Source organism: Bos javanicus, chromosome 1 (genome assembly GCF_032452875.1).
Source record: "Bos javanicus breed banteng chromosome 1, ARS-OSU_banteng_1.0, whole genome shotgun sequence".
Taxonomy (NCBI): Eukaryota; Metazoa; Chordata; class Mammalia; order Artiodactyla; family Bovidae; genus Bos; species Bos javanicus.
In genome coordinates this window covers 80,723,385-80,784,972 of record NC_083868.1, presented here as the reverse complement: position 1 = coordinate 80,784,972, position 61,588 = coordinate 80,723,385, and the positions used below count along the sequence as shown (strand labels likewise).

Genomic DNA, 61,588 nt, shown 5'->3' with positions numbered 1-61,588 from the left:
CATAAGGATTTTGAAAAGCTCTTCTGCTGCTACTGCTAAGTCACTTCAGTCGTGTCCGACTCTGTGCGACCCCGTAGACAGCAGCCCAACCAGGCTTCCCTGTCCCTGGGATTCTCAAGGCAAGAACACTGGAGTGGATTGCCATTTCCTTCTCCAATGCATGAAAGTGAAGAGTGAAAGTGAAGTCGCTCAGTCGTGTCCGACTCCAGGTGACTCCAATATGAATTCAAGGCTGAGAACCATGGCTATAGACTCCAACACTGCAAGGAGACTGGGGAGGAAGGCAGGTGCTGTAAGTCACTGGTAGTGGAGAGGCAACCTGGGCTGACCTCTCATCGTTTCTGCTGCTGCTGGGCTCTACTGGTATGAGGGATCTGTGCACTTATACTGTTTTTTCAGGAGGGGTGCAGATGGGGGATTAGCTTAATCTCAGCCCTATCCCCCAGTGCTGGGTCCCTCATCCAATGGTATATGCCCTCTAACCCTATCTCTGGGAAGGGCATCGAATGACTTGACTGCTACCTTCAGCACCTTCCTCTTCCACATGAACTAATTCTCTTTAGCATACTTCAAGGGTCACAAAGAACTGGAATGACATGAGTGTGCTCCCAACTTTTTCCCAAGTCATATTGAGCAGGACCCTGTGGGGCTCCTGGGCACACAGTTTTTCTGTGTTCCCTATTTCTTTGATTACAGGGAATAGCCTTCATGTTCTTCATGAAACCTCCATGACCTTCCCTGACTTTCAATTCAAGCAGTTGTTAATCTGAAAAGAGAGGGGATTCCCAGGTGGTATTAGTGGTAAAGAATCTGCTTGCCGATGCAGGAGATGCAAGAGAGAGATGCGGATTTGATCACTGGGTGGGGAAGATCCCCTGGAGAAGGAAATGGGAACCCACTCCAGTATTCTTGCCTAGAGAATCCCATGGACAGGGGAGCCTGGCAGGCTATAGTCCGTGGGATCACAAAGAGTCCGACATGACTGAAGTGACTTAGCATGCACAGGGGTTCAAGACCAGGAGCAACAGTCAAGAGTAGCCTTGAACCTAGGTCCTGTTTCCTCTTCAACCATTACATACAACAGTATCTTTAAGCTGTTTTGCAGATACTGATATCCCCTTCAGGTGGGAGAAGTTAACAATTAATGATGGTATGCTGCCTCCAAACACACAGACCCCAGACCTGTCAGGCCTGAAGGTTGATAATGCTGACTCCTACTTACCACACCTCAAACCCATTAGAAGAATGACCACAAGCTGATCACACCGTCTCTGAACAATTACTATAAAACATCTCACTGTCTTCCCCACATTGGGACATGTGGTTTTGAGGGCATTAGCCTCAAAACGAGGAATGTTTATAAACATGGCATGTTTCAACTTTCTGTCCCCAGGACCCACTAATCATTTACAGAATGCTGACAGATATTTGAACGAGGGGTCAAGGTGAACATCCCCAGTTACATAACAAAAACGTATAAAATCTTGCTTAATCAGTTGTGTGTGCGTTTTAGAAAATTTGTATCAACTTCTCTGCCGTGGTATCCCAGAGCAAGGGATGCTTTTCACATTTTAACAAAATGAAGGTACTCACTGCAGCACTGCTGTCCATCCTTCTGATCACACAGCAGTGTTCTTGTGCTGTGAATCCCACAGGCTGCGATGCCGTTGAGCCTGTGGCTGTGAGAGCTCTGGACCTGATCAATAAAGGACGGTGGGATGGCTACCTTTTCCAGTTGCTGCGGGTCGCTGATGCCCACTTGGACAAAGTGGTGAGGAGCCTCCCACGGCAGAGCTGAGTGGGGAGGTGATGGACCAGGGCCAAAGGAGATGCTAGCTCCTAAGCCTGCCACTTTGCACCATGGATTGGCTTTGGTCAGGGTTGTTGGTTTCATTTCTGGGCTGCTCTGTGCTGTATTGTGTTCAGTCATGTCTGACTCTTTGCAACCGCATGGACTGTAGCTCGCCAGGCCCCTCTGTCCATGGACTTCCCAAGCAAGAATACTGGAGTGGGTTGCCATTTCCTCCTCCAGGGGATCTTCACCACCCAGGGATCGAACCCGTGTCTCTTGTGTCTTCTGTATTGGCAGGCAGATTCTTTACCACTGTGCTACCTGGGAAGCCCTCAGAGCTGCTCTAACTGTTCTCTTATGCTTTGAATTAGTATTTGTTACTAGTATGTCCTGGACTTCCCAGGTGGCACTGATGGCAAAGAACCCTCGTGCCAATGCAGGAGACATAGAAGGCGTGGGTTTGATCTCTGGGTCGGGAAGATCCCCTGGAGGAGGGCATGTCAACCCACTCCAGTGTTCTTGCCTGGAAAATCCCATGGATAGAGGAACCTGTTGGGCTACAGTCCATGTGATCGCAAAGAGTTGGACATGACTGAAGCCACTAAGCACAGTCATTATGTCCTTGATCAGCCTCTAAATACTTATAAGTACTTATGCAGAGCCCAATCAATGGTTAAGTGCTATAAGAGAAAGATTATAATAAACTATGGGCTTTGTTCTAAAGGAAATAATCATCAGCTCACACACACACATAGGTGAACTGGGTAAGATGGGATATACTCAGGTGACTAAGTGAGTGGAATAAATGCTGGAGGGGTCAAATAGAAGATCAATTATGATGGATGGGAGAAGGGTTCATTTGCATCCTGAAGAATGAGCAGGATTTGAATAGCAAAATGGCTTGGATGATGGCCTTCTAGGAGAATTCCTGGTATACCACCTCCTTTGTGTGTAGGGAATCTGGAAGGAAGGTATGCAGAAACAGAGCAAAGGCAGAGGGGTTCCAGAGGTTCTCTGTGGGTTTTGGAACAGCCATCATCTTGGAAGAGAGACATTCCTTAAGCCAAAGACTAAGGCAATAAATAATGGCATCTCTGATTAGACAAAGGAGGTAGAGGGACAGAGCTAGTTTGTAAGTGAAGAGAGTGAATTGAGCTTTGGGCAAGTTGAAATCAAGACCAGAAATCTGGGATTCCCCTGATGGTCCAGTGGTTAGGACTCCAAGTTTCCACTGTAAGGGGAACAGGTTTGATCCCTGGTCAGGGAACGAGGATCCCACAAGTTGCCAAAGGAAAAAAAAAAAAAAAAAGAGTCAATCTATTAAAAAAAAGACAAGAAGCCCAAGTTCAGGAATAGAACTGGATGAGAGGACACAAATGTGCATATAGAATGGAGGCCATAATATGGCTGTCATCACTTATATTCTAGTCTTGTACCTTCAATACTTCCACCCAAACCAACACTGCCTTTTTGTGATTGTTCTTTAAAATTCATGGCAGAAGCAATATTATGACCAGTTGAAACTTGCTGATGCTTTTTATCAAATAAACAGATCAAATGATATAAAGGTAGGGCACCTGCAATGACTTGAAGAGGAGTAGAATGACAGGAATTCCCTTTAAGAAATAAAGAGCTTATTTTTATTGGAAAACTCTGGATTTCCACATACTACCCAGCCATCGCTTTCTTGGAATTCCCCAGGAATCCATAGCTGTCTACTATTTAGTCTTGGATGTGAAAGAATCTGACTGTCCAGTCCTGTCCAGGAAGCACTGGGACGACTGTGAGCTGGATGTTTCTCGTCGTCCGTCTGAAACAGTAAGTAAACTGGGTACTATTCCTCTCCTCTTAGCATTCCTGACTTCTATCAATAGATAGAAAGAAGCAGAAATATCTTGCCCAGGGTGGTTGCACACCTGAGCTTACACAGTAAAACAATAAGAGCAAAACTTCTGCCTCTTGGCTTATAAGGACTATGTTGACTTCAAGTAATATTTTCTTGAGAGCCATACTGGGAAACCAGTTCAAGAAAAGTCAGTGGGGCTTATGGTCCCATGTCAGAGCATGACCACCTGTGAGACCTTGGGCAAATCACCTAATGTCTAAGAACCTCTGAACCTGTAACTGTGAATACTGGTTTCCCTAACAGAAATGGCCAAAGGGATTAGTTGCAGTCACCATAAGGAATTGAGTCTTGTCCTGCACATTGCACATGGGTTCTCAGAGTCCAGGTTCTCTGCCACAGAGGAAGATGCAAAGATAAATGAGCAAAGATATAAGATTTCAGTTCCAGAAAATAAGATGACTACATATCCAACAGTTTTAGCTTTTTTTTTTTCCTTGAAAATGTTTGGGATATGGCCATGATCTCTTTCAACACTTTCTCTGTGGTTCTCATGAGGGTTTTGGATGCTTGTAGCATATCCAGCTTACAGAACTATGCTAAGAAAATACATGTTTTTGAGAGAGGGTTTGGTGAGAGGAAGCACAATAATTTCAGATGGATAGTAGGAGCATGCTGCCTCACGTTTTTTTTCCCTCGGGTCAACCTAAGGAAAGAAGTAGGCAATAACATAAACCTCTCTTTCTTACAGGTGATTGGACAATGTAAGGTAATCGCTATAACACTTTTGGCTGGGCCTGAGGATCTTAGAGTGAATGACTTTAACTGCACCACAAGTTCTGGTATGATTGTCTGTTAAAATGCTAATTAATTCTAGGTTCATACAAAATTCAATCAAACGGTATTCATCATAGATGTCTATGAAGTATGTATCAGAAATGGTTCCTGCCCTTGTGGATACAATTATTAATTGCTCTCTTGAGAAGAGAAGAGAGATTTTTCCCTGTTACTGGCACATCTTCTTTTATAGAAATTCAACATCTAAAAACAGAAATTCACAAGAGGCTGTATGACATCATGGAGAAAGCGATGGCACCCCACTCCAGTACTCTTGCCTGGAAAATCCCATGGGCGGAGGAGCTGGTAGGCTGCAGTCCATAGGGTCTCTAAGAGTCGGACACGACTGAGCGACTTCACTTTCACTTCTCACTTTCATGCATTGGAGAAGGAAATGGCAACCCACTCCAGTGTTCTTGCCTGGAGAATCCCAGGGACGGGGAGCCTGGTGGGCTGCCGTCTGTGGGGTTGCACAGAGTCGGACACAACTGAAGCGACTTAGCAGCAGCAGCAATATGACATCATTGTAGAGAACATAGGCTCTGGGGTCCAATTTGAGTTTGAACCCCAACCTCAACACTTATTAGTTGTATGGTTTTAAGGGCAAGTTACTTCTTCAAGCTTTCCTCCATTGCAAAATGAGGATAACAATAATATTATCCCTTCAGGTTCTTCCCAGAATTAAATGGATAGCCTGTGTAGTACACTTTGCAAAGTACTTAGCATTCAAGTATTGACTTCAACGACTGAAAGTTACATATGCTCACAAAGCAGTTATACGTATATTAACTTGTTTAATCTCACAAGGCTGTGAAGTAAAGATTACAATACTTTCAATTTTAGATATAAAATAAACCTCAAGGAGATTCAATGACCCAGCCTGGGGAACAGAGCCAAAGTGTGACAAAGACATGACCCTAATCCACTGGCGCTGACTCTAAATTACACACCTTTTAAATTCACCTTTCAGAAAGAATTATCACAGAATTTCTTTTAAAATAATTAATCTTAACATGGTTCAATATATAAAAATTCTACAGTCAAGCAACTCCCACACAAGGTTGCCATAAAGAAAGATTGAGCTGCATCTTCTCTTCTCTGGGCAAAATTTTGTGTTAACGATGCCTCTCTCCTTGGCAGAGACAGGGAAGAGTTCATTAAAATATTAGCACTTTATGAGTAATGGGTTGTCAAGAATAGGGGTCACAACAGAGACTTGAGCGTTAGAAGGATCTGGGTTTAAGTTTAGCTCTGCCACTGATTGACTTGATCTTGAACAAGTTACCTCTCCAACCCTCAATTTCCATCTGTAAAATGGAAGCTATTGTTATTCTTGCCATTACGCTTACATGTATCAAATCCCAACATTGACATTACTGCTTCCAACTCAGTAACCACAAAACTGCCAATTTCTTTCTCCAGTCTCTTCGGCACTGACCAATACTATAGACAGCCCAGTGCTCTTCGATTTCTTTGAGGATACTGAGCTGTACAGAAAACAAGCTGAAAAAGCCCTGGAGAAGTACCAAAGGGAGAACAGTGACTTTGCTCCTTTCAGAGTGGACAAAGTGAAGAGGGCTATGAGAGCGGTGAGTCTCCTCTAGCGTTTAGCTAGCACCAAGGGCCCAGAGTCCAGCGCAGCCGGTGTGAGCTTGGCAGCCCTGGGCCTCTTTGCTGCTCTCACTCGACCTTTTAATTTGAGGCCTTTTAAACTGAGGCTCCCTTCTTCAGTTCTTTGGCTTTTGGAGTTGTGGGTAAGTGTGTGAATATTGAACAGAGAAAAGGAAAAACCCAAACAAGGAAGAGGGAAAGACAAAAGAGAATAATAAAATTTATGTGAGTCATTAAAATCATCTGGTCCTAATCTCCTGTATTATGATGGAAAACAGAGACTCAGAGCACCCACCTCACCACTCCTAGTGGTGTGACTGGAGTGAGATAGTTCTGCCTCCCAGTCCAAGGACCTCAGTGCTTCCCACCCAAGCTAGCCTTGCGCAGCAGCTAGTTGATGTCGGTCATGCATTTTGTAAATGCAGTTAAATAGATTATGGTGCCTGCAAACAATGGAATGAATATGCTGCAATTACTAAAAACAACATTTTGAATGTTTATGCACTGGAAAGAGTTTCAAGATATATTGCTAATGGAAAAAGTAGGTTACAGAACAATATTTAAGACTATGATCCCATTTATGTTAAATAATTAGATATATGTGTATATGTGCAACATATTTAGGAAAAGGCTTGAAGGAAAAATCCATCAAGTGGATGATAGTGGTACCTCTGAGAATGGGAGGCACAAAGGTTGATTTTTCACACTACCCTTAATTATGTCTGTATTAGTTGAAACTTTCAATGAAATAGTAATCACCTTATCACTCATGTGATAAATTTTTTAAAGGCAGAGACCATCAGAAAAATAGTGCATATTGGAGATTTTGAATCCTCATAGTACTTTATAGTATGTTGGAAAGTAAGAATCTACAGCTTTTTTTTTTTTAACTTTTTATATTCTTAAAACTGCTTGGATCCAATTTGTTCTAGAGAGGAGGGGAAGGTACCAGTTACTTCCTGGACTTCTCTGTGAGGAACTGTTCCAGTCACCACTTTCCCAGACACTCTCATGTGAGTATAATCAGTGTCTGCAAAGTGCTAGGTAACATTCAGAAACCACTTACTATGTGCCAGGCATCCTTCTAACTGCTTTACATATGTTACCTTATTAATTCACTGCTGCCCTACCAAGTAGATACTATTTTTATTCCTGATTTACAGATGGGGAAACTAAGGCACAGAGCAGTTAAGTGAATCACGAGAGTATCACATATATTATAAAATTATACATGTTATTTACCTACACTTAGCACTGGATTTTTTTTTTTTTAACCCATTAGGATTAAACTAAAACAAATAACTAGGTTGTGTTAAGAACTGACACCCAAGGGTGCTGCCACTCATGTCACCTCATTTACACCTCACAGTGACTCCATTTGACCAAGAGGTAACTGAGGCTCAGCAAAGGGTCCTGCCTGATGTTCACAACCGAGCTGAGGTTAGAATCCAGTCTTCCTGATGCTCAAGCAAAGGGCTTGTTCCCCTAGTCACTTATCCTTTGATACTCAGGTATCTGCATGAAGATCTCCTTATTTTCTGGTGTATCTTACCCTCCTCAGGACATGACTTAATGACTAAACAACAACCCTGATTTTTCGAAAGCCTCTTTTCCTTTCCCACATGTCTGGGAGTTCACAACAAAGCTGGATACCTTCCTACCACCTGCACAGACACATTCAAAAACACACACCCTAACAGGTTTATCGCTTCTTTATAGATCTTTGGATTCTGCAGAGCAGATTTGTTCTATGATGTAGAAGCCTCTGACTTGGAAACCCCAAAAGACATTGTCACAAACTGTGAAGTCTTCAACCTTAAGGTGGGTTGCTTAAGTAGCCTTTGTCATGATCAGTGCCAAAATAGGTGATATTTTCACACACACAGCATATATTGTTCTTATGGTTGTTGGTGTGTATTGTGTGTGCATGTGTGTGTGTGTAAGAGGGACAGACAGAGAGAGACAGAAGAAGGAGAAAGAGAGATGGTGGATGAGGGAGTAGGGATGACAAGGAGGAGAAATACAGAGAGAACAGGGAAAGTACAATTGGGACAGTACAAATTGCTGATATGACACAAAAAATATGGATTTTCCCCCCCAAGAATTGAGAAGGGTAAGATTTGCTGGAAAAGTAAAATCATGATTAATTCAACCAACCTCTAATGAATTGAAAGTGGCTCTTGTAGTCAGGACTCCAGTGCTGACACTTAATTTCAATATTAGGCATAGAACCTAAAAAAAATGCTAAAATCTACTATATAAAGGTGTATGAAATAAGACTCAAAACAGTATTTTACATATGTCCCAGAAAGTTTTTATTCGATACCAAGATATTCTTCACAGTGTTTTTTATATCAGAAAAAAACAAAAAACAAAAAAACCTGAGCATAATCCAGTGCCCATGTACCAGCACCACCCCAAGTAGAGGGGGCAGCCTTGTCACCATGAACATGGCTCCACAGATTTCTTAAAAATTAAAATCTGAACAAGGAGAAGTACACAGAGATAAGTGATCATCCTTTAGGAGTAGGAGATGTTTGTACCAAAAACCTCGACTCTCGTTGAGAATATAAATTATAAGGCACTAATTTTCCAAAGGTTGATCTATAGATAAGGATCATTTTATAGTATAATTTCATCAGTTTATATTGAGATGGGAAGAATAATAATGAGTGTTTTCACAATATAATGTTTATTTCATCTAAAGGACTACCCTTTACTCTGAGATTAAGTTTCTGACTCTGACAAGAGTCAGAAAATAACAAAAATATTAAAATAATCAAATGTTATTTGATTATTAAAATAAAATATTTCTATTGTGAAATAATGATGGTAATAAATGATAGTTTTGTTTGTATTTTGATTTTGTTTCTTTGTATTTTGAATGTGAGTTGGCTAGATAAGAATTTGAGAAATCCTTTTTTGATATCCTACTTTTAAAAAAGCTGTGGAATCTAAAATCTAGATGCCATTGACATAAATTAAATTAAACATCTAGCTTCTTTTTGTGTTACATGATGATATCCACTCTTCTGTTTCCGCCATCAGGAACATAGAAACTTCAGTGCTGTGCAACATCATTTAGGCCGTCCCTTCCACTCTGGCGAGCATGAGCATTCTCCTGCTGGAAGGCCTCCACTTAAGCCCAGTGGATCTAAAGATCATGGTCATCCCCATGAGTCATATAACTTTAGATGCCCACCTCCTCTAGAACACAAAAATCACTCAGACAGTCCACCATTTCAAGCAAGGGCTCCTCTACCATTTCCCCCTCCAGGGTTAAGATGTTCTCACCCTCCCTTTGGCACCAAGGGGAACCATAGGCCCCCTCATGACCATAGTTCTGATGAGCACCACCCCCATGGACATCATCCCCATGGACACCACCCCCATGGACACCACCCCCATGGACATCATCCCCATGGACACCAACCCCATGGACACCATCCCCATGGACACCACCCCCATGGACACCATCCAGATGGACACCACCCCCATGGACATCACCCCTATGGACATCATCCTCATGGACATCATCCCCATGACAATGATTTCTATGACCATGGACCCTGTGACCCACCACCACATAGGCAAGATCCCCAAGACCACCATCGCCAAGGCCGTGGCCCACCACCTAGGCACTCCAAAGAAAGAGGTCCAGGTAAAGGACACTTTCGCTTCCACTGGAGACCAACTGGATATATTCACCGACTTCCTTCACTAAAGAAAGGTGAAGTTCTCCCTCTTCCAGAAGCCAATTTTCCCAGCTTCTCATTGCCAAACCACAATAATCCCCTACAGCCAGAGATTCAGGCCTTCCCCCAGTCAGCCTCTGAATCATGTCCCGGGACATTCAACATTAAGTTTCTACATATATCAAAGTTTTTTGCATATACATTGCCAAAATAAAGTCTGATTTCCTTGATGGGGAAAAATGAGTCATGTTCTGAATGAGAACCATAAATAAAATATGACCAGTAATATATGCAAAATTGCAAGTTATTATAACCTGACTTTCATACTCAGGATAGGGCAAAATGTGGGTAGGAGAGGAAATGACATAAGAATAGACAGACAAAAGGAAAGGAGAGGAAAGATATCAGTGCTACAGACTGGAAGTTAAGTCCATCATTGGTTACTATATCACTTGAAGCAAATCTCTGATCCTCAAAATTTCTTTCTTTCTTGGATTAAACTCCTTTAATTCTGGCACTTTCCTTTGGTGGTACTTATGCTGAGGTTGGACCTACCAAGAAGGAGTTTACTATCACTAAAAGGATTACTCTTATAAAAGTGACCCAAATTCTCTTCCACTTGTTATCCAGTCCCCTAAATTTCCTTTTGGGAAAACAAATTCTCAATTCAATTATTAAGGAAACAAAGCTCATGCTATAAATTGTTAAAAAAAAAAAAAGGCTGCAAGCATGAATCATAACCATAAATTCAAGTGCACAAAAAATACCACTTTATTTTTGGAACAAATTAATTTCTATTTTAAGTGCCATCCTTACTGAGCTAATGGGAAATTTAACCTCAGGCCTTCTTGGACTTTCTGCTACTCCCCACACAAAGCAGTTCTAGGGTTTTACTCTCATAGTGCCAAGGTGTTTGTGTGGTAGGCATGAGAAGGAGGTCTGATTCTTCACCACTGGCCCACCAGGTCCCCCTGCTGAGGAATGCTTACTACTTTGTTCACATGATTCTTTAGGTCTCGTTTACCTAATTTTTTTTATATCAAACTGGCATTACAGGAGTCTCTAAGACAGTTAATGGAATGACTGCCAAGAGGTCATTCCATATGGTCATATAGTCTCTCCCTGAGATCCTGCTGCCTCCAGGCTACGTTTCTAGAAAGCAGGACCGAGATGCCCACTGCTGTCCTTTTCCTATCTTCTCCCCAGAGTAGTCTCAGATAAGAGCCTCTTTTCACTTTATTTTCACTGCCATAAGCCTCCTTTTTCACACTCAAATCTTTCTTTTCCCACATCAAGTCTCAAGTATTTTGTTTTTGTTGTTTAGCCGCTAAGTTGTGCCTGACTCTTTGCGACCCCATGGACTGTAACCCTCCAGGTTCCTCTGTCCATGGAATTCTCTGGGTGAGAATACTGGAGTGGGTTTCCATTTCCTTTTCCAGGGAATCTTCCCAACCCAGGGATTGAACCCACCTCTCCAACACTGAAGGTGGATTCTTTACTGCTGAACCACCAGGGAAAATGTCAAGTGTTCAGACACAGGCTAAAATCAGAAGGAGATAGTGAAGGACAGAGAAGCCTGACGTGCTGCTTGGGGTTGCAAAGAGTGGGACATGACTTAGAGACTGAACAACAACAAGATTTCAGATTCTCTCCACCTGACTTAATGAACAGTTTCAGGTGTGTGGGTTTGGCAGAAGGAGGTAGATTCTAATGGTGAGGCTGGGGGACGGAGCGGGGTCGGGGGTAGGGGGTGGGGGGTGGTGGTCAGGGGCAGGGAAAAAAGCTAAGGGTGAAAGAGACCAAGTTCTTAAGCTAGGAAGAAAGAGAAATGCACAAAGATAGAGAAGGTGAAACTGGAAGGGTAAGGAGGTCACTGAAGACGCACAGTCCAAGAGCTGGAATGGAATACAGGCTGATTATGGTGGTATTTCAAGTGAAGACTCAAAGGCAGTGTTGTCGAATGACTTCCCTGGTGGTGCAGTGGCTGAGACTCCACATTCCTAATGCAGGAGATCCGTGTTCAATCCCTGGTCAGGGAACTAGAGATCACGTGCCACAACTAAGAGTTTGCATGCTGCAGCTACAAATCCTACATACGGCAAAGAAGACAGAAGGTCCTGCATGCCACATCTAAGACCCCATGAGTCAAACAAATAAATAAAAATAAATGTTAAAGAGCAAAAGCAACCGTCTCCCCGCACCCCCACCCCCACCCCCGCCTAGAGTGTTTTTGAACCTAACTTTGTGTGCCTGACATACTGTGAGGCCAAAAAAAGAGTTTGGATCAAAGAAAGGTTTATTAGCTGAAGAGGCACCAACATGGATGATGGGAGAGCTCGACTTGTGTCAAATTCAATTTATCTTGCTGACTGAGTGGGGCACAAGGTTCTGAAAGGCACAAAAGGTAAAGGAGGGGGGATCTTTGTGATTTCAGGATGTCTCAGTTGCAGATTCCCTGGCACTGTCCTGTGACTAGATGTGTTCTCGGTGATTGTGATTAATCTATGGGTTCCTGCAAAGCAAATCAGTTAATCAGTGTCTTGTGATCCCTCAACTTCTCTCTAGGAGAGAGTAATAGCAATGGATGAGGCATTTTATTATTTCTCAGGGCCTTTGTGATGGGTCAGGAGTTTCAGTTCTTAATTGACTCCCCCCACTGCCCCACTCCACCCCGCCAGTGTCATATATTTTAAGCCCTCTTGGAGCCAGTTGGTTAAAGCCACAGGGCAATTTGGGGTCATAAAGCAAGGTATCAGTTTAAAATAAAAGTCATGGTTTAAGATTATATTGGGCTTGCTTTTCCTTTGTTTTTGTATTACCTCACTTCCCTAGTTAGTAATCGTATGAATCTGCTCTTTGGAACTCAGCGAAGGTTTAGGAGACTTTTTACAAACAAGAGGCAGGCAGAGGGCACAGGGTGGGGTTCTGTCCCAGGAAGGCCCTGAAGGGTCCAGTTTCAGCAGGACTTGCCTGTATATACAGGTGCCTGCGTGCATGCACACTCGGTCGCTTCAGTCGTGTCCGACTCTTTGTAACCCCATGGACTGTAGCCCGCCAGGCTCCTCTGTCCGTAGGATTCTCCAGGCAAGAATACTGGAGTGGGTTGCCATGGCCTCCTCAGGGAAATCTTCCCAACCCAGGGATTGAACCTATGTCTCCTATATCTCCTGCATTGCAGGTGGATTCTTTACCCACTGAGCCACCTGGGAAACCCATATAGTTACATACATAACCAATAAGAAAGAGTGTGACTTTGAAGGTGGTTGATCTGGTTCTAATCCCAGCCCCACAATTTACTAACTATAGCAAAAGTTAAACATTCACATACTTTTTAGCTATCATGTAACAAAAAGCATCTAGAAAAGAAGCAATCAATGGTATATTGTCCAAACCTCTAGCACAATGTAAAATCCCTAAAGTAGGAATCCTTTCTTACCCCTTTTTTCACCTGTATCAACTGTTTGCATATTATGAATGCATTTAATTGAAATGAATTGAGAGGATTCAATACTGTGTTTTCCAGGAAACTGTTTTAATAATTCAAGCAATGTTTGTGAAAGGACTTAATAAATTATAAAATCCTGCTCAAAAGCTTCTGAGAGTTATTAAGCTATGTTTTATTTTGGCGGGGGGGGGGGGTGGTATTCCTGGATTTCACCTTTCTCCACTCTCTAATTAAGCTGCCAGCACTGTGTCCATGCCTTCATGGAGAAATATGATTCTGCAGGGCTGGCATTCAGTGGGGTGTCCCATTAATTGTCTATCGCTGGTGACTCTTCTGATGAGTTGTATCTGGTCTGCTTGGTCAGTGTTTGCATGATACTCGTTATTAAACACTAGTACTGATTACTAGTATCATCACTGGGGCTTCAGGAAATGAAGCCTAGCTGTATTTCAAGGAGAAAAGGAAAATGGGCATCCATGATTACTATTTTTTAGAGAAGAAAGATGAGGCCCAAAGAAGTTTAATTACTTTTTTAGGATCTTACAGTAAGTAAATTGTGGGGCTGGGATTACAACCCAGATCGACCTCCTCCAAAGTCACATCCTTTGCTGTTTATTTCCTGTCGATGGCACAGTGGTAAAGAATCTGCCTGTAATGCAGGAGACGAGATGCAGGAGACATGGGTTCAGTCCGTGGGTGGGGAAAATCACCTGAGGAGGAAATGGCAATCCACTCCAGTATTCTTGCCTGGGGAATCTCATGGACAGAGGATCCTGTCAGGTTACAGTCCATGGTGTTGCAAGAGTGGACACAACTGTGTGACTGAACGCACAAATATGCACATACACTGCCAAGTCTTGTGTTTTTTTTTTTTTGTCAGTTTTATTAAGAAATAATTGGCACACTGCTGCTAAGTCACTCCAGTCGTGTCCGACTCTGTTCGACCCCCTAGACAGCAGCCCACCAGGCTCCCCGGTCCCTGGGATTCTCCAGGCAAGAACACTGGAGTGGGTTGCCATTTCCTTCTCCAATGCATCAAAGTGAAACGTGAAAGTGAAGTCGCTCAGTCGTAGCCAACTGTTAGCCACCCCATGGACTGCAGCCTACCAGGCTCCTTCGTCCATGGGATTTTCCAGGCAAGAGTACTGGAGTGGGGTGCCATCGCCTTCTCTGAATTGACACACATCACTGTATAAATTTTAGCTGTATAGCATGATGATTTGATTTACATAACTGTGAAATAATCATCACAATAGGTTTAGTTAACATCCATCATCTCATGTGTTTTTGATTTTAGTTGCTGAGTCATATCTGACCATTTGTAACCCCACGGATTGTAGCCCACCAGCTTCTTCTGTTCATGAGATTTCCCAGGTGAGAACACTAGAGTGAGTTGCCATTTCCTTCCCCAGGGGATCTCCCCAACCCAGGGATCAAACCCACGTCTCCTTCTTTATCACTCCTTCTCAGCCAAGGAATTCACCCGTCTCTTTCACCTTAGCTTTTTTCCCTACACACCACACCACACACACACTATCACCACACACCTGAAACCACTTCCATAAGTCATGGGTTCTTAACCATCCTCCTCTAAATGTATTTATAATTTGTAAGAACTAATTAGCAGGCGCTGTGCATGGACAGAGGAGCCTGGTAGGCTGCAGTCCATGGGGTGCTAATAGTCGGACACGACTGAGCGACTTCACTTTCACTTTTCACTTTGATGCATTGGAGAAGGAAATGGCAACCCACTCCAGTGTTCTTGTCTGGAGAATCCCAGGGAGAAGGGAGCCTGCTGGGCTGCCGTCTATGGGGTCGCACAGAGTCGGACACGACTGAAGCGACTTAGCAGCAGCAGCAGCAGTGCATGTATTATATTAACATTCACTTCTTTAAAAAAAAAAAAAAGTGAAGATAGTATTCTACATTTTACAGAGGAGGAAACTGAAGCTCAGAAAGGTTATATGACCCTGACTTGCTCAGGATCACAGAGCAATGAAGGAGCAGAGCTAGACTGGACTCAAGTTCGGGTGACAATCAAGTCTCATGTTCCTGCCACTCTGAGGCAAGGCCACCATTCAGTCCACACTGACTCCTCTTTTCCAAGGACTCTTGGGGAGACTGATTTGCTGAGCTAGAGGCCGTATCAACGACAAAGAAGTCAAACATCTTTTTTGTGGGGGAGGGGGATAAGACTTGAGGGTAAACATCTTCTAGGGACGAGCCCTCATCTTTAGCCTACTCTTAAACCACCCTTCCCCGAATAGTTGATCTTTCTCAGACAGGTGGCTGAGACTTGGCAGTGAAGGACCCCACAGCCACCAAACCAGAAGCAAGGACTGGGGATGCAGGGCTTCACCCAACTCATCTCTTCTTATGGTTCTCCTCTGTCTCCACCCTTGAGGAGCATTTTCCTTTCTAGAACTAATGCAAGTGAGTGGAGAGAGAGCCTGGCTTGACCACACAGACCACAGAAAGGATGTCCATGTTTTATTTTTAGTTGCACCAATATCCTGATGTGGGACCCCCCCAGCACCCACTATGTCTCTGTGCATGGGTTCTCCAGGCCTGCAATATGACTGCTGGCAGCTTGCTTCTCTGCAGCTAGTTATCCTGCAGAGAAATTTTACTGAAAGGTGTCTGCACATTGTACCTACTGTGGCATTGTTGTCAAATGCAGTGACCTTCATAAATGGCTTTTCGAAAGTCACAAGGGAATAACAGAGGTGACTGGTGGGTTTTTTTCCTCCTCCTTTATGAGAGTCTGCTCTGATATGCCAAACAAAGTTGTGCAATCACCAGGAAATGAGCTCTGTGCTCCTATATGCTCCCCAAATGCAAACAAGCAGGTCAATCACCCCAGTGTTGTAATGTTTCAGCTGAAATCTGCTTGGATGACCCACCAGGGTCCTTTGTCCTTTGGGAATAGGACAAATAGTGCATGACATCAGGAATCAGCCAGGGCCCAAATGCACTGGGGCAGAGAGAGCAGAGCCCAGAGGAGACAGAGGCTGAAGCTAGTTAACATCAGTGTCTTGGCTCCCAACTGGCTCCCAATTCCTGGTGAAACTCCTAAAGGGAGACTGTTAAATCATGAAATTAATCACCATCCTTTTCCTTTGTTCCAGGCTGCTACCAAGTTTAACCCAAGAGTCCTCTCAAGAAATCGACTGCAATGACCAGGATGTATTTAAAGCTGTGGATGCTGCTCTGACAAAATACAACAGTGAAAACAAGAGTGGCAACCAGTTTGTATTGTACCGCATAACTGAGGTCGCCAGAATGGTGAGTGAGCTGTGTTTAACCTTGGGGTCACTTGGGATTTGTGCTGTCACTTGGAGCCCAGGTCCCACTCACCCCCAACCCCACCCCACCCCCACACATGCACCCCAATCACCAGAGAACTGACAATCAAAGGGAAGCTTTGTGGTTGTTTAATTGCTAAGTCATGTCTGACTCTTTTGCGATCCCATGGACTGTAGCCTGCGAGTCTCCTCTGTCCATGAAATTTCCCAGGAAAGAATCCTGGAGTAGGTTGCCATTTCCTTCTCTAGGGGAATCTTCCTGACCCAGGGGTCAAACCCACATCTCCTGGATTCTTTACCATTGAGCCAGCAGGAAAGCCCATTCTTAGAGGAGTACATCTAAGAAATATACAATCTCACTTGTGTGGAATCTAAAAATTCCATCTCACAGACACCAAAAGTAGAATGGTGATTGCCAGAACTGGGCAGTGGAGGAAATGGGGAAACACTAGTCAAAGGGCACAAATGTCCAGTTATAAGATGACTAGGTACTGAGGATCAAATGCACAGGGCAGTGATTAGGTATTAAAGCTTTACTGGAAATTTGTTCAAAGATTAAGTGTTCTCACCACAAAAATGAAGGTAACTATGTGAAATGATGGGTGTGTTAATTAGCTTGTTTGTGGTAATCATTGCACAATGTACATACAACTTTTATTTGTCAACTAAACCTCAGTTATGCTTGGGGAAAAGGAAGGTTTGTCTAAGAGGAGTCAGCTGTGTTGAACAAAATATCTATCATGAAATCAATGTGGCTCAATGGCTCAATGCATCAAGGTAACAGCCATGTTCTAGCTGGTTTTTAGTATTTTTTTTTTTTAATCACTGATTGACACACACAGGATGGAGACAAAGCCTGACAGTGTGTGTGACTTTAAGAAATACAAATCTTTCAATAGTTTATTTAAATGAATTTCACTATAAAACACTGTGTTTCTGTGACAGTTAAGCAATCGATTAGTTTGGTGGAGAAAAAAAAAAAACAAACGGCTATTTGATATGATGAGGAGAAAGGAAAAAGTCCAGTGGATAGAGGTTTTTTTTGGTTGTTGTTTTCTGAAAATCCGGTCTTTCTGTTTCACAAACTTGTGCATGCATGTGAGTCCTAGGGTTCTCTAGCAACAGGTTATTGGTGTTGTCTTTATTGGTTGACATCCATGGCAAATGTGGTTTATTCTAGTTTATTCTACAATGTCCATAGAATCACTGTTCATCTTCACTTTGCCATGTGGACACTGCCTACACCATGATCACCTAGGTTTTATTAAAATCTGAAACCTGGAAGGAACCTCAGAGTCTATTTTGTCTAATGACATCATCTCCCAGAGATGTGGAGAGAGCACTTTCCAGTATGTCAGGATACCAGAAATCCTGGGCTGGCTCTGCCTTTCCAAGGTGGGGAGGCTGCCTAAGCCATATGCCATCCACCTGGGGCCTCCCTACTCTCACCTCCCAACTGAAAAGCTGGGCAACATCCTCTCTGAGGTCCCAGACTTTGCATCTGGAAGCTCGTCTAACTCAGCACCTTTAAACTTTAAAAGGTTTATTTATTATTTCATGACATGCTAGACTAAATAGAAAGCAAAACAATGCAAACAAAAATACTAAAATTATTCATAATTAATCTCACCATCCAGATAACTGTTACTTTTTTGGGAAAGTTTAAAAAGGTGTATGGTTTGTTTTCTAATTGTAAAAATGATAGATGTTTGTTTTAAAAAATAGATAATTCCGGAATGTTTGTTTAAAGAGAAAAGCGAAAGAGAACTCCCACCACTGAAAGACACATATTTTAATAGTTTCATTGCAGTTTTCCAGACTTTTAAAAATCATATATTTATGTATAAATTGGTTTCTACAAAAATAGGCTAATACTATGGATCTACGTTGTAACTTAAAAATATGTATATTTGTAAATAGTATATTATGAATTTCTTCCAAGCAAATATTTATAAACTTTCAATATTTTTTCAATATTTTAATAAATGTTTTTGCCTTAGTTGAATCAAATAGAGGTCAAATATTCATAACTGTACCAGATCTCAAATGATGTGTTATTGGGTCAGTTAGATGAGACCTATCTATCCATGGTTGCTGTTTTTCAGGATAATCCTGACACATTTTATTCCTTGAAGTACCAAATCAAGGAGGGCGACTGTCCTTTTCAAAGTAACAAAACTTGGCAGGACTGTGACTACAAGGACTCTGCACAAGCTGTGAGTGTGTTGACCGCTCCTGAGGCTCCATTTTTCTCTGCTAAGTGTGCCAGACTTGTCCACCGGTGCTGGAGATGATTAATATTGCCTGCTGCTTTTATAGGATGCACATACGCCCTCAGCTGTGTGGAACAGCCAAATGCTTGATGTCTGTATTCTCAGATAGGTGGAAGGGGCGTAGAGAGGCCTGCAGTTAAACACGGAGAAAGCCCTCCCACAGGAAGGGGACTCTAATGACCACCAGGGATATGTGGGCCAGGCCCCAGAGAGGCAACAGATCAATACTTGGCTGAGATCTGGGGCTGGTGAGTGGAGAGTGTGGCTGCTTCAACTGAACAATCCTGAGTATGAATCCTGCTCTACCTTCAACCAGCTGATCACTTGGAACCAGTGTGCTCCCTTGCAAGGGGAGATCAAATTGACTCCATGAGCTTGTTGAAGGAAAAAATGAAACACATTATGTAAACGATTTTGTTTTAATAACAAAGGGTCTTAACCTAATGCCTACCCTGCCCTGGCACAGCACAGCTGGTGGTTTGGCCATAATAATTGAGGGAGATTGTGAAGCTGCCTGCCAGGAACCAAGCCAATCTCCTCATAATCCAGGGAGCCATTTCTTCTATGTCAAAACCCTGGCTTCCTGGGTGCAGTTTGAACACTGGAATTGAGAGGTTAATCAAGAGGAGAGTTTAGCAGGCTGATTCACAGCCATGCTGTGCATCTTGATGGAAAGGAAATATCTCCAGGGCTCAGAACAAAGATTCATACTTTAAAATCTCATCATTTAGAGTGCCTCTCCTCTATCTCATGAATATTGGTGACTTTTAAAAAATAATGATTTGGCTGAAAAATAAGTAAGACACAATAAGATAATAAAAATAATAAGACACAATAATTCTTGTGTCTCAAAACTCAGCTTAGGAAAAAAAAAAATCTTGACAAGATTTTAAAAAGGAAAACCATATTTAGCAATAGTACTAAGTGGATTTCATCTGAAAGATTAGGATAAATCTTTTTTTTTCAATCTTTTTTTTCCCCCTAGGCCACAGGAGAGTGCACAGCGACCGTGGCCAAGAGAGGGAATATGAAGTTCTCCGTGGCAACCCAGACCTGCCTGATCACTCCAGGTAGCTGATGTGTTTGCTGGAGCTGCCCTAGGGGAATGAACCTTTTCGTATGGTGCCAAAAAACTTTTACCTGAGGGCGGCAGTGGCGATACCATTTGCAGCCTTGTGGGGGCGCTGGAGGGGAGGCGCGTCAGACTCCTGAGGTGGGCCCAGGCTCATGCCAATCATCCCCTTGGTGTTATCCGGATTCTCTTCCTCAGGAGCTGCGTTGTATTAGGTGTGTACGAAAGAATGAGAAGACAGAACAGGCCTCAACTGTGGGTAGCGTCCTAGCATGAGAAAAGTACAGGTTTTGAGTCAGATCCGGCCTGGAATCTTTCAAAGCTCTCACTTTCTTCGTTTTTCCTTACCTGTGAAAGGAGATAACAATAATTCCCACTCTGTACCATTCTTTAGGATGAAACTAGATGATATATCTGAAGATGTAATCATAATAATGTATGAATGAAGTCAAGATAAAAGTAGTAACAATTAACATTTATTGAGCGCTTATTACCAGCCACAGTTCTAATCACTTCATATGCAGTAACATATTTAATCCTCACAACTCTATGAGTCAAATAGTAATATCCCAGTTCACAAATGAAGAAACTAAGGCCCACAGCAGGCAAGTATCTTGCCCAAGATCCCACAGCTAGTAATTAGCAGAGTGGTTGGAATAGACCCTTCATAAATGAAAGTTCTTTAGATTCTAAGCATGGAGCAGCTTATCAACAGATAACCACTGTTAGCTCCTTTCCTCTTGTGGCAGACGTGCCAGGTACAGAAGGATGGACACAGCTAGGTGATGTTAAAAAGCCATCCTGGAACTGGCCTTTGCTTACAAGCGAGCTCCAGAACAGCATCTTCAGCCACCCTGGTGAACCTCACTGTCGTGGTGACTCTTCTATTTCAGCCTTAATCATGCATAGCATACCCACAAAAACTACATCCCTTGAGTTCCCATTCTTGCAAGAAGTTGCATTCAAAGAAAGAGAGTCCAAAACAGAAATCACAAGTCATTAAAATTTTCTGATGAGAATAGCTGTTTATTATTCAGCTTAAGAACTCTATATTGTAAGCAGATTTTAACATTATCCAGAGCACAGCACATATGTACCATGAGAAAAAATACTCAGCCACACCTTCAGAAATTATTGCTAGGTCCACAATCCTTTATCTGAAACATTTTTGGCCAGATATGTTTTGGAATTTCAAAATTTTAAATCTTTATTTTAATTTAAAAGTCTCTCTAGAAATTGGGACAGGGTGGAAAAATCATTCTGTTACCCAAAAAAACTGAGTTTGCATCTTTCTCTGCTCTTCTCACCCTCAGAAGGTTGCTCCATCTCTTCTCCTACCCTAGTTGGGAGCTGCCCTTGAGGTCAAGCAAACCAGCTTCTGGGCTTTCTCCATCTCCCCCTTTCAGCTCCTGTGTTCATCTTTTTTTGTTTTCACATCAGTAATTTCTCTCATCTTTCCCGTGTAATCCCCTCTGGTTTTTTAACTTTGCCCATTACCCTGATTCAATCTAACTTCTACAAGGAAAGGAGGGGTAAAGCTATGAATATTTCCCAGTAAGTATTTTTCCTGACACGTTTATGGAAAGAAAGCTGACCCACAGTTGCAAAGGGGGTTGTGTTGAGCTGCTGACTGAGGGATCTTACACCCTTGGATAGTGAGAGCCCCAGGGTCAAGGGACCCAGGACTCCTTCATTACTTCCCCTTTTGGCCACATGTGCTGTCACTGATCAGGGGGTGAAGGCTGTTATTACCTTACCAGTGTTATGAACACTGGTAATCTAATACAAACTCTCTCCTTTTAAACATTTTACATTGTTTTATTAAAACTCGTTCAGTGGCTTCCCGTTCTTACAGGAAAAGTGTCCTAAGTCGCTCAGTTGTGTCCAGTTCTTTGCGGCCCCTTGTACTGTAGCCCGCCAGGCTCCCCCGTCCCTGAGATTCTCCAGGCAAGAACACTGGAGTGGGTTGCCATTGCCTTCTCCCTAAGGGCTTGCATCGGAGAAGGCAATGGCAACCCACTCCAGTACTCTTGCCTGGAAAATCCCATGGGCGGAGGAGCCTGGTAGGCTGCAGTCCATGGGGTCGTGAAGAGTTGGACACGACTGAGCGACTTCCTTTCATTTTTCACTTTCATGCACTAGAGAAGGAAATGGCAACCCACTCCAGTATTCTTGCCTGGAGAATCCCAGGGAAGGGGGAGCCTGGTGGGCTGCCGTCTGTGGAGTCGCACAGAGTCGGACACGACTGAAGCGACTTAACAGCAGCAGCAGCAAGGGCTTGCATTCCATTCTTAATTCACTTCAGAAGGTCTAGGAAAGGCCTCCAGCTGAGCGGAGAAAGTTGTGAGTATGTGCATCTTCCAGGAGAGGGCGCCATAGCTTACACCAGGGTCGTCAAAGGAGAGGGTGACCCAGGAAGATAGGAATCCAGGCCTACAGAGCATAGCTCAGGCTGCACAACAGAAGTCTCTGTACTGACTGCTGAGTTCTGTGCTCAATCGTGTCCAACTCTTTGTGGAACCCAGGTCTCCAGCATTGCAGGCAGATTCTTTACCGTCTGAGCCACGAGCCACTAGGGAAGCCCAAGAACACTGGAGTGGAAAGCCTATGCCATCTCCTGGGGAATCTTCCCGACCCAGGAATTGAAGCCAGGTCTCCTGCACTGCTGGAGGATTCTTTACCAGCTGAGCTACCAGGGAAGCTCCTGCTTCCCTGCTTCCCTACCAACTGCTCAGACCTCAAATCACCCTTCCCTGTCTCCTGCTATAAACTGATAAGCTGTGTGTACACCTTGTCCCACACCTCTGTCCCTGCCTCATCCTGCTTCATCCAGACCCATTTGTCCCTTCTCCTCAGGCCTCACACCTCGGGTTGTGAGGTTCACCTTGACTGCTCTTCACCCTTGTTAGCTCAGCGTCTTTTCCTCCGAAAAGCCTTTCCTGTGCTTACTCTGGGCTCCTGCTTTTCCAAGTTCTTGCTGAATTATATTGAAGTCATCCATCTCCAGTTCTGTCTCTCCCCCTTGACTTTGTCCAACTCCTTCATGGCAGTGAACATTACTAATGAATTTATGTATCCACACAGCCAGGCTCAGCACAGGACATGTTACAGCAGGTGTGAAATACATGTTTGTTCAGTAGAAAGGATATAGAATGTATTACACCCTGAGTCCAGCTTCAAGGGGCTTTCATTAACACTGCAAAGTAAATTAAAATACATCTGTAACGTTTTGATTTTTATGAGGATAGATTCATGTATCACTCCTGTAATTTTAAGTGACTTTAAAATAAATTTTAAATAACCATGCACAACAGAATGCATACAAGATGTTCCTAAGCGAATGGCAGGCCTTCCTTCTGACTCAAAAGCAGTCTTGTGTTTTCTTTTTCTAGTGCTTACTAGGATTTACTGGAAAGTTTGTTATCAAGGCTTTTTATTGATGAATTATCTGACTTATTCAGGGCAATGTACGTGAATGTAGATTTCGTTCCTTAACGCTGCCGTTTTGTCTACTCTTTGTCAAGCCGAGGGCCCCGTGGTGACAGCCGTGTATGAGTGCCTTGGCTGTGTGCATCCCATATCTACCAAGAGCCCCGACTTGGAGCCTGTTCTGAGATATGCCATCCAATATTTTAACAACAACACCAGTCATTCCCACCTCTTTGATCTGAAAGAAGTAAAAAGAGCCCAAAAACAGGTCTGTTCTTTAATTTTTCTTTTGCCATAGTATTGCTAAAATGTGTTAGACCTTTAAGGTTTAGAATTTCTTTACCTAAAATAAATCTTTGGCCAGAGGACAACATGATTCCACAGGTGGTGGTGAGGAACTCTTCCGTGTTCTCATATGACCAGCTTGGGGGAACAAAGGCTTTCTCCATAGGCACAGTGATTTGGCTGCTGCAGTGTGTAAAGAGGGGAAAGGAGGCTAATCAGACTTCCTTCCTGGGAGATTTGTTTTTAATGAATGGGTGGTCAGCTCTGCTTGTGCTGTGAAACGGAAAAGTCATTGGTGAAAAAAAAGTCATTCTGGCCTTAGGATTTTAAGAAGACTCTATCATCACCTAGCTATCATGAGGCAAACATGACCCCCAATATTAAAATGTACCTAAAAAGGTTGGCACAGTTGCTGGGTACCCTCTAAATTATAGTCTCGGTTTCATCAGAGAAAAGAGCAAATACTTGTATTAATAAATCTGGTTTTCCCATTGAAGCCTTTACTGACAGTTGACTGGGCCCCTTGAATTTCAGCCTCTAATTATGGAGGACTCACTTTGGTCAGTAGCATTCCTTGCTTTTAAATTGACCTTTAGTTGACCTTCTGGAGCTTGCCTTCATGCAAGATGCAAGCTCTACTCATTCTGTTCATATCCAGCTATCAGGGTGGGACCCACCTCAGATAAAGCAGGAGAAATCTTACTGCATGGCCATCTGGGAGCCTAAGGACCTACTGGTTAAAGCCATTCCAGCTCCCAAGTTTTCTTTATCCATCTAGAAAAGCATTATTTATATTTTATAAAATTTAACAGATTATTTTTTCCTGCTGCCCACAGAGGAAATATTGCTAGGTCTTACTTAAGAAAATATAGTAACTCTATCTATAAATTGCTTTTCATTTTCAGACGTGTAGCTGTATGTGTGTATGTGTGTGTTGTGTTGAAGGGTGTGAGCATCATAAAGTGCTCAGTATTAATTTGGTAATGATTTTTGCCTAGTAATAACAATAGTTTGTATTTTTTGAGCACTTACCAAATGCCAGATATTATTCTAAGCTCCTTCTAACACTGTGAATAATGTTTAAACTGACCTTTAAATATTCAACCCAAAATTGTTTCAGGTGGTGTCTGGATGGAACTATGAAATTAATTACTCAATTGCACAAACTAATTGTTCCAAGGAGGAATTTTCATTCTTAACTCCAGACTGCAAGTCCCTTTCAATTGGTGTAAGTAGGCAAAAAATCTAATTATAAAGTTCTTAGCCTTTTGTGTCCAGTATTTACAGGTGTGGAAACTCAGCTGTACAGGAAGACTCAGTCACTAAAATTTTAGATGACATTCAACAGTTCTGTTTCCTGTCCCATTGAGAATCTGAAACTCACGTCACCTGTCAAGCTGCTTACCCAGGGGTCAGAGTCTACACACCTGGCAATAAGCATCTACAGATATATCCAGGGACTAGCAATAGCCTGAGACAAAACGATGCCACAGTCAAGTTTGTCTTTTCATGTCTTCATGCTTTCCTATCTCTATTTCCTTCTGTGTGCTCAACAGCCTTGCAAGGCTTCTGAACTCTTCCCAGGACAATACTTCCAACTGTCTCTGCTTGTTTTCTTACCCTCCCTCCCCTACTTTTCTCTTTAATAAATACATCCTGAGTCTCTCTCCTTTAGTGATCCTTTCTAGGATGATATCTTATTACTGAACCAAAATTATGTTAAAAGAGAGCATCTCAAGGTGGCAGGAGTTAATGCATGTTAAGATGATCAGGCATAAGGTCCTTTCCAGGGGTATATGCACTTTAGCAGAAGGCTGTGCTTTAAGCAAGGGGTGGCTGCAAGTCTGTTTGCCTAGTCATTCTAGGTGATGAGAACTACTAGAAATAGATAATAGGGATGGTTTCACAACTCTGTAAAATGTCCCTGAATTATACACTTAAAAATGGTTAAGGAGCTTCCCGGTGGCTCAGTGGTAAAGCCATCTGCCTGCTAATGTAGGAGACATGGGTTCAATTCCTGACCAGGGGATACCCCACATGCTGCAGAGCAGCTAGGCTGGTGCACCCCAAATACTGAGCCTGTGCTCTAGAGCCCGGGAGTTGCAACTACTGAAGCCCAAGCACCCTAAAGCCTGTACTCTACAACGAGAGAAGACACTGCAGTGAGAAGCCCAGACGGCAGCCAGAGAGTAGCCCTGCTTGGTGCAACTTGAGAAGAGCCCGTACAGCAGCACAGGCCCAAGCACAACCACAAGTAAATAAATAATTTTTTAAATGATCAAGATGGCAAATTGTATATATATTTTACCAGAATTTTTAAAAATAGTTAAAAAAAAAAAGAGAGAGAGAAGAGAGAAACCCTCTAAAATCATAGGTTCTAGTCACTGTGTAACTTTGTCAGTTTGAATTGAATCTGGCCTTTTAAGCATCTATAACATCTTCTGTTTTTTATGCTTAGCTTCAAATTGAGGTTATATAGGCCTAAATGTTATCTAGCTTTAATCTTGCTGCATCTGTTCATAAAAGCCCTAGTTAAGTTTTCGCTTTGCAACACAGAAATGCAAAGGCTGGTTGAGGTAACAAAGCCAGTCAGATTTTGGTATAATTTTCCTAAGCCTTCACTTCTTCATCTGTAAAATCGTGAAGAATAATAGTATTCTTATATAGTATTCTTATATAATAACTCTCACAGAGTTATTACACTAATTAAAGAACATAAAATGCAAATGAATTATTTTGCCCACAATTGGTAAGATTTAAGGCCTTGCTATTCAAAGTGTGGTGCATAGACCAGCAGCATCAGCAACACCAAGGAGCTTCTTAGAAAAGTAGAATCTTAAGTCCACCTACATCTACTGAATGAGAATCTCCATATTATCAGTAACAAGATTCTCAGGCAATTCATCTGCACATTAAAATTTGAAAAGCAAAGATTTAAGGAGTTTCCTAAGTAGTTCTCAGTCATGTTACACCTTAGAATCACTAGCCTAGCTTTAAAAACACCTATTCCCAAACCATTCCCCCAGACCTTCTGATTTCATTGGTCTGGGGTCAGATGATCAAAAGTTTCCCAGGTAGACCAAAGATGCTGGTGATACTGAGAACTTTTGAGTTACCTCCAGTATACTTGTCCCCAACCAAAATGCAGGTATTGTAAATGTGGTATTTCCTGTATCTCTAAAAAACACGACATGTATTATATTCATGTGTGTTCTTTTGTTGGAAATATACATTTATAGGCATCTTCAAGATAATAAGAAAACAAAGGAAAAAAATAATGTTACATCATACATCCAAACACTCAAAGTTATCTGAGTGTATTTCCGTCTTATCTTTTTTGGTGGGGAATATGGCCAATGTTGACTGGTTTTATGTGTGTGTTTTATTAGTTATAATTACTTTATATGCTACATTTTTTTCTATGTCTTTAAAACTCTTGATAAACTTCTTTTTAAATAACTTTTAATATCCTAGTGAAGATACCATAGATTGCTTTTCAAATTACTTTCCTATTTTTGGTCCTATGTTCAAAAGCAACAAAATATGTTGTTTCTGTTTTTATTATAATTAATACCTCACCAAATATCTTTTAGAATAAAGCTATTTCTGTGTTTTGGGTGGTGATGCAGTTGATAAAGAATCTGCCTACCAATGCAGGAGACACAAGAGACACAGATTCCATCCCTGGGTCAGGAATATCCCCTGGAGTAGGAAATGGCAACCCACTCCAGTATTCTTGCCTGGAGAATCCCATGGATAGAGGAGTCTGGCAGGCTACCGTCCATGGGATCACAAAGAGTCAGACATGACTGAGTGACTTAACCCTTGCTTCATATGGCTTTGCTTATCCTTGATGTTTATTTTACTCTATTAAAATTTTTTGAATTTTTTGGTTGTGCTACCCAGCCTGTAGGATCTTAGTTCCCCAACCAGGAATCAAACCCATGCCTCCTGGAGTGGAAGCATGGGGACTTAACAACTAGACCACCACAGAAAGTCCCTTGCCATTATGTTTACTCTTTCATTATGTTTTTTATTATATGCTATTATTCTTGAAGATGAAGTACCTTGACTTTGGTTTTAACTTAATCTAAAAGCCTCTGTCTTGCTAAAAGAAAATGTTACCCACTCACTTGTATAGCTACTATTTCTACATTAGGTATTCTTGTCATCTTATTTCATGTTTCTGTGTGTTTGTGTGTGTATTTGTTGGTGGTGGTGCTACTTTTTCATTGTTTCTTTTTTTTTGTCTTTTGCATATAGACTATGTTTTGCTTTGTTTTTCTCTATACGATAATTTGCAGAGTCAACATCCTAATTTTAATTTTACTAGTCATTTAAAGATTCTTAAAAACATTTTTAATTTATGCTCTTATATGCTTTTTAAAAAACAGGATACTGGTGAATGTACAGATAAAGCACATGTAGATGTCAAGCTAAGAATTTCTTCCTTCTCGCAGAAATGTGACCTTTATCCAGGTAAGGGATAATGCGTGTTGGTGTTCATGCTGGTCCCAGACACCTGGCTACGTCTTTCCATACCTATTGTGCTTTGGTTCCCATGATAAAGTCTACATGACCCACAGACCTTACTAGGAACACTGGGTCCCATCCCTGCCCTGCTGTGCTACAGCAAGTACACCTGAGACTGCTCAGCAAGTGGCCAAAGAGAATACAGTGACGGAAGGAAAAACTTACGTGTTTTGGGCAAAGCTGCCCTTTGATTACGTCAGCTGGTCTTTCTTGTATACCAGCTGTCTCTGCATTAGATATTGTGAACTGGGGAAGCTGTATCTCATTTTTAACTACTCAGAATAAGATCCTTTCAATTATAGTTTTTTTTCCTTTGCATGTTATAATATGGGGAAAGGGTGATAGTGCATATTTAAGGTCAAGTTAGTATTTCTTATACCAGTCAGCTCAGTCGTGTCGGATGCTCTGCGACCCCATGAACTGCAGCATGCCAGGCTTCCCTGTCCATCACCAACTCCCAGAGCTTACTCAAGAGTAACCTTGTGGACTTATTCATGTCCATAGTGTCAGTGATGCCATCCAATCATCTCCTCCTCCATCATCCCCTTCTCCTCCCGCCCTCAATCTTTCCCAGCATCAGGGTTTTTTCCAATGAGTCAACTCTTAGCATGAGGTGGTCAAAGTATTGGCATTTCAGCCTCAGCATCAGTCCTTCCAATGAACACCCAGGACTGGTCTCCTTTAGGATGGACTGGTTGGATCTCCTTGCAGTTCAAGGGACTCTCAAGAGTCTTCTCCAACACCACACTTTAAAAGCATCAATTCTTCGGCACTCAGCCTTCTTCACAGTCCAACTCTCACATCCATACATGACCACTGGAAAAACCATAGCATTGACTAGATGAACCTTTGTTGGCAAAATAATGTCTCTGCTTTTTAATATGTTGTCTAGGTTGGCTGTAACTTTTCTTCCAAGGAGCAAGCGTCTTTTAATTTCATGGCTGCTGTCACCATCTGCAGTGATTTTGGAGCCCCCCAAAATAAAGTCAGTCACTGTTTCCACTTTTTCCCCATCTGTTTGCTATGAAATGATGGGACTGGATGCCATGATCTTAGTTTTCTAAATGTTGAGTTTTAAGCCAACTTTTTCACTCTCCTCTTTCACTTTCATCAAGAGGTTCTTTAGTTCTTCTTTGCTTTCTTCCATAAGGGTGGTGTCATCTGCATATCTGAGGTTATTGATATTTTTCCCGGCAATCTTGATTCCAGTTTGTGCTTCATCCAGCCCAGCATTTCTATGATGTACTCTGCATATAAGTTAAATAAGCAGGGTGACAACATACAGCTTTGATGTACTCCTTTCCTGATTTGGAACCAGTCTGTTGTTCCATGTCAATTTCTAACTGTTCGCGGCTTGACCTGCACACAGATTTCTCAGGAGGCAGGTCAAGTGGTCTGGTATTCCCAGCTCTTGAGGAATCTTCCACAGTTGGTTGTGATCCACAGTCAAAGGCTTTGGTATAGTCAATAAAGCAGAAATGGATGTTTTTCTGGAACTCTCTTGCTTTTTTGATGATCCAACGGATGTTGGCAATTTGATCTCTGGTTCCTCTGTCTTTTCTAAATAAATTTAGCTTGAACATCTGGACTCATCTTGAATATTCTTATACCAAGGGTTGGCTTTTCTCATACTTGGAAAATAGTTGTGTACATTGCACAATATGAAGCATTACTGAAGTTTCCTGCTCACCAGAATCATAGGATTTAAATTTTTCCCACAAGAAAATCATTCCTTTACGTTAAGCATTGCTTTTTACAGTTTCCATTAAAAATGCAAAAACTTTAGAAAAGAGCAGCATATTGATTGAGTCACCTTCTGATTGAAAGTTTCCCTAAACACACTTGGCTTTTAGAAGAGGAAAAGAGAAGAGAGAGTCAGTTGGAGGTCTGACAGACAACCTCCACTGCTGGGCCTTGGGCTGCCACATGGTCCTCTGTCGGAGGATGCTGGATCACATGTGGAAAAGGTACTAGGCTAGATTGCTACTTCAGGGCACACACTGACATGAAATCTGCCTCTTTCAGTGAAGGATTTTGTACAACCACCCACCAGGCTTTGTGCCGGCTGCCCCAAACCTATACCTGTTGACAGCCCAGACCTGGAGGAGCCTCTGAGCCATTCCATCGCAAAGCTTAATGCAGAGCATGATGGAGCCTTCTATTTCAAGATTGACACTGTGAAAAAAGCAACAGTACAGGTCTGTAAATAATAGTGATAGTCTATTGCAGATTGTTTACTAATTTTGCCACTGATCTTGGCTCTGGATTGGGAAACAGTATACCTCACAAATGGGATTTGGTAGACTTGAATTTCAAGTCCCAACCTCACAGCATGCTTGATGTGTGGTCTTGGACAAGTCATTTAAAGCACTGTCTCCGTTTTCTAGCCATAAAGGACTATAGTAAGTGTTAGTTGCTCAGTCATGCCTGACTCTTTGTGACCCCATGGACTGCAGCCCTCCAGGCTCCTCTGTCCATGAGATTTTCCAGGCAAGGATATTGGAGTGGGTTGCCATTTCCTTCTCCAGGGGATCTTCCCAACCCAGGGATTGAACCCGGGTCTCCTGCACTGCAGGCAGATTCTTTACTGACTGAGCTACAAGGGAAGCCCATAAAGGACTATAGGAAGGGTCAAAAAAATAACATATGTCAATCACTTCTCAAAATCTAAAGTGCCATATAAGTACTAGCAACTTGTATAATTAAGAAAATTGAGAGCTAGGAAAAACAAGACTTACCCTCTGCCTTTCTAGATCCATCTCTCATTATAACATCACTCAGTGCCTTGGGCTCAGCCACATCAGCCAGCCATTGCCCAGACTTTCTTTGCATGCTCATCTCCATCTCATTTTTTCCCTGCCTGGGGTGCCTTCCCCTCTACAAGTGTCCCTTCTAGGAATTCATCTCTCCTTCCATGCCTGTCAGTAGAGGTGAAGGAGTATCCTTGTTTGGAGGTCAGAGGGCCTAGCTCTGCAACAGCATCTGCCACTCACATCCTGGGTGACCCTGGGCAGTTATTCAGACTCATGAAACCTTTGTGGCTGGATCAAAAAAGCCCAAATCCCTTCAAACTGCAACAACATATGACCAATGTATTTATGGACAGATTGCTATTATGGAACCTCAAAACTGGCTTCCCTAAATACAAGCTAAAGAAAAGTCATCAAAAAGGAGCCAAGCTGGGAATTTCCTGGCAGTCTAGTGGTTAGGACTTCACACTGTCACTACTGAGAGCATGGTTCAAACCCTGGTCAGGGAACTAAGATCCCAGAAGCCATGCAACATGACCAAAGGGAAAAAACTCTTATTGCAAACAAACATGATTTTTATAGGCTTCCGTGATCTGCCTGCAATGCTAGAGACCTAGGTTCAATCCCTGGGTTGGGAAAATCCCCTGGAGAAGGGAATGGCAACCCACTCTAGTATCCTTGCCTGGAGAATTCCATGGACAAAGGAGTCTGGTGGGCTACAGTCCATGGGGTGGCAAAAAGTCAGACGGGACTAAGTGATTAACACACAAAAAACATGATCTTTATAGTCTACAAAGAAAATCTCACTTTAAAAGTTCATAATTCTGGCTCAGTAATTGAATTTCTAGAACTATAAAATAGAAAAGTCTTTAAATACAATAATATTCATTGCAGCTTTAACTATAAAAGCAAAAAATAAAATGGTAAACTCTCAAAATGATCAATAATATAGAAATGATCAAATTGTGTCTAGCATATCCTTACAATGGAGTATTAAGCAGCAATTTTAAACCATCTTTGTGAGGAGTTCTTGATGTAGAAAATGCTTGTGTTATACTATGCAAAAAGAGGCCATAAAATTGAATAAACATTCTGTTCTTGATTATGTTATTAAAAAGTACAGGGAAAAGTACTGAAAATAAATGTCTCAGATTATTCATAGCTTTTAGGTGGTGTCACAGTGGGCTGTTTATTGTAATCTTCCTTATTTCCTGTATTAGTTTTATATGCTGGGGGGGAGGAAGACCTGAACAAACCATATTAAAATAAATCAAAACTGACACTATGATTTCTCTCCTACTCAGACACTTATTTCTGGATGTCATATCCTCTCCCTGATTTCACTAGTACATAACCCATGTTAGGCTTACTTGAAAGGAGTACTAATTCATGCTGCTCTTGTCTTTGTCAGCTTTTCTTCTCGCTCTGTTTTTCTGTAAAATTCCCTTATTCTTACTGATGCAGGAACAGTCCAGTACTCCACCACATAATCCACGTCAAAGAGTTGCTGTCAGGAGAGAATCACTCATTCTCAAGTGTGTGTATCTAGTCCTCTTGGTAGTCCCAGTTCTTTCTGTAAATTAGTCAACATACTAGAATGGATGTGTTTATGCTAAGGGTACAAGGAAAACCACAATAGAACAAGCTACATCCCTTTACTTGCTAAATTAATCTGGAATATTGTGAGAATTTCAAATTTACTTTTAAGAGGTGACTCTTTACTTATTTTTGCATTTAAAGGGGGCAATTTGGTCACTCAAGGCAGCCCTAGTGGAAGCAGCTGATTTATTGGAAATCAGCTTACCATAATGAATTTGCAATAGCCAGTCTCTTAGTGACCCATTTGCCAAATAGCTAATTTGTTTTACAATTTTAGTCTTGCCTTGGCTTTGCGTGTTTAGTCCTATTTGGGTACATGTCCATTCCAGGTTAGTTTCATATTTCAGATACCAAACATTTCTTAAATCCTTTGTTTTCTCATGTGAATGGTTGTGATTTCTGTCATATACCGTTCATTTTGCCCTATCCTCATGGCTGCTGTCAATGTTCTTCCCTGCCTCTGCTCAGATAAAAACACTTCAAGGATCTATGGGTGCACATTCAGGAATTTTCCTTTGACAAAAAGTCCTAGAAAGGTCAAGGAATATGTAGATGTCTAAGATTTATGGTGCAAATTGACAGATCATCAAATGATTTGCAATTATGTCAATTTACATTCACACCATGTGGATGTAAGACACTGGCTGATGGTCTTGACTCGACCTATTCGAATACTACCAGCAGTGACTGAGATTCCATGTTTCCCCCACCTGACCAGGTGTCATCTCTGTTTTTTATCCTTGACAAGATGCAAGGTTAAACATGATGTTGTATAGTTTTTTAAATGTGCATATCCTTGGTTATTAATGAAGCCCAACTTGTTCAGGAGTAATGATCTTTTTAACTTCTCCAAAAGAGCTGGTTATGTCCTTGGTTCATTTCTTTAGTGTTGGGCTTTCTGTGTATAAGAATACTGACCCTACATCATATTTTTCCCAGTTTACCTTTTTACCTTATTCACTGTGACATTTGAGAATCAGTTTTCATTTTTGTGTAGTCAAATTTTGACATTTTCCTCCTTCCTTTAGGTTCTTTCCTCTGCTTTTCACCTATGAAAAGCCTCATCATCCTAAGAACTGATTAATGTTTTTTATACCTTTCTAGCTTATTTAGTTTAAATGTCTTAGGCATTTGGAACTTACGTTACTAAGTAGTATTCTATACTTTAAAAACAAAACTTGGACAAGATAGACTTAAGCAGGGAAGACTTCTGATAAGAACAGCAATATAGATGCGATTTTGAGGTTCTTGAACACAAGATATTACTGCTGCTGCTAAGTCGCTTCAGTCATGTCTGACTCTGTGCGACCCCATAGACAGCAGCCCACCAGGCTCCTCCGTCCCTGGGATCCTCTAGGCAAGAACACTGGAGTGGGTTGCCATGACTAGAGCTACTTTATTCCTCCCCTCTGGACCCTGAATAGAATTAAGCCAACAGCTGTGATTTTTGTCATATATTGTCAACTTTCCTAGGCAACATCATATTAATCAACTGTGGCTCAGAGGTAAAGAGTCCACCTGCAGTGCAGGAGACTGGGGTTCAATCCCTGGGTCAGGAAGATCCTCTGGAGAAGGAAATGGTAACCCACCCTAATATTCTTGCCTGGGAAATCCCATGGACAGAGGAGCCTGGTGGGCTACAGTCCATGGGGTTTCAATAGAACTGGACACAACTGAGTGACTAAATAACAACAACAATGTCAGAAAACTGGATTAAAGTATACTCTCAAATTAAGCAACAAAATTCATGATCACCAATGTATACACTCGAAAACACTTTTTGGACTTCCCTGCCCAGCTTATATAGGTCTGGAGTTTTACAAGTTATCAAATTTGTCTTATAAATTTTACTGTGCTTACCTAGAAAATGATGCCAGAAAAGGTAGAGGAGTAGTTTAGCTCTTCCTGTTCTCTGCTCTCCTCATCCTCCTCCCATTTCAATTCCTCCATGCTTTTCAAAAAACACAAAGAAAAAGGGAAGACTTATGTTATGGAATTATACTATCACTCCGTAACTTTATTTTTTCAATAATGGTCAGCCTTCCAGGAAACAGGTATGTATAATATATTCTTTTTGATAACTATATAATATTACACACACACACATTTAAATCCTAGAATGAAATGCTGAATAACTTAGCCTGAAAATTGAGCCATGTTAACTACCTTTTAAATTTATATATATAATTTTAAAACATTTTAAAAAGTATATTTTTCAAGTCTGTAAAGGCTGTAAGCTTTTTTAAAAAAAACTGTGCTTGAGATTCTGTTGAAGTCAGTGTATTGGAAAAAAACCACACAATGACTTTTACTTTTTAAGTAAATAAAGTACATGTATTCTAGACCAAAAAGAAAAAAAATTGGGCCACAAATATTAACAGAAGACAGTATTATATAATGATTAAAACTTGCTAGAGCTTAAAATAGTTTCTTAATATTTAAAAAAAATCCCTCAGAGAAGCAAGCTAGAAATCCAAAGAACTTTCCTAATCACATAATTTAATCTACATAATTTCTATAGCAGTTCAGTTCAGTTCAGTCGCTCAGTCATGTCCGACTCTTTGCGACCCCATGGATCGCAGCACGCCAGGCCTCCCTGTCCATCACCAACTCCTAGAGTTCACTCAGACTCACATCCATCAAGTTGGTGATGCCATCCAGCCATCTCATCCTCTGTCATCCCCTTCTCCTCCTGCCCCCAATCCCTCCCAGCATCAGGGTCTTTTCCAATGAGTCAACTCTTCGCATGAGGTGGCTAAAGTACTGGAGTTTCAGCTTTAGCATCATTCCTTCCAAAGAACACCCAGGGCTGATCTCCTTTAGAATGGATTGGTTCGATCTCCTTGCAGTCCAAGGGACTCTCAAGAGTCTTCTCCAACACCACAGTTCAAAAGCATCAATTCTTCGGCGCTCAGCCTTCTTCACAGTTCAACTCTCACATCCATACATGACCACAGGAAAAACCATAGCCTTGACTAGACGGACCTTTGTTGGCAAAGTAATGTCTCTGCTTTTTATATGCTATCTAGGTTGGTCATAACTTTCCTTCCAAGGAGTAAGCGTCTTTTAATATCATGGCTGCAGTCACCATCTGCAGTGATTTTGGAGCCCCCAAAAATAAAGTCTGTCACTGTTTCCACTGTTTCCCCATCTATTTTCCATGAAGTGATGGGACCAGATGCCATGATCTTAGTTTTCTGAATGTTGAGCTTTAAGCCAACTTTTTCACTCTCCTCTTTCACTTTCATCAAGAGGCTTTTCTCTGATTCAAGCTTTGGTAGAACAAAAAGGTGTGTTTAAAGGAAATATTTAAGTTTTCTTCCTACTTGTCCTAGATTCTACATATTATGACTTGAGCCTTTGAGTTGCTGGTGAATCTTGCAGTTGCTGAACAATAAAACTCAGGAAAATAGAAAAACAAAAATGATAGCATGGTTTTCTTTTCCCATTTAAAAAAGGAAATAAGCCCGATTGCCAAATATTTTAATGTGCATACAAAGTTTTGTTGTCAAATATTTATACTTTTTGAGGGTAACTCTCATTTGTTCAGTACATAATTAAAAAGTCAAGATTCTCCCCTAAAAGCCCTTGTGATAAAAATGTATGATTTATTACACAACATTAATTAGGCTCCTATTTTGTGCTAATTCATTTTCCAGGTGGTAGCTGGATTGAAGTATTCTATTGTGTTCATAGCAAGGGAAACCACATGTTCTAAGGGAGGTAATGAAGAGCTGACCAAGAGTTGTGAGATCAATATACATGGTGTGAGTATAATGCAGCTGTCTTATTGATTCCCTGGAAATCTGTATGATGTTTTATGCTTATTTATATATCCCATGAATAACACTGTTTTCTCTTTGGCTTCGATTTTCATGGATAGCAAATTCTACACTGTGATGCTAATGTCTATGTGGTGCCTTGGGAGGAAAAAGTTTACCCTACTGTCAACTGTCAATCACTTGGACAGGTATGATTCTAATCGCAGTTGCTTTGGGTTAACTATGCTCATTCTGAAAATATTTGAAGGTTGAAAATGAACCACTATTTACATGAATTGGAGGACTATCTGTTTTAAATGGGGAGAACACTCACATTTCTATGCTGATCTCTCTTCTTATGGCTAGAAAGGGAGAGCAGCTGTCCCCTTAATCACTTCTCTGACACGGCCAGTGTCCCGTGAATTCACAGGTTCCCTTAGGGAAGCACATCCAAGGAGCTTAGGAAAAATGCAGGTCGCACACCCCACTCTGCATTTCCTGAATCAAAAGCTATATTTTAACACAGTCCCCAGGAAAGTCATACCCATATGCAAGTTTGAGAAACGTTAGGTTGCATCATTTTTTTACTTCTTAAAAGAACCCTGGGAGGTAAGTAGTACTTCCCCTACTTTCAAGATTGAGATACTAAAAATTACAAAGATGCTAAAGTCCTAAAGTAGATAATAACTTTATCAAGTGCTTCCTCCATCTTAGACACTGTACTGAGGACTTGACATTGACACATATTTTTCTCCTGACAACTCTACGAGGCAGGTGATTTTATTATTCCTATTTTACACACAAGGGAAGTGAAGCTAGTGGTGCTCAGATACAAATCTAGGTCAAATCAGAGCCTACTCTGTTCACCATCATACTGATAACTAGTAGGCTCTGGCTTGTTTGACCTCAAAGACCACGCTCTTTGAATCACCAAACACTGCCTCCAACCACCACTTTCTCACAGGTAGTAAGTGTGTAGGTAGAAATAACCCACAAATCCATAGCTTCAATGCAAGTTGCCTCTGCTCCCTTTATTCTGCATTTAGGTTTTTGCCATATGTAGGTATGTATATAGTCTAATACAAACATTATACAAAGGCTGTGTTTCAAGCTTGTAAACATATATATCCTGTGTTTCAATTGAGAAGAGTGATTGTAGATATATGCTGCTTATATATTCCATTCTTAAAACCAGTTAAGGTCTTTTTGGATAAAAAGCAGTAATATGCTAATAGAAATAGTATCAATTAATAAATAATGTGCCATGGCTTATGGAATCATAGGCTTAGAGAGTACCCTAGAGATTATGTAGTTAACCATCCAGTTTTTCCTGATTAAAAACTCTCTATTTTAGAGTATTATTAGGAACAAGAATCAATATCTCTAAGTTATTAAATCAATCAAAAGAGGAAAAATTATTCATTTTCATCCTTTATGGAATATTAATGTATATAGCACTTAAAATCTGGCGAAGACATTCCCCATTGTAAACTGAGATAGCATTGTCAGGCCCCCATCCCTTCTTTCTTTTTTGATAGTGTGGTTTTCACAGTTATGCATTCATCTTAATATTTCCTGTTTAGACCTCACTCATGAAAAGGCCTCCGGGTTTTTCACCTTTCCGATCAGTTCAAGTGATGAAAACTGAAGGAAGCACAACTGTAAGTCTACCCCACTCTGCCATGTCACCTGTACAAGATGAAGAGCGGGATTCAGGAAAAGAACAAGGACCCACTCATGGGCATGGCTGGGACCATGGAAAGCAAATAAAATTACATGGCCTTGGCCTTGGCCATAAACGTAAGCATGACCAAGGTCATGGGCACCATAGAAGTCATGGTCTTGGCCATGGACATCAAAAGCAACATGATCTTGGCCATGGACATAAGCATGGTCATGGCCACGGAAAACATAAAAACAAAGGAAAAAACAATGGAAAGCATTATGATTGGAGGACACCCTATTTGGCAAGTTCTTATGAAGATAGCACTACATCCTCTGCACAGACGCAAGAGAAGACAGAAGAGACAACACTCTCTTCCCTAGCCCAGCCAGGTGTAGCCATTACCTTTCCTGACTTTCAGGACTCAGATCTCATTGCAACTGTGATGCCTAATACACTACCACCTCACACAGAGAGTGATGATGACTGGATCCCTGACATCCAGACAGAGCCAAATAGCCTTGCATTTAAATTGATTTCAGATTTTCCAGAAACAACCTCCCCCAAATGTCCTAGTCGCCCCTGGAAGCCAGTTAATGGAGTGAATCCAACTGTGGAAATGAAAGAGTCTCATGATTTTGATCTTGTTGATGCTCTTCTTTAATTTAGGCAGCCAGGGGTATTTCTTTAACATCTCATCAACCCCTGTCCCCATTGTCCAAAGATCCTCATATAATACAACAAAAACCATGAACATTCAGAACAGCCTAGAGAGAAATAAATGGTAAGACTCCCCATGGGAACACCGTCAATCTCTATGGATGACATAAAACTGTGTGCAGAATTCTAACTCCTTTCTGAGGTTTCCTCCCAGGTTTTCTTAACTAGCACAGAAAATGGACAAACTAATATACTTGTGGCCTACTTCAGTTGCTTTTCTGATAATGAATGTGTACCCTCAAATGTACAACTTCAATTTTCATACAAAGATTCCTGACATTTTGAATAAACTGTAACATCTGGTCCTTATGTGGCAATAAGGGAAGTTAAGAGACTGAATGTCGAACTTCTTAATGGAGGGAAAAAAATAATAAAAACCTCCAGAGGTCAAAGAGGAACAACAGAGAAAGACAGATTGGCCAAAGGGAGGACAGAGAAAATAAATGAATTGACTTTCTGTTTCCAAAATGGGCTAGTAATCTCAGTTACTCCCATGTGACAAAGCTATTCTGATAATTCTCTTTCTGGGTGAGAGTGTTTCTTGTAAGTCAGTAATTTCTGTTTACTCATTAACTGCGCTTTGCAATAGGGCTTTCAAATAGGAGTTTTCTGTTTGTTTGTATGTTGCCAGCATTAGACTGAGTAATCCTTACTGTTCAATAGCTCTGAGTTTAATAATAAGGATGGAAAGCAGAAGTAATACAAAGGCTGGCCTGCTTGAGGAAATCTTTTTTTAATAATTGATAAGGGAATATCATGAGATGTGATGCAAATTTTGTTCAGAAATTTTATGAGAAATTCTTTCTAGCCTTTATAGTTGCATTTTCTTTTGCTATAACATTGAAGTATATGGACTTTTGCAGGAAAGAATAATATGATTATCTTTAATTTACTGGTAATGTGAGGGAGGCATGTCTTTCACAGCCCCTGCTGTGCTTTTGCCTAGGGAAATAGGGCTTTATACACCCACACTCACCTGTGGATGCCCATCACTGTTTCTTCAACTTATTGGATGCATTTGAGCCACTGAGTTTTTATTTCATTCAAAATAGTATCTGTACTTGCAAATAAAGAACCAATGATCTCAGGAAAAGGTCTCATCTTGTCAATTAGTGGCTTCCCCTTCCTTTCTTTGAACGATAACCTCAGATTAACAGAGTTTTACTATACTTACAGACGCACGTAAAGTCCTGCGAGTACAAGGGCCGACCTCAAGAGGCAGGGGCAGAGCCAGCACCTCAGGGTGAGGTCAATTTACCGGCAGAATCTCCACAGTTGGCACGATAGACCCAATAACCTCTGTCAGCAGCCCTGCGTGGAAGGACGAGAAGATGGGGTAGAATTTAAATAGAGAAGAATGCTGTTTTATCCCTCTGTGACTGACTGAAATAAAGTTCTGTCTTTATGTTCCCCTCCTGGTCAATTCACGCTGGTCTCCTTTCAGTCACAACCAACCTGCAGCCAAGTTGAGATGATTAGAGAGCCAGCACTAGGGCTCTGTCCCAGGGGCTCGCAGTGCAGCCCTGGAGCATTCTTGTTCACTGAGGCAGGATCCCTTAGCTGGGGCTTCCCTATCACAGAGACCTTGTCATGGGTGCTCAATCAAGGGGTAGTGGGTCATGTTTCCACTATGGATCTAAGGACTCTCTCTTTCCCTTTCCTTCTTCCTTCTCCTCCTGATTCCCAACCCAATGCTGAGAGAATTTGTCTTATTATATTATTTTTTTATGATCTAAACTATTACCAAAAAAGAAAAAAAAATCTTTTAATATATCTACTAACTTCTCATTATCAGAAAATACTGAGTCTCAAAAAAGTTGAAAGAAAATGTAAAATTATCTTTCTGATCTGGGTAAAAGAAAAGAAATAGAAAACCATTAGAATAAAAGATAAGAGATTTAGGATTTTCTGTAACAAACACTTATTGAAGCCTCCTTCTGTGCTGTAACTTAATCCTTACCACCACTCTGAGGTCTCTGTGATCACCTTTCCTTTACAAGGAGGAAGCTGTAGCTCATAGAGCCCTGCCCAGAGTCACAAAGTTAATATGCGACAGAGCTGGTATTCAAACTCAGACCTTTGAACTTTAGCACGCTGTGTTATCACGGGGCTTTACAGTATTATCAATACTGTCATTACGAAAAACACATCAAGATAATTTCTGACTCTGGGATGATTATGATTTCACTCCAAAGCTCTTATGAAATATTTCATTGTATTGGGTGCTATTCTGAGTCCTGCTCATGGTAAACTAGAAGCACAGGCATTAGCTATTTACCATAGTCAACTGAGAAAAAGAAATATTTTTATTATATTTTAAATGTTGAGTTTTTATTTAAAACATTCCCCTCCATTGTACTGTCCAGACTGAAGAGGCAGTCAACAAAAAGAAACTTGTACAATCACTTTAAAGAATTACAGAATAAGATAAAGATGCCATTGACAAGATGACGGAAGTGGACGTGTCTTCTTTTTTGTCAGTCTTAGTTTAAATACTTGGCAGCTCATCACACGTTTAAGGCGTCCTGAGTGCTCAGAGCATGTGTGTGGTGATTGGTGCTTCTACTCATCTTTAGTCGAATTGGATTCACATATTCAGCCTATATGCTTCTCTGATAACTCAGTTGGTAAAGAATCCGCCTGTAATGCAGGAGACCCCAGTTCGATTCCTGGGTCAGGAAGAGCTGCTGGAGAAGGGCTAGGCTACCCACTCCAGTATTCTTTGGCTTCCCTTGTGGCTCAGCCAGTAAAACATCCGTCTGCAATGAGGGAGACCTGGGTTCGATCCCTAGGTTGGGAAGATCCCCTGGAGTAGGGAAAGGCTACCTATTCTAGTATTCTGGCCTGGAAAATTCCATGGAGAAGTCCATGGGGTCGCAAAGAGTTGGACGCAACTGAGTGACTTTCACTTCATTTCACTTCACTTCACTTCACTTCACGTTCAGCCTATGGGAGCCTCAAAGCAAAAAGAAGAGAAATAAATTTCAAAAGACATGGACGCTTTCCCTTGAAGAGCTTACAATCCCTTTGGGAAACCAAGACAAAGCATAGGGAACAGATATTTAATCCAAGCAACATCTTTGTGGAGCAGTGAACTTGACTAATGTGATGGGAAGATGTTGAAGAGGTGGAAGGACCAAAGTGGAGAGAGAAAATAAAGCCCAAGTGAAATGGTTCTTAAAAAAAAATTTTATCGAAATATAGTTGACCTAACATGTTGCATTACTTTCGACTGTACAGCAAATGATTGACATATGTGTATATGCATGCTGCTGCTACTGCTAAGTCACTTCAGTCGTGTCCGACTCTGTGCGACCCCATAGACAGCCCACCAGGCCCCACCGTCCCTGGGATTCTCCAGGCAAGAACACTGGAGTGGGTTGCCATTTCCTCCTCCAATGCATGAAAGTGAAAAGTGAAAGTGAAGTTGCTCAGTCGTGCCCGACTCTTAGTGACCCCATGGACTGCAGCCTACCAGGCTCCTCCGTCCATGGGATTTTCCAGGCAAGAATACTGGAGTGAGTTACCATGCCCTCCTCCAGGGGATCTTTCCGACCCAGGGATTGAACCTGTATTTCTTACATCTGCATTGGCAGGCAGGTTCTTTATCACTAGCACCAGCTGGGAAGCCCAGATGTGTGTATACCTATGTGTATATACATAGATAGATAGGTAGATATATTCTTTTTAAGGTTCTTTTCCACTATAGGTTATTAAGAGATATTGAGTATAGTTCCCTGTGCTACCAAGTGGGAGTTTAGATTTGTCAGTTTAGATTTGTCTGGGTTCTGTCTCATCACAACAAAGATTTGGAGCGATGGACATTAAAGCCCTCAGCGTGTCACAGCTCTCGGGTCTTGGACAGACTGTGTTATAGCTCTTAGACAAATCAGTGTTACAGCTCTATTTTATTTAGAAAATAGCAAAAGAATCCATCCTCGAGGCTGAGGGCATGCCAACTCAAGGACGTGTAAGAAGAGAGTGGGGGAGTGCGCCAGCGTGCGGTGGGGAGAGAGAGAGAGAAAGACAGCATGTGCTTTGGCTTCTCTTTTTATATGTTTTTTTTCCTCCCCCTGGGCCTGCCCTATGTAAATTGGGCTAGCCAGGAGTGCTGTTTGTTCTACCTGAGGTCCTCACTCAGGTCCTCGGACCTTTCTTTGAACTTCCTTTGTTCTATTTTCACGGGCTTTTCCCTTCCTTGTCTTTTAGCCACCGCCATTTTGGACTCCTGTTTCCTATTCTACCTACCTAACAGATTGAAATAATCAGTGTGGAACCTGTCATATAAACGGGGAAGTAGCATTAGATAGCTTAGTTTTATGGACTAAGCCTGTAGAAAACATGTGAGAACCTGCAATAACATGACTCCTTATATCAAAAAGAACATGAAGAGATGGTTCCCTGAAAATAACCTTCATTTCTACTACTGATCTAGAAACCCGAAACTAGCAGCAGACCTTTGTTATAACAGCTCTCCTGCCTTTTATCTTCTCTACATGATGTTTGGAGATGGTACTCTATTGCGTTTGGAAATAACACTATTCTATCATGGCAATTTAAATATGGATGAAACAGTAGCTCCTGGAGAGAATATAAATACAAGCTTTTTAGGTGAGTAATATTTACCAGCTGAGTGACTTAGTACTGTGTCAACTGGGCTAAATAGGAATTTTTTAAAAAACAAAAACAAAAAAACACGCTTTGCTATGTGACTCTAGGCTAGAGTTGTTCAGAGGAGAAATTTATCTGTGATTGAGAAAATGAAATGGAGCAGTGCTGCTCCTCCCGAAAGTCGTGGGGTAAGACGCAGAGATGCTGCTCACTCCTGCTGCTTTCATCCTCCCTGCTTTGAGTGTGACAACCCCCCGCCACCCCAATACCAGCCACGTGGACCTCCAGCCACATGAGTCCCACCAGGACCACAACCTTCCACAGATGTCTTCACCAACTCTCCTTCACTGTCCCTCTGGCAGCCGGATGGGTTTGTCCAGATTTCCCTAAAATTTCTGGTTTCTAAAAGCACCAATGCCTCTGTATAGAACAAGGAACTCTGCTCAATATTCTGTAATAATCAAAGTGGGAAAAGAATTTTTAAAAGAATCAGTTCAGTTCAGTTCAGTCGCTCAGTCGTGTCTGACTCTCTGCGACCCCATGAATCGCAGCACGCCAGGCCTCCCTGTCCATCACCAACTCCCAGAGTTCATTCAGACTCATGTCCATCGAGTCAGTGATGCCATCCAGCCATCTCATCCTCTGTCATCCCCTTGTCCTCCTGCCCCCAATCCCTCCCAGCATCAGAGTCTTTTCCAATGAGTCAACTCTTCACATGAGGTGGCCAAAGTACTGGAGTTTCAGCTTTAGCATCAGTCCTTCCAAAGAACACCCAGGGCTGATCTCTTTCAGAATGGACTCGTTGGACCTCCTTGCAGTCCAAGGGACTCTCAAGAGTCTTCTCCAACACCACAGTTCAAAAGCATCAATTCTTCGGCGCTCAGCCTTCTTCACAGACCAACTCTCACATCCATACATGACCACAGGAAAAACCATAGCCTTGACTAGACGAACCTTTGTTGGCAAAGTAATGTCTCTGCTTTTAAAAGAATAGATACATATATATGGCTATACACCTGAAATTAACACAATGTTGTTAATCAACTATGCTCCAATATAATTTTTTAAAGTACCAGTGCCTGAGGAGGGCTGATTTGTAACCTTTCAACTCCTTTTCCCTGGATCTTACTTCCCTAGCCCCTCCCACCATGGTGTAAAGTCTGATTTCTAAGGTAAATTCTTTGTACTGTAATCTTCACAGTGGTTCTGCTTTCCTGATCAAACCTTGACTCATACACCAGGCTTTTCCCTCCTATCTTTTCACTAGGGGAACACAACCCATCGCTTTGGAACACAGAGCCAGGCCCAAGAATACAACTGCCTTTAAGCATCTCCTAGGAAATAAGTAAAGTTTGTTTCTGCCCTAAGAAGATCAATTTAGTGGTGGACACAGACATATAAAAGTGTATATATATAGTTACCATATGTAAAATAGATGACCAGTGCAAGTTTGATGCATGAAGCAGGGCACTCAAAGCCGGTTCTCTGGGACAACCCAGAGGGATGGGATGGAGAGGGAGGTGGGAGGCAGATTCAGGATGGGGGGCCACATGTACATGCGTGGGTGATTCATGTCGATGTAGGGAAAAAACCACCACAATATTGTAATTAGCCTCCAATTAAAATAAATAAAAATTTTAAAGGCCAATAAACATATGAAAAGTATACAATTTTTATTACACCCATAATTATCAAATAAATGTAAATTATAAGTTTAAAAAAGTGTATATAGATCAGCATAAAGATCACATCAGTAGGTAGAGTTGTGCTTAAGGGGCAGTGAGAGCAGGAAGGAAGAGTTGAGTCTGAGAGGCTGTAAGCAACCTGAGATGCCTCATATAGCATTGTATTGCCAGGGCCCAGGCACACTGCCATAAAGAAACTTAGTGTTCAGCCAACATTTCCTGAATTGAAGTAAACTGAACTTGTGTATGGCACAGCATTAAGCCCTAAAAATACATACGCATTGAACAAGACAAACAGTTCTTGCCTTTTCCCTGGATCTTACTTCCCTAGCCCCTCCCACAATGGTGTAAAGTCTAATTTCTAAGATAAATTCCTCATACTGTGGTTCTCATAGTGGTTCTGCTTCCAAGTAGTGTAGTGGTTCATAAATGTTAGCATGTATCAGAATCTCCTGGAAGGCTTGTTAAAACCTGAATTGCTGGGGCCCATTTCCAGAGTTTCTTACAAGGTGGGTGTGTGGTGGAGCCCTGGAATTTGAGTTTCTAACAGGTTCCCAGGAGATGCTAGTGCTTCCAGTTCAGGTAACAGACTTTCAGAACTGCTGGTGTAACAGTTCCCCACCTGGCAACTTTCGGAAAATACAAACTCTGTTAGAGCATCGTCCCAGACCTATTAAATCATGTTTTAAAGGCTTTGCAGGTGATTTTAATCTGCAGGTCAGGGTTGAAACCACTGATGTTAATGGTAGCAGTTACCATGTATTACTTGCTTGCTATGTTCTAGACACATCTGAGGAGCGCATACTCATTATCACTCTGTGAACCCCATTTTACAAGTAAGAAAACCTCATAGAGGTGAGATAAGCTGGCTAAAATCACACAGCAAGTGTTGGGAGGAGAGGCAGGATTGAATCGTCTTTCTGACCTCAGAATCCACGCTTAGAAGACCAATGACTGGGCCTCACAGAAACTGCGCACCTGATTTGAATATTGAATGATGCATAGAAGTGTCCCAGGCAGGCCAAGGGAAAGAATATTTCAGGGTAAAGTACTGAGCTCCACATTTCCAGAGGTGTGAAGAGGTCAGAAGTTAGAGGTATTCTGGGGAGGGTCTCTGAGCTGGGTAGGCAGGCAGGACAGAATGACATGGATGGCTATTGTCCTCCAAGATTCTAGAATTCTGTAATGAGGCAATCTAGAACCTATGGACCAAGAGGAGAAAGAGATAGGCAGTGACGTTTGCTCAGTTTCCCTGAAAGACTAATAATGAGCAGAAACCTCTCTCCCGCATTTCATTTCTGTTTTGAACATCTACTACCCTCATTCCAAAATCTTATTCACCTCAAAACAACTTTTGTTGTGTGCTGTGTCGTATCGATTCTTTGAAACCCCATAAACTATAGCCCACCAGGCTCCTCTGTTCATGGGATTTTTCAGGCAACAATACTGGAGTGAGTTGCCATTTCCTTCTCCAGGGAATCTTCCTGACCCAGGGATTGTCTCCTGTGTCTCCTGAATTGTAGGCAGATTTTCTACCGGTTGAGTCATCAGGAAAGCCCTAAACAACTTTACGCTAGTTCTATGTGCTAGTTCTAGGTAAATATTAATCAATATAAACCAGAACATAAGACAGGAAAATGTAGGACTAAGATGGAGGCTGTTCACATGCAAATATTCATTTAAATGTTGAAATTCACTATTAATTTTTCTCTAAGGTTCCTGACATCTGTATTCTTTCTTTTTATATACTATTTTATAGTACATACTTTAATGTTTAGTGTGGGAAATGTAGAAAATACAGAATAAGGTAAAGCAAGAAATAAAAACCTCTGTCATCTCATCAGACTTGCTCTAGTGGCTCCGATGATAAAGAATCTGCCTGCAATGCAGGAGACCCGGTTTTGATCCCTGGGTCGGGGAGATTCCCTGGAGAAGGGAATGGCAACCCACTCCAGTATTCTTGCCTTGAGAATTCCTTGGACAGGGGAGCCTAGCAGGCTACAGTTCATGGGGTGGCAAAGAGTCAGACACGACTAAGTGACTAACACTTTGACTGCTTTCAGTCTCATCAGCCAAAGGAAACTACTGTTGAAATTTTGGTTATGACTTTTCAGAAATATTTTCTCCAACTACCTGAAGGTATGCGTATTCCAAAAAGGAAATTATCTTGTAAATATAACATATAATCTCTAATTTTTACTCAATATATATCATGACCACTTTTTATGCCCATAGATTTGATTTTCATAAATTCATTCCCAACTGTGATAAATATATGAACAACTTTTTAACAATGATACACTGCTGAGAAACTGTAGCGGGTAAGAAAATTCAGTAAGTATGGTATTTGTTGTTGCTGTTACTCTGGGGATACTAGAAAAAGTAGATCCATAAAATAGGTGGAGGCTCATCTGAGTAGCTGACTCACAGTAGTCTTTACTTTCTGAATAAGTGTTCTAAATTTGAAAGGTGATTCAGCTTAAATCTTATTCAAGTGAGTGAGGATTCTTTGTGAAAGTTTAGCCCCAGCAAGAAGCAAGTTTTCCCTCGTGGCCAGGAAAAATGAGAAACAAATTGAAGAGCACAAGAGGCCCTCACCTTCCCCCGGTTTCTTTCCTCCTATACGGGGAACTGCTGCCCCCCAGAGGATAAATGCAGAAGTGACGGTCTTTGTGGTAAGTTCGTAGTGGCTCACCGGTAAAGAATCTGCCTGCAATGCAGGTTCGATCCTGGATGGGGAAGATCCCCTGGAGGAATAGTAACTCACTCCAGTATTCTCGTCAGGGAAAATCCCACGGACAGAGGAGCCTCACGGGCTACTCAAGGCCACTTGAAGAAAGTGCTTTTTCTTTTTAATGAATGTATTGCCATCCTTTCTTTTCATTGTTCTTAGAGGGCTGCTGCATCATTTCAGTTTGCCTAAGAGTTCACCAATTCCTTTTGTTGTATGCTGTGGATTTTTTTCCAATATGAAAGTTCTTATGTACCCAGGAAGATGTAGGACTCTGAAAGGCAAGGTAGCCTTTCTGAAGCAGCAAAAGATTTCTGTCCTGGAGGACCGGTGTAGATATGCCACAAAAGACAGAGGACAAGAGCCTCCCTCGATAGAAGTCTTTGCATTATATAGGATGACTCAAGCATGGAAGAAATTAGAAAAGGAAGTCGAGTTAAATTTCTCAAATTCAATGGGCCTCCTATAATTGGTGACAAAAGACCACTAAGACTTATGAGTCTAAGGGAAAGGATCATAAAGATTCTCCAAAAAAAGTGAAACATTAAGCCTGATGGGAAATTCTCTAAGCTGTGAAGAAAGATAAATGCTGGGTTGTCACTCTGTCTGCAAGTGCCTGGCAATAAAATTACACTCTAGAGTTTATAGAAAGGAATCAAGTAGGTTAACATCAGTCTTTGGAAAATTGAAACTTAAAAGGTCTTTTTTCTAGGAAAAGGTAACTTCCAAGTGGAAAATTTTAAATTTAGATGAGAGTTAAAACTCTAACCAAAATAAAATTTAAAATATATAAATGTATAAAGATAACTAAATTATTATACAAATTTAATAATTTATATTTTTGAATAATAATTTAATATAATTTATTAATAATACAAATTTAAACATTACTGTTTTCTACTATAAATACTCTCAAAACATTTTTAGATGAGGAAAAGGAAAATTTAACTTCATTGAATGACCTGTTGTCTCTTATTTATACTGTAAAAAATAGAGATAGAATTTATAATGTAAAACATGGCAGACTGACCACAGGCCAACAGTGAGTAGTTATAAAAAGGGAAGGAAAAGATTAAACAAATACAGGAGACCCCTTTCATTTGTAAGATGATGAATTATAAAGATACAGCTTCCAATTGAAAAGACTTTGAAAAATCCTTTTAACCAAGATTCACGGTTTTCATGTTACTTTTAAAATACATGAATAAAATTAAATAAACAGTAAACCATAAGCCAGATTTACATAATACTATTCAAATACTTTAAAAATTTATTTCATATATTCTGGATGTGGAAGATAGCTGTATTTCTCCTGGTTTTGCTATGTGAGAAATAAAAATGCAAATATAGCATTTTATTTCATGTGAGAAATTCAACATTTTACAAAATGCTAAATTAAAGTTCCAAAATTCTAAACACTTGCCCTATAAATTATTATTGCTTAAAATATATAGACATGTATGACATACAATTGGATTGAGTTTTTGTTTGAATGACTGGTATCATTAGAAACTAGTCTCAAAAAGCTTAGGCGATACCGTAATTTATTGTGGAGTTTCTCCACTACCTTTTATGTATAAGCTTATAACTTATGACAGCTCTCTGATAAAAATTTAAAATCAGCATTGGACTTTAATGTCCACTTAATATATTTGTCTAAAATTGTAGATTGTCTTTGGAAACTTAGACATAGTTTATTGAGATACTTAATTACGAATTAATATTTCCCTGGGAACTTTAAAAAATATTAAAATTCAGAGAACCAAGAACTGTGAAGAATCTAAGATTTTACTCTAATTTCAGCCAACAAGCTAGTCGTCCTCAGTTTCATGGACGTTGGGAGAAAACATAGGATGCCTGGGTCAGAGTCAGTATTCTTCCCAGCAACCCAGCACTTCATCAGTCTCCTATGTGCCAGTTTCTACAGAGTAACACAAAGAGGGTCAGGATGTACCTGCATTGCCCACATAGTGGACTGCATTTACAAGAGAGGACACCTGAATTTAAAGAACACTAATATTTCACAATGAGCAGTAAGATCATCTAACCTTTATACTGGAGGGGGACATTATCATGATGGGCAGTAAATAAAACACATCCTTTGCTCTGGAGGGATAAACAATTTCTATTTCCTGGTTGTTGACAGTACAGACATCTTTGAAAGATAGTCCAGAACAAAGGAAGTCATTGCTTCTGGTCTTAGGATGTGCAGAATCCTGAGAAACCCATGGAGAATGGTCTCCCAACACAGAGAGAAATAAAAAACGAAATGCATAGTTCCTACATAATACCTATGCATGGTTTTATACGTGTATTCTCATTTGTGCATGAACACTTTTTTATTCAGAATACTCAAGATAAAAAAGCATGTGCATGCTTGTTGCTCAGTCATGTTCAACTCCCTGCAATTCCATGGACTGTAGCCCATCAGGGCCCTCTGTCCCTGGGATTTCCCAGGCAAGAATACTGGAGTGGGTTGCCATTTCTTCCTCTAGGTGATCTTCCCAACCCAGGGATCAAACCTGCATCTCCTGTCCTGCATTGCAGGCAGATTCTTTACCTGATGAGCCATTATATATATAAACATCAAATGATGATATACTTGATAAAGTTGTTTTAAGAGCTGGAGTTTTAAAGCTTTAAGTATTATTATTTAAACTTAGATGACTATATCATTGCATGAGTGCACATGTGTATATCCAAGTTATATTAAGGTTAATAATTTAAATATATATATATATATAACAGAGGAGACTTGTTTAGGAAAGGAAAATTGGTCTCTGGGTATGTCATTTATTGTCAACATGAAGCAGGTGGAAGTTCTTTTCCTAAATTATATTCTGACATGGGAGTAAAAATCGTCACACCTCTGTGTGTGCCCTCTCTCCTTTCCCAAGTGTGACAATATTTATACTGATCCTTGGGGTACTTTTGAATACTTCACGATTGTACCGAGGTTCCTCACTGCTAAAAGAATTATATTTTCCACTGTTACCTCTCTATGGCTGTTATAACATATCCATTTTTAATTTTCAGTCACTTTTGCCATTATTTTTATCAACTGTCCAGTCTCTTTGGGCCACCTTATCATATATCATTTCTATAACTTAACCACAAATTCAGAAGATTTAGGCACTCACAGGATATCATTTTCACCCCAACCATCTTTGTTGCTCCCCAGAGTAACCAAGATTGACTCCCTTATCTCGTTCAGGTCAGCACCTGCCTACAAGAAAGGGAGTCCAGGAGTGAATGGGCCTGATTTATATGCTGTAGTTTTTCCAGAATTGCTCCAGAGTCTTGTAAAAGGTGCTGTTTTTTTGGTCAGCACTTCAATGTTGAAAACGATGGTAAGAGGCAGCATTCCTCCCCTCCTTGGGAACTCAGTGAAGAGTTGTTAATATGAGTGTGCTCTCATGATTGTGAGCCTCTCTTTAGGATGCGTGGAAACAGCGCACATAGAAAGGTGACACAATGATTATTTGAAAAAAGACTTCTAAGAAATAGTTTATTTCCAGGTCTGGAACACTTCTGCCTGTTAATAATAGCTGGATACATTTCACTGGATAGATTGTAAAAAAACGTTTTGTTTTAAGGCTCCATGTATATATAGTAATGCCTTCACTGATTTTGCCATCTTAGATTAATCAAGGGTGATGTTAAAATAGAAATTTCAAAGAAGAGGAGGAGAAAGAGAGAAGGAGGAGAAGGCAGGAAGGAAGGACCAACCCATTGGTTAAAGATTGTGAAAAACCTGGGTTAAAGTGGCCAGAAATACTGCCCATACCCAAGAAGCAAGTAGCAGAGGTTACCTCTGGGGAGAGGAATATGAATTACCATCTACTTTTGTTCTTTTGCATTTTGTACAGTGTGTATAACTGCCTATCAAAAAGTTCATATAATAATGCTCTTCCAGATTATAATGTCACATATATGATCCTTGAATTACACTTAATACAGATATAACTGCACATGTACAAATAATGATGGGGCAAAGCTATTCACGGCAGCACTGTGTGTAATAGCAAATGATGGGAAGTATCTAAATGTCCACCAAGGGGATCAGTGAGATAAACTGCTTACATTCGTATAATGAGATACAATGCAGACCTCAGGAAGGATCAAGCAGGCTGTTATGCACGGATACGGACTCTGTATCTCCAAAATATGTTTAGAAAATAAAAGATACAGAAAAGTAAACTAAGCTATCATTTTCTATAAAATAGACATGCATTTTCTTGCTTCTGTGTTAACAAATATATCTAAAGGATACAGAAGAATAATATTATTGGTTGAATCTGGGGAGAAAATTAGCCAGCAGTAAGACAAGAGTCAGAGGATGGCTTGTCACTGTATACACTTTCGTACCTTTTAAACTTTAAATCTTGTAAATATGTTACCTATTCAAAATTATAAAAATAAAAACTTACAGAAGAAGAGGATAAGAGTGAAATGTTACCAATTTCAAAAAACCTCTTCCATAGACATTTTTTATACCTCCACCAAACTTCAACTGGTATCCCAACAAAATCCGTTTAGACTATCTCTGAAATTATCCCAAGACTGAGAAATAGAAAGAACGCGGCAACTGAACTATTCTGTAGAGGCAAAGGAGGAAACCCAAGTAATTTCCCACAGATGAAAACTCTTTTTGATGTATAAGTATGCATATACCAGAGTGCTTTTCCTATGCATTTCTTTAAACTTTTAAAATTGTGACATAATTTTAGACTTACAGAAGAATTGTAAAATAACACAGACAGTTCTTGACACCACCATTCACCCAGCTTTCCCTAATGTTAACATCTTGCATAATCATATCACAATTATCAAAGATAAGAAATTAGCATTAGTATAGTACTACACCACAGACTTCATTCTGACTTCTGTGAGCATTCAAACTATGTTTCAAAACTTACTTGATTCAAAAATCAAGCCATTAAGAGCATAAACATTGCTTTCTGTTACACAGCAAAATAAATTGTAGTTTTTGTCTTTCGTCACAAATATTTTTGAAAATGTTCAAAATAACTAAATAGTGTTCTGAAGATTTTTAAATATTTGTTTTTGTTTATTATAAGGGGTTCCCAGGTGGCACTAGTGGTAAAGAACCACCTGCCAATGAAGGAGACATAGGAGATGTGTGTTCAGTCCCTAGGTGGGAAGATCCCCTGGGAAAGGGTATGGCAACCCACTCCGGTATTCTTGCCTGGAGAATCCTAAGGACAGAGGAGCCTGGTGGGCTACAGTCCATGGGGTCACACAGTGTCGGAAAGGACTGAAGCAGCTGAGCACGCATGCATGTGTATGGTAAGACAAACTGAATTCATATTGAAAAAAGTGGCATCTGCAGAATTGTGGATTTGGCTTAAGAGACTTAAATTATGGCCTGAAAGCGTTTCTCATGTTTTATCAATTGATCATAAGGTTTTACTAGTCAAGAAGTTTTGAATTATCCACTTAATTGAAGACATTTTCATTCCATTCTTGAGTCTATCATGAAAAGCAGTGGTTCTCAAAGTGCAGTTCTCAGATCATCAACATTACCTGGGAACTTGTGAGAGCATGCAAATTTCTAGCAATCTGTGTTTTACCAAGCCCTGGGTAATTCTGAAAGTTAAACTTTAAAAATCTCTGATTAGAAGTGTTTTAATGACTAAAAGGTGGGAGAAGGAGAAGGGAGGAACTAATAGAGAACAGAAATTCTCAGTGGAACATTCAACTGGCCTGCTTGTTAACGGGAAAGTTTGGTTTAAACTTGTCTCCAAGTACTTCATTTCTTTTAAACATAGACTTAACTTTTGCTATGCATCAGAGTTTCACCTTTGACTTGAGTACGCTGGTTCCAAAGACTACAAAACGAGTAATGTAGAACCTCTACATTGATGATCTTTTCTGCCAGAAATGTATTTGATCACTTTCTCACTAGGAAATAACTACAGGTGATCCTCATTTTGCACAGTTCTCATAACCACAGATTTCAGTCACAGTGGTCTAAACTAAGACCAGTCCCCCAACAGCACCATGCAAACTTCAGTTACCACAGGACGTTACCTGCAACGACATAGTACGAACTTCACCGTCCTCAAAGCACTAGGGAAATAAAAGATGTGCATCAAGATCTGCAGCCAATCACATCCATTCTTTCAAAGTCTGTAGAAGACTGCTGCTGCTGCTGCTGCTAAGTCGCGTCAGTCATGTCCGACTCTGTGTGACCCCATAGACGGCAGCCCACCAGGCTCCTCCGTCCACGGGATTTTCCAGGCAAGAGTACTGGAGTGGGTTGCCAGTGCCTTCTCTGCTGTAGATGACACCATGAATCTGTTATTCAGTATGCAGTCGCTGTTTTGTCTTCCAGTAATAAAAGAGAGAATTGTTTAAGAAAGATGAAAGTGCAGCCAAAAAAGTGAAATTGGAAATGAATAGAATGTTTGTACCACTGCATCTAGGCATGGAGCCAGGGGAATTTTGTGAAGGTGAACTTAGTGTCATAAATGAGGAAAGTGGTTGTTACACCAAGGATGAAGAAGTGCCAGTGGAAGTGATACCTGCAAAAATCTTTACACTGAAAAACCCTCAAAGAGATTTTGTAACACTGATATCACTAAAGATAAAATCTTATAAGCAAAAATAAGTTGTCAAATTGTACTCCCCTGAGAGCAGAGGGCATATACAAGTGGATCAGTGAAACTTTAGGCAGTACGGAGCTGAAAAATTATGTAGTAAGTTGGAAATATTTTAGCTCAGAGATTGTTGTATCTTGTATAAGTTACTTTTGTTGATGGACAATCTAGTCACAATCAAGCCAAGAAGAGGGCTATATCCCAGGACACAGGTTTGCAGAAGCTCCAAGAACTGTTCCACTGGCCTAGAGTTAGAGATGTATTTGTATACAATCTTGAGACAAAGAATTTATGGAACACGTCGACAGTTCAGCCTTGTACATCAGGTTCATCAGAGATGTTTAGTTATATGTGTACAGAGTTAGCCTTTGACCAATGTGACCCCCTTTTGGGATTAAAAAGAATATTAATCTTCAAATTACAATGCTGGTGTCTCAAGAAAGAGTCCGTTTTTCTCAAAGGTTGATGACATTGTCCTGCTTTGAGGAGATCTGGTTAATGTATCATGCAGGTGATGTACATTGGGAAACACCGATCACAAATTAGGCCTTTTTTTTTTTAAATGTCTTAATTCGATTGTCTTGTCACAGAAAAGTTTATGACTTTTCCTCATCACATTTATCATCTAACGTTTGATTGCTTGATGCTTGTCATTTTAGTAAGTTACTGGTCTGGTGATAAATTAATTGTCTTCTTGTTTTCTAAAAGATATAAATACTTGTGAATATGCTAAGTTAGAAAGGATTTTTGGCTCTTCTCCCACATTTGTGGTAAAGAAGGAAGGGGAGGAGCAAAAGGAGAGGACAAGGGAGGGGAGAGGGGGCAAACTGGAGAAGACGAGGTGCTGTCTGCCCACACACCCACAGTTCTCTACACGGACCGCCCGATCGCACGTACACCTTCAGGAGGGCCCTAAATCCAGAGACCTACTACTTTACTTTTTTTTGAAGAGTAAACTTCTAGACTAGCCAGAGTAAAGGAGAAAAAGTTGCCTAACTACATGGAGTAGGGAAGGACTTATTTTTCTTTTTTCTCATTTAATTTCACATTTATTCTCATTATCTTGAGCTGGGAAAGAAGAGAGTCATTGAGTGTATATAACTGCAGTATTTTGTCATCTTTCAGATAGAACTGGGGAGAAGGCAATGGCACCCCACTCCAGTCCTCTTGCCTGGAAAATCCCATGGACGGAGGAGCCTGGTAGGCTGCAGTCCATGGGGTTGCTATGAGTCGGACATGACTGAGCGACTTCACTTTCACGTTTCACTTTCATGCGTTGGAGAAGGAAATGGCAACCCACTCCAGTGTTCTTGCCTGGAGAATCCCAGGGACGGGGGAGCCTGGTGGGCTGCTGTCTATGGGGTCGCATAGAGTCAGACACGACTGAGCGACTTAGCAGCAGCAGCAGCAGCAGATAGAACTGGGATCCAGTTTCTAACGTCCTTTTAAGCTCAAGATCTGAATCAGAGTCAGAAGAGGTTGACTGCAGCTGGAGGCTGGGGCTGGGGGTGGTGGTGCAAGGAAGAAAGCAGGGGACCTTTGACCTTGGAGGACTTCTGTTCCAGTGCTCCCATCCAAGTACCTGAGGAAACTCCATGTAGATTATATATGGGGGAGGGGGGGTGGGTGGGGAGGGCACAGAGCTCCCCAAAGGGAGTCTGCTTGGCACAGACCTGGGACTGGTATTCAGGAGGTGGCAGGCTGGTCACATGTGCACAGGGAGGACCCCAGGAGACACTGTCCAACCATCTGTATCCCAGGATCCTACAAAGGGACCTCTTCATCAGGGAAGGACTGGCTGGGGCTTGCTCCTTGACCTCATTAATCAGTTCAGTTCAGTCACTCAGTCGTGTCCGACTCTTTGCGACCCCATGAATTGCAGCACACCAGGCCTCCCTGTCCATCACCAACTCACAGAGTTCACTCAAACTCACGTCCATCGAGTCGGTGATGCCATACAGCCATCTCATCCTCTGTCGTCCCCTTCTCCTCCTGCCCCCAATCCCTCCCAGCATCAGAGTCTTTTCCAATGAGTCAACTCTTTGCATGAGGTGGCTTGGCCAAAGTATTGGAGTTTCAGCTTTAGCATCATTCCTTCCAAAGAAATCCCAGGACTGATCTCCTTTAGAATGGACTGGTTGGATCTCTTTGCAGTCCAAGGGACTCTCAAGAGACTTCTCCAACATCACAGTTCAAAAGCATCAATTCTTCAGCGCTCAGCTTTCTTCACAGTCCAACTCTCACATCCATATGTGACCACTGGAAAAACCATAGCCTTGACTAGATGGACTTTTGTTGGCAAAGTAATGTCTCTGCTTTTTAATACGCTATCTAGGTTGGTCATAACTTTCCTTCCAAGCAGTAAGCGTCTTTTAATTTCATGGCTGCAATCACCATCTGCTGTGATTTTGGAGCCCAAGAAAATAAAGTCTGACACTGTTTCCACTGTTTCCCCATCTATTTCCCATGAGGTGATGGGACCAGATGCCATGATCTTCGTTTTCTGAATGTTGAGCTTTAAGCCAACTTTTTCACTTTCCTCTTTCACTTTCATCAAGAGGCTTTTTAGTTCCTCTTCACTTTCTGCCATAAGGGTGGTATCATCTGCATATCTGAGGTTATTGGTATTTCTCTGGCAATCTTGATTCCAGCTTGTGCTTCATCCAGCCCAGCGTTTCTCATGATGTACTCTGCATAGAAGTTAAATAGGCAGGGTGACAATATACAGCCTTGACGTACTACTTTTCCTATTTGGAACCAGTCTGTTGTTCCATGTCCAGTTCTAACTGTTTCTTCCTGACCTGCATACAAGTTTCTCAAGAGGCAGATCTGGTGGTCTGGTAGTCCCATCTCTTGAAGAATTTTCCACAGTTTATTGTGAGCCACACAGTCAAAGGCTTTGGCATAGTCAATAAAGCAGAAATAGATGTTTTTCTGGAACTCTCTTGCTTTTTCCATGATCCAGCGGATGTTGGCAATTTGATCTCTGGTTCCTCTGCCTTTTCTAAAACCAGCTTGAACCTCTGGAAGTTCATGGTTCACATATTGCTGAAGCCTGGCTTGGAGAATTTTGAGCATTACTTTACTAGCGTGTGAGATGAGTGCAATTGTGCGGTAGTTTGAGCATTCTTTGGCATTGCCTTTCTTTGGGACTGGAATGAAAACTGACCTTTTCCAGTCCTGTGGCCACTGCTGAGTTTTCCAAATTTGCTGGCCTATTGAGTGCAGCACTTTCACAGCATCATCTTTCAGGATTTGAAATAGCTCAACTGGAATTCCATCACCTCCACTAGCTTTGTTTGTAGTGATGCTTTCTAAGACCCACTTGCCTTCACATTCCAGGATGTCTGGCTCTAGGTGAGTGATCATACCGTCATGATTATCTGGGTCATAAAGATTTTTTTTGTACAGTTCTTCTGTGTATTCTTGCCACCTCTTCTTAATATCTTCTTCTTCTGTTAGGTCCATACCATTTCTGTCCTTTATCAAGCCCATCTTTGCATGAAATGTTCCCTTGGTATCTCTAACTTTCTTGAAAAGATCTCTAGTCTTTCCCATTCTGTTGTTTTCCTCTATTTCTCTGCACTGATGGCTGAGGAAGGCTTTCTTATCTCTCCTTGCTATTCTTTGGAACTCTGCATTCACATGCTTATATCTTTCCTTTTCCCCTTTGCTTTTCGCTTCTCTTCTTTTCACAGCTATTTGTAAGGCCTCCCCAGACAGCCATTTTGCTTTTTTGCATTTCTTTTCCATGGGGATGGTCTTAATCCCTGTCTCCTGTACAATGTCACAAACCTCAGTCCATAGTTCATCAGGCACTTTATCTATCAGATCTAGTCCCTTAAATCTATTTCTCACTTCCACTGTATAATCATAAGGGATTTGATTTAGGTCATACCTGAATGGTCTAGTGGTTTTCCCTACTTTCTTCAATTTAGGTCTGAATTTGGCAATAAGGGGTTCATGATCTGAGCCACAGTCAGCTCCCGGTCTTGTTTTTGCTGACTGTATAGAGCTTCTCCATCTTTGGAGACCTCATGGATACTGAAGCGTAAATCTTGTAAATTTATGAGCTTCTAGAGACACTGTTGCCACTCTTCTTTATGCCGCCGGGCTTGAGACCCTGGGCAATTGCTTTTGGTCACACCTGAGTCTTCCTCGGACCACTTCACATTCTGGGAATTCCCATTGTTCTAGGAAACTTCAATTTAACAATCACTGTAAGGTTTAATTAACTGGTCTGTTGGCTTTTCTGATCCCTGGGTTTATTTTTCCTCCTTTACTTCTTGTGGGGTTGCCAGTGATTTCAGCCTAAAGGGTCACTTTCTCTATTTTTATTCCTGAGTTTTCTCTGCAGCCACAGAGTTCTAATCCAGGGTCAACAAAGAAAGAGCTGGTGTCCAGGGTCTTTTGAGCATGAGCCACTGCCTGTACTGCTTGCTTGGCCCTTGCAGTAAACCTTTCTCTGCTCCGAACCCTGACCTTTCAGTTTGTTTGACCTAGTGAGGCCAAACATGAACCTCCAGGTTCATGCACACAAACCTGGGTTTGGCAGCATAGGCACTTATTCTGGGCTCCTGGAATCCACAGAGCCTGGAGGTGATTGAGGGTAGAAATGTGCTTGCTTCTCTCTGCTTTTGCACTTTCTGTGTTTTCAACAGACTTTCAACCAGTGTTCATGTTTTAATCTCACATCCCCACAAGAACACGGCCCTGCCAATTTCTTAGTCTTTTGATTGCTCTGCAATATAAATGAAGTTGCTTATCAACTTTCCCCCACTCTGAATTTAGGACTAAGCTCTCTCCCATCTGCTAATTGTCTCATGATTTTCCCACTTGTTTTTTAAGTTTAGTGGGCTGTTGTCTCTTTTCCCATTTTCTTGAGTGTTTAAGTCTTTTCAACAAGATTTTTACCATTATTTTAATGACTTTTCAAGAGATGGCAGAGGTTAACTACCAGCCTTCTAACTTTAACCAAAAATCAAGACTTAAATAATATAGGTCCCCATTTGAAGGAGGAGGGTGGGGTGGAGGAAAGTTGGGGCCACTGATACCCTTAGGAGCCTAACAATCTATCTAGATCCACAAACTATTTAGCAGTTGCCTGAGTTGAAACCTCAGTTCCCACTAGTTAGCCTAAGGGATCGCCCAGGGGGACTTCTGATCACTATTCTCTCAAGGAATGCATTCAAATGCAAGCATTTTGAAGTAAATCATTTAATCTCTCTAATCTCTGTACCTTCCAATCTCTCCACAGTTTTTTTGCCTCTAGGAATCAGGGTCAAAGAAGGAAAGTGAAAGTGAAGTCACTCAGTCTTGTCTGACTCTTTGTGACTCCATGGACTGTAGCCCACCAGGCACTTCTGTCCATGGGATTCTCCAGGCAAGAATACTGGAGTGGGTTGCCATTTCCTTCTCTAGGGGATCTTCCCGACCCAGGGATTGAACCCGGGTCTCCTGCGTTGCAGGCAGATGCTTTACCCTCTGAGCCACCAGGTAAGCCTAAGGCAACCCAAATTGGTGACTACAGCCATGAAATTAAAAGATGCTTGCTCCTTGGAAGAAAAGCTATGACCAACCTAGATAGCCTATTAAAAAGCAGAGATATTACTTTACTGACAAAGGTCTGTCTAGTCAAAGCTATGATTTTTCCAGTAGTCATGTATGGATGTGAGAGTTGGACCATAAAGAAAGCTGAGCATCGAAGAATTGATGCTTTTGAACTGTGGTGTTGGAGAAGACTCTTGAGAGTCCCTTGGACTTCAAGGAGATCAAATCAGTCCATCCTAAAGGAAATCAGTCCTGAATATTCATTGGAAAGAGTTGGACATGACTGAGCGACTGAACTGAACTGATTGATTGGAAGGACTGATGCTGAAGCTCTAATACTTTGGCCACCTGATATGAAGAACTGATTCATTGGAAAAGACCTTGTTGGGAAAGATTGAAGGCAGGAGAAGGGGACGACAGAGGATAAGATGACAGGTCGGCATCACCAACTCAACGGACATGAGTTTGAGCAAGATCCAGGAGATGGTGGACAGAAGCCTGGTGTGCTGCAGTCCATGGGGTTGCAAGAAGTTGGACCTGACTGAGTGACTGAAGGACAAGGAAAATGTAGTAATTACTCCTCAATCTGTACTTTGTTGAGAGTCTATCCCCTCAGTGATTCCTACTGTCTACAAGTATCCCTCTATCTTATCAAATACCTTTGCGCAGATTAACCTAAATTTATGTAAGAATGCATTCCCTGACTCTACTTTTTAACCTCAGCATCTCATTTTTTAGTTCATTTGATAGATTTTCCTTTCAGTGAGTCCAACAGGTTGAGCAGCTAATCCTGAATCAGAGCAAGAAAAACAGGAAGCATTCCACTGAAGGCCCCAGAGTTTCTGCTTTTCCCCTTCTTGGGCCGGACAGGGAGTTCAGTCCAAGCAGTTTTTTGTTTGTTGTTTTTAATTTCTTTATTTTGGGCTGCGCTGGATCTTCCTTGTTGTGTGAGGGCTTTTCTCTGTTGTAGCGAGTGGGGTTACTCGCTAGGTGTGGTGCGCCGGCTTCTCATTGCCGTGGCTTCTCTTGTAGCGGAGCACGGGCTCCAGGCAAGCTGGGGATATTCCCAGACCAGGGATTAACTCACGTTCCCTGCATGTGCAGATGGATTATTAACCACTGGACCACCAGGGAAGTCCCCAGAGCAGTTTTGAGGTGTATTTAGAGTTAAATCTATTAGAATCATCTTTTTTTTTTTTTTTCTCCAAACTTGTACAGTGAACAAAAAGACAGCTAAACACAGGGTCTGGGGTTTTTCATCAACTGAACTGAAGAGACATCAGGTTATAGAGAAAGATAGGTCATATTAAATGAAGGCTATTAAAGTTCAACAACGATTTAAGAGAACAAATTCTATTTTCTACTGCAAACATATTCTGTAGATTAAGGAAACACTGCAAAGTGTTTGTTTTGCAATAGAAGGGTGTTTAAACATGAATGATCAGCTCAGGAAAAACAGTTAAGTAGCAGTGGACATATTAGGACAATTTTTGGTATTTCTTATTGAATGTAACAAGAGACAGAGCCTTATAAACTACACTTAAGTAAGACTTTTCCTCCAATGCTCTGGTCTGCTTATTCATGATATCACTAGATTATACATATTTCTAGTTCTTGCCTTGTTAATGAAGAGGATGATGGTCAGCCTAATACTCTGAAAATTTCAAGTATTTAACATAATAGGTTTCTTGACTGCACCCCCTCTTCCAAAGCTTATTCAATGACACTACAGCCTATATAATTTCTTTTCTTTGGATCAACTGTAAGTATAAAAA

At 41.2% G+C, this 61,588-nt stretch overlaps 2 protein-coding genes across 3 annotated transcripts; both read left to right on the top strand.

Moving 5' to 3' along the window:
* The first annotated feature begins 1,503 nt into the window (after positions 1 to 1,503).
* Positions 1,504 to 10,066, top strand: HRG (histidine rich glycoprotein). Its single transcript, XM_061413395.1, has 7 exons — positions 1,504 to 1,771; positions 3,494 to 3,610; positions 4,387 to 4,477; positions 5,895 to 6,061; positions 7,016 to 7,096; positions 7,803 to 7,904; positions 9,132 to 10,066. The coding sequence occupies exons 1-7, from the start codon at positions 1,580 to 1,582 to the stop codon at positions 9,990 to 9,992; spliced, it is 1,611 nt and encodes a 536-aa protein (XP_061269379.1). The 5' UTR covers positions 1,504 to 1,579; the 3' UTR covers positions 9,993 to 10,066.
* Positions 10,067 to 16,124: 6,058 nt separating this feature from the next.
* KNG1 (kininogen 1) lies at positions 16,125 to 40,024 on the top strand. Of its 2 annotated transcripts, XM_061413340.1 has the most exons (11): positions 16,125 to 16,508; positions 18,634 to 18,744; positions 19,787 to 19,871; positions 23,398 to 23,570; positions 24,708 to 24,815; positions 27,982 to 28,066; positions 30,146 to 30,318; positions 36,129 to 36,236; positions 36,353 to 36,439; positions 37,814 to 37,891; positions 39,790 to 40,024. In XM_061413340.1, the coding sequence occupies exons 1-11, from the start codon at positions 16,317 to 16,319 to the stop codon at positions 39,898 to 39,900; spliced, it is 1,311 nt and encodes a 436-aa protein (XP_061269324.1). In that variant the 5' UTR covers positions 16,125 to 16,316; the 3' UTR covers positions 39,901 to 40,024. The 2 variants fall into 2 exon arrangements, with proteins under 2 accessions (XP_061269324.1, XP_061269314.1); XM_061413330.1 differs by having other exon boundaries at positions 16,138 to 16,508; positions 37,814 to 40,024.
* The last annotated feature ends 21,564 nt before the right edge of the window (positions 40,025 to 61,588 follow it).

Excerpts from the sequence above, each read along its gene's own strand:
- KNG1 (XM_061413330.1), top strand. The coding sequence starts at position 16,317 with ATGAAATTAATCACCATCCTTTTCCTTTGTTCCAGGCTGCTACCAAGT. Across the intron at positions 19,872-23,397 it reads GACCTGCCTGATCACTCCAG|CCGAGGGCCCCGTGGTGACA; the intron begins GTAGCTGATGTG and ends CTCTTTGTCAAG. Across the intron at positions 30,319-36,128 it reads TGAAAAAAGCAACAGTACAG|GTGGTAGCTGGATTGAAGTA; the intron begins GTCTGTAAATAA and ends TTCATTTTCCAG.
- HRG (XM_061413395.1), top strand. The coding sequence starts at position 1,580 with ATGAAGGTACTCACTGCAGCACTGCTGTCCATCCTTCTGATCACACAG. Across the intron at positions 1,772-3,493 it reads ATGCCCACTTGGACAAAGTG|GAATCCATAGCTGTCTACTA; the intron begins GTGAGGAGCCTC and ends GGAATTCCCCAG. Across the intron at positions 7,905-9,131 it reads GTGAAGTCTTCAACCTTAAG|GAACATAGAAACTTCAGTGC; the intron begins GTGGGTTGCTTA and ends TTCCGCCATCAG.